This window comes from Dermacentor albipictus, chromosome 3, assembly GCF_038994185.2.
Source record: "Dermacentor albipictus isolate Rhodes 1998 colony chromosome 3, USDA_Dalb.pri_finalv2, whole genome shotgun sequence".
In the NCBI taxonomy this organism is placed as follows: Eukaryota; Metazoa; Arthropoda; class Arachnida; order Ixodida; family Ixodidae; genus Dermacentor; species Dermacentor albipictus.
In genome coordinates this window covers 173364621-173436709 of record NC_091823.1, presented here as the reverse complement: position 1 = coordinate 173436709, position 72089 = coordinate 173364621, and positions in this window count along the sequence as shown.

Below are 72089 nucleotides of genomic sequence, written 5' to 3'. Positions count from 1 at the left end.
CCATCCTCTGTTTGCACAAAGAATGACCTGTCTGTCAAGTAGCTGAATATCCATCGAAACACAAGCCCCCCTAGGCCGACGTCGCCCAAGGCGTCCAGGATGGCTCGATGTGTTACGTTGTCATAAGCGCCTTTAACGTCTAGGAACATCGCCGCTGACAGTCTCCTTAGGCTTTTTTCGTGTTGAACAGACGAGACAAGATGACGCTGTCTACCGAAGAGCGTCCGCGTCGGAAGCCTGCCATAGCGTCAGGGTATATCTTGTAGTGTTCTAGATACCACTCTAGACGTGTCAGCACCATCCTCTCCATCACTTTCCCTAGACAACTGGCCAGAGCAATGGGACGGTAAGACGCCACATCTAGGGGTGATTTACCTGGTTTGAGGAGAGGCACAAGACGGCTGGACTTCCACGCTGCTGGAACCACTCCTTCCTGCCATGAATTGTTGTACACCTCTAGAAGAGCATGCCGGGCTGTTTGACCAAGGTTGCCAAGAGCTGCGTAAGTCACCCCGTCAGGCCCAGGCGATGAGGAACGTCTACACGCTGCCAACGCCACTTGTAACTCTTCGATGGAAAACAGATTGTCCATACGAGAATCACGCGAGATTGGAACGTCAAGGGGGTCATGTACGGGGAACGAGGATGGTAGACCAGCAATCCTTAGACAGAAATCCTCCGCTACGTCGATCTCTCGGCGACCTTGACTGAGAGGCAGGCATTTGAAGGGGTGGCGTTGTTGTGGTGATGCTCGAAGACCGCGCACCGTTCTCCATATATGTGATAGGGGTTTATGTGGATCAAGGGAATCACAAAATCTCTTCCATCTTACAGACTGCAGGGTGTTGATCCGACGTTGAATCTTCTTCTGTATGCGTCTCGCCTCCCTTAGGTCGTAGATGGACTTGGTGCGCCTGTACCTCCGTTCCGCGCGACAGCGAATTGCTCGAAGCCGCTCCAATTCTGCTTCGAATTCAGAATATTTAGGAATAGGCCTAAAAACTCTTGTGGCTTCTCGAGCAGCGTCGTTAATGAGCTCCTCGATGTTGCCAGGTGGACTTTGTTGGATATTTTGGCAACTCTTCTCCATGAGTAAGCTGTATTTAGGCCAGTCGATGTGTTGAAGAACTGTGGTAGAGTGTGACTTTCGTATGCCATCGATTTTAACGTACGTTGGAACGTTGTCACTACCATGTGTTTCGTTGTCCGGAAACCATTTCACATTGGCACTGAGGCATCTTGAAACAAAAGTTAAGTCCAGGCAGCTACTGTATGTCAATCCCCGCAGGAAAGTGGGACTGCCATCATTTAGGCAGCAGAGTTCATGGTCCGACGCGAAGGATAGTACACGTCTTCCTCGACAATCCATCTTCAAGCTTCCCCATAGCGGGTGATGCGCATTGAAATCGCCGGTAAGAATCCATGGTCCAGGTGTCGCTGCTAAAATTGTACTTAGTCTTGCGTTGTCAAATCGACTCGAAGGTGAAATATAGGCACCTACCAGCGTGAGTGAAACGTTCTTGCATTTTACAGTCAAACATACGTACTGATTGTCGTCATCAGGTGCCACTGGGTGTAAAAGATAAGTGAAATCGCATCTGACGTAGACGATGACTTTGCTACGGTCGGTATAGGTGGCAGACATGAAAGCTTCATATCCTGATAGGCGGAAGGCGCTCTCAATGTTTGGATGGTGTGGAGAACAGCATAATTGCTACGTCCAAAGCTGACCGGCGTTTCCGCGCAAAGTCACCGCACCCCCTCCTCCCTCTCCCCTACAAGCCATCAACTCTTCCGTGAACGAAACGTACGAACCGAAGTCTTTCACCCTAGATATCGGTCTTAAGATAAGATTGTCATGGCTATTTTGGATAGCAGACGTCCGCTGTGCCATCTTAGGCGCAGAATCCTTGAGCCATTTTCATCCGCTCGTGGACATGAGCCGATGTCGCCTGGTAGATAGCATCACGGGTCTGTCAGTCAACGGTTTTCTTTCGCACACTACTGCTCTCAACCGTACTTTCATCAAACTGCCGACCTCACCGTATGCAGCTCCACTCAACGAGTTTCCAGATATTACTACATAGTCTCCTATGAATAAAACCCCTAAACACACTGTAACACATTGTATTGTTACTGAGGGCTCGCCCGCTCAATGCCGCCCCCGCCGACTCGATCGTGATAAAGTTCGAGTTGTCCGCAATGAATTCGCGCACATGTTGCGACTAAAAATCATTTGTTCGTCATCAAGCTCGTCGTCGTCAGCGCTACGCATGGTGCCTAAGAAGAATAATGACTGGCGGCTCTGTGGGTATTATCGCGCACAGAAGAGAGAGAGAGAGACAAAAGGGAAGGAAAGACAGGGAGGTTAGCTAGTGTAAATACCAGCTGGCTACCCTGTGCTGGACAAAGGGGTAAAGGGAATAAAAGGCGAAGGAAGAGAGAAAAAAAAACAAGAAAAATGCACGCAGTAACGCGATGTTAGGCGGTCGCACAATTCACATGTCCTTAAGAACTTGAGCAAAGCCCTTAAGGCCTTGAGTGCCGAAACCCGCCTGCACCATGTCCGAGAACTTTCTCTTCTGTGAAGGGTCGACTGTCCAGATTTTCGAGCGCGGTCACGAGCACTTTTCTTGGCACATGGTTACGTGGACAGACACAGAGGAGGTGCGTGATGTCTCTTCGCAGCCGCAGGTGTCGCAAGCAGGGTTGTCGGCCATTCTAATACGGAAGGAATATGAGTTCGTGAATACCACGCTGAGCCATAGGCGGCACAGAAGTGTTGCTTCCGCTCGTGGCAACCCTGGTGGAAGACGGAGTTGCAAACTTGGATCCAATCTGTGAAGGCGTGTGTTCGTGAATTCACTGGTGTTCCACAGAGTTAGCGTAAGCTCGCGTGTGAGGGAGCGAAGACTTGTGGCTGCATCTGTTCTTGACAGCGGTATGGGTATAATCTGGGCATCATCATGGGCCGACCGGGCAGCGTCATCCGCACTGTCATTTCCCAAAATTCCGCAGTGACCCGGTATCCACTGGTAGATGATGTTGTGTCCCTTGTCGATTGCATAATGGCGGAGTTGTCGGATGTCTGCGACTAATTGCACATTTGGTCCGTGGTTGAAAGGGGACCGCAGACACTGGAGAGCTGCCTTTGAATCACAAAAGATGGACCATGAATGTGGTGATTTGGGACCAATAAACTCCAGAGCAGCACGGATAGCTGCGAGTTCTGCAGCCGTCGATGATGTAACGGGAGACGTCTTGAATTTGATAGTGACAGATTCAGCGGGAAGTACCACTGCTCCAGCTGAACTTTTAAAGGAGACAGATTCGTCCGTGTAAACGTGGGTGCGTTCGTTGTGTTTTTCATGTAGGAATGAAAGAACGGTTTGTGTGAGGGCGAAAGGTGACATCTCCGTTTTCTTTTTGATGCCGTCAATGACAAGAAGGGCCTGGAGTGGATGCAGGCACCACAGCGGTAGAGATGGTCGTGCTGCAGGTGTCAAGTTTGACGGTAAACTTTCGTGGTTGGCGGCAATAATTTTGCTAAACGCTGAACGGGGTCAAACAGCAGGAAGGGAGGCGAGATGATGCGATGGAAGTCGGGCGAAGTGCCTGATGTGCATTCTTAAGGAGTCGACATGAATATACGTATTGATAGGATGGTCATGCGTGATGGCTATTGTTGCTGCCGTTGATGCACACCTGGGAAAGCCAAGACAAATTCGCAGAGCCTGTGCTTGTACATACTGGAGGTCTCGGATGTTGGTCTTACCGGTCCCGCCTAGTACAGGTAGGCTGTAGCGTAGGAGACCCAGGAACAGTGCGTTATAGAGTTGGAGCATCGCACTCACATACGCACCCCATAACTTTCCTGCAAGAAAACTGAGCACGTCTGTTATCACGTGAGAGACGTGAGGACGTGAGACGTGAGGACTCCAGGAGAGGTCTCGATGAATTATCACTCCTAGAAAATGGTGCGTCTTCTCGTAGGCAATAGGCTGTCCATTAATCTAACAACGTTTTGTCTCATTGCTTTGCGCGTGAAAGTGAAAATGGAGCACTTCTGGGAGGACACCTCCAAACCTCGTGCTTGAAGATAGCTGGATGTTAGTGTGGCCGCTTCTTGCAGTCTGGCGCGCACCTGCGGACGAGTCGCTCTTGATGACCAAATGCATATATCGTCTGCATGTATCGACACAGGGACGGATTCGGGAAGGGTGTGAACAAGGTCGATAAGCACGAGGTCAAATAGAGTAGGTCTCAAGACTCCGCCTTGCGGTACTCCACGGTACGTGTTGTGTTGTGATGATGTACCATCCTCTGTTTGCACAAAGAATGACCTGTCCGTCAAGTAGCTGAATATCCATCGAAACACAAGTCCACCTAGGCCGACATCGCCCAAGGCGTCCAGGATGGCTCGATGTGTTACGTTGTCATAAGCGCCTTTAACGTCTAGGAACATCGCCGCTGACAGTCTCCTTAGGCTTTTTTCGTGTTGAACAGACGAGACAAGATCTATGACGTTGTCTACTAAAGAGCGTCCGCGTCGGAAGCCTGGCATAGCGTCAGGGTATATCTTGTAATGTTCTAGGTACCACTCTAGACGTGTCAGCACCATCCTCTCCATCACTTTTCCTAGACAACTGGCCAGAGCAATGGGACGATAAGACGCCACATCTAGGGGTGATTTACCTGGTTTGAGGAGAGGCACAAGACGGCTGGACTTCCACGCTGCTGGAACCACTCCTTCCCGCCATGAATTGTTGTGCACCTCTAGAAGAGCATGCCGGGTTGTTTGACCGAGTTTGCCAAGAGCTGTGTAAGTCACCCCGTCAGGCCCAGGCGATGAGGAACGTCTGCACGCTGCCAACGCCGCTTGTAACTCCTCGATGGAGAACTGATTGTCCATAGGAGAATCCCGCGAAATTGGAACGATCGCGCACAGAATGTGTTCATTGTTCCCGACCGATAACCGCTACCCTATATTCTGTGTGGGACTGCCTTTTTAACCAGCACAACAATATATTCGAAAATCGATCTTATGGAAGGTTATTATCATATCCCCGTTGAGCCAGCCGACATTGCAAAGACTGCTATAACTACCCCATTTGACTTTTTTATTATTTAGGCATGCCTTTTCGTTTGCGCAATGCAGCGCAAGCCTTTCAGCGTTTTATAGATGAAGTCACCAAATGCTTACCGTTTTGTTTTGCCTACATAGATGATCTCGTCGCCGGCAGCGATGCTGAAATCCACAAAGCACATCTACGTAAACTTTTCACTCGACTTCATGATTACGATCTCGTCATCAATGTTAACAAATCGAAGTTTGGGGTTGCGGAGATCGATTTTTTCGGACATCACATCACCAATAATGGCATCACTCTGCTGCTTGTCAAGATTCAGGCGATCATCGATTACCCGCCACCAAAGTCTACATGTAGCTTGGGACGTTTTCTCCGACTCAATTTCTATCGCCCTATCATCCCTGCATTCTCTAAGTTGGTGCAACCTCTTGAAGCACTCCTTTCCATTTCGAAAGCTTAGTCTACAGCACTTCGTTGGAACACTGTCGCTGATCATGCTTTCGCCGCCATTCAGATCACACTTGCACAAGCCGCCCTCTTGCATCAACCTTCACAGACCACTCCCTCTAGCCTTATGGTGGACCCTTCTCTGGAAGCCGTGGGAGCCGCTCTTCGTCAGTGGAATAATGGTGCATGGGCCCCCATCTCCTTATTTTCCCGGAAGTTACGCGATACTGAACGCCGATACAATACTTTCGGACAGGAGCTCCTCCCGGCCTACCTAGTAGGAAAGAATCTTTCAGGTACTTCCTGTAAGTGCGACAATTCGTAATTGTTACCGACCATGCAGGCCACTTATTTGCGATTTACGTTCCTGCAGTACCCGCCGTGGATGCTTAGTGGCTACGGTGTTGAGCTTATTAGCACGAGGTCGCGGGATCAAATTCCAGCCACGCCGGCAGCATTTCGTTGGGGGAGACATGCGAAAACATCCGTGTACTTAGATTTAGCTGCACGTTAAAGAACTCCAGGTGGTCGAAATTTCCCGAGTTGCCCTCTACGGCGTGCCTCCTACTCAGAAAGTGGTTTTGGTACATAAAACCCATAATTTAATTTTTAACGTGCCTGTAGTGCCACCCACATTCCTAGAAAGCTCCGGCATCTTGCTTTTATTGCCGACTTCACGACAGACGTACGCTACGTCAAAGGCAGCCTTAACAGGGCAGCGGAGGCTCTCCGTAGTATTACCATAGAAAAAGACATTCAACAAGACCGGACACTCCTATAGAGCTCAGCGGCCGAATTGACTGTAGAGCACCAAGCGGATGGGATTAACGTCTTCCGGTTTCGGTTCTGGGCGCGCGCGTTTTGAACGCTAGCTGGCAGGCGCTACGCCGGCTGAGCTACTCTGTCCTTTCTGTTTTCTTTTTGCTTCTGCTGCTCAATCGCACTCGGTTTCAGTGCGCAATCGGTTAATTAAAATGATTTCGAATAATCTTTACATGCTTCCATCGAATCTGTGCCACTTGCAATTTCATAAAGTAGACGCGAAACGCCTTGTAAATGAGGAAATTTTTATTTCGCACTATATAAATGCGCGCTCCGGAATTTTTGTGCGTTCTTCCAACGTTTTGACACCAAGTAAGCAGCAGTATAGTTCCCGTACGAAGCTCCACCGGCTGGCATCAGCTGAAAAAAGTAAAAGAATATGTAATTTCGGTATTTAGCCCTTATAGGAATACTGTGTGCAGAGGGCAAACATGCGAAAGTGGGTGAATGGGCGACATTACAAAGAAAAGCAATTCGCTTTTACATAAATGGCATCGAAAATACCCGAGTCACTCCAAGCCGTACTATAAATTATGAAGAAAACAACTGATTTCCAAGCACTCCCCCATTTCCTGCACTTTAAGAGCACAAATGCACGGGCGACTGCGTGTTTCCAAAACAGCTTGGCCTCGGCCGACGTGATAGAACGCTCATACACAGAGGTTGCCACAACACAGGCCCTCAGCCAGACCATGCTACACGCTCGCAGAATGCTCTCTACTCGCAATCAAGAGAAATGCGTGGGTGCAAAGCCTGTTTTCAGTCGTTCAGAAGACAAAATTTTCGAGGTTTTGGTTTTCGAGCTCCTTGGCGTTATCTCTTGCGCGTTCCGCCGGCTGAAGCAACCCACTCTAGTGTTATTACTCTTGGAAATCGCTCGTCGGGTCTTCGACAAACGCGAGTACCGAAAGAAGGTGTATATTATAGAAATGTGGGCATAGAAAGGTATGGGGGAGGGATGGTATAGAAAGCGTCACAATCTTGTCTCACTAAGGTTCAGTACAGGCCAACTAACTGTCCCCACGGCCGTTTGCATTTTTGCTGCTTCACAACCGAGGCGCGGCGAGCGTGCCTCCAAAGTATTCCAAACAAAATAATTACAATAATTTTGGGGGTCATAGAATGCGTCACGAACTTGTTTCGGTAAGATTCAGTACACGCGAAACTAACTGCGGCACACGGCCGAGCTGCTTTTGTCACAACACCGCGGGGTGGCCACTGTGCATGAAAAGTATCCCAAAAAGTACCCAAAATAGTTACAATAATGCTGTGGGTCAGAGAAAGCGCCAAAACTAGTGCCGGTAATATTCAGTACACGCGAAACTGCGTCACACGGCCGAGGTGCTTATCGCTGACTGTGTCGCAATTCCCGGTGCAGCGAGCGTGCCCAAAAACTACCGAAATATGTTATAGTAATGTTCCGGTTCATAGAAAGCGTCGCAAACATCTACCAGCAGAAGTCATTAACTCAAATTAACCATGCCAGGACGGCCGAGCTGTTTTGCGCTAACTGCGTCACAAGTCTCGGTTCCGTACCGTAAAAGCCAAAATTGCTTGAAATGCGTAGCAGACTGTCGAACAAGATTTCTCACCTTGCCGTAGTGCAATAGTGCAGTGGCGCCATGTTAAGGTGCAGAAGAAACGCAAGAATACGCCACGAGCCGAACAAAGCACGCTACATCCAAAAGAGATGAGTCGCCGACCAGAACAGGCGAACCTCACATGCGCAGCCGGCCTCGCTGGCTTCTGTGACCTGTCTGGCGCATGACGCACGCATATGGCGCGCCGGCGTGCCGTTAGCTTGTCGCTAGGTAACGCAAGAAAAATAAGTCGCGATATATAAATTCATTTATACGCTAAACTTTTCAGTTTTAGCTGAAAACAATAAAAATAAATAAAACGTTGTCTGTAAGTTCATTTCACATTCTTCTTCTCCGATGCTGGCGTCAACTAACGGATGGGATTAACACTAAGCGTGACGTATTTCCTGTTGCGAGTTTTCACCGAGTGTCCCCTCTTGTTGAATGTTTTTCTCTATGGTATTACCATCAACGCCACGACTAGCTCTGTCCACCTTTCCTTCTTTTCACTCGTGGCGGCTCTAGCATCCGACCATGAACTTCCACGACTCCGATCTTCTATACATCCCTCCGCTTGGAGCAAGGGAATTTTCCCGACCACGAAGTCACACTCTGGTACAACGTTTCACTTAAAAGTACCCGTATTTGTGTTTCCGCTCTTCTTCGTCGTGCTTTTTTTGATACACTGCACTCAATCTGCCATACAGGTGTACGTGCCACGAATCACCTTATCACCGAACGTTACGTTTGGCCGCGCGTACTAGCTCATATACGCGACTGGGTCCGCACGTATACAGCGTGTAAACATACCAAGGTGCAACGACACACCAAGCCTCCGTTGGGCAAATTTCCTCTCCCCGATACACGTTTCGACACCATTCATTTGGACATCGTTGGCTCTTTGCCACCGTGCCGTTGCTATACGTATTTACTTGCCTGTATTGATAGGCACACACGGTGGCCTGAAGCAGCTCTAGTGCCTGACATAACGGCGGACACAGTTGCTCATACTTTTCTGTCTGTCTGGATTAGCCGTTCTGATGTGCCATCAACGGTGATCACTGATGGGGGCAGACAGTTTGAGTCAGCCCTTTTAACGCCTGTAACATCCCTTATGGGTTGCGCGCGCATTTGCACAACTGCTTGCCATCCTGAACTATACGGAATCATGGAGAAGCTGCATTGACACTTGAAAGATGCACTCGCCGCTCAGCCTCATGCGGAGGACGGTGTACCGCACCTTCCAATCGTGCTGCTCGGCCTTCAGTCAATACTCCGACCAGAACTCGCCTGCTCTGTAGCTGAGATGGTTTACGGCTGCAGCCTCCGTTTGCCCGTTGATCTCGTCAACCCCGTATCTACGCCGAATGTTTCGGGTCGGTCTTCTTTCGTCCAGCGTCTGCTCATTTTCATGCACAACTTGCGTCCATGGCCTACCTCTGCTCACACGAATAAGCACGGCACTTTCCTATCCTCACACGTGCAAACATCCTCACACGTTTCCGTCCGTGTTGACACGCCTCGTCGTTCTCTTCAGCCACGATACGACGGTTCTTTCCCCCTCATCAAACGTTCTGAACACCATTTCACAATACTGCGCAGTGGACGTGAAGACACAATTGTTATCGCAAGGATCAAACCAGCTTCTTTTATCAACCCCTCCATCTGACCACCTCTTCAAGTGGCCACGACCACAGGTCCGCAGGTGGAGCCCATCAGTGCCGAACTTTTCTTCGTCTCGGGCGTCTCAGTTTTTAGGCATTAGCGAGCAATGGGGCCTAAGAGATGACGAAGAGGAGTTAAAAGGGACGCAGTAGTTCAAGTGAAGGGACGTACAAATAAAACCGCTGCGCTCTGAACTGTGCTTGGTGGTTCCACACAAGTAATCTTAAACTGCATCAGAGAGGAAAAAATCAACTATATTAATTTACTCGCGCGCGTGAGGCATATTATTCAGTAGGTGTCTGCCATGATTTGTTTAGGCATTTTGGACTTGATTACGCATGCGTCACTGTGCGTGTTTATTGCAAATGCAGTATGTCATTATAGTGACGAAGATATTTCAGTTCTATAGTCATTCACTGAGCTTGCACATATGGAAACGCAAGATGGAATGAGACAACTGCAGCTAGCGTGCTCACGGCGACCTCGGGTGTGCCCTGCTTTGGCCCATTTCCAGTCCTTCGGTCGAGAGGCGAGGACTTTATCGCCGAGACATTCATTCTTCTTGTGGAGGTTGCTCCATTCTCGGATTCATTTTTTTGCTGTACATTACACTTTATTTGGGCGTTTCTTGCACGTAAGTTTGGTTTTCTGAATAGAGTACTACCACTCAAATCTTTCCCGACAAGAGGCACTGTTTCGTGACGTCTGTCGAAGCCCACGTTCCTCTTTTACCCTGCTGTTTTGATTCTGTGCTTTGTGCTTAGGGTTACGTCGCTTTTTCTATACTTGCTTCTTTCGTTCTCTCTTAATGACGGTGGAAGACATCTCGCATTCGTGAATGGCTTGCAAGGCCATGAGGACAGCACACGGCCAAAGTAAGTTTTAATGGCAGCACAAAACGGAGCTGGTAATGTTGTTTTCGAATATTTTATTTCTGTAGTATTGACTCTGGTTTCCTTCTATTGATAAAAAAAAACTGTTTTCGTTGTTTTGAACCATGCTGTGTTCGTATAATTAATGTTGCCGGGAATAAAGCACGACACCTTAAAGCGGGTGCATATGTTGCTCATTTCCCTCAATAGGGCCTACCATTAACACCGCGCAGCTAACTGTACATTTGAATGTTCAGTGTTCACATACAGCAGGTAATATAAAAGAAAATAAATTACACCAATTTCACTAGATTTTAAGAAACCTCTTTATTGTGTCTTTCTTTGTTTTACATCAGTACGATTTAATACACTACGCTGAAATTATACTCGCTTGAGAGTACGTTGAAAATTTTTCTTGATCACGATTCACAAGAAACCAGCTCCGCATTACGAAATTCTCACTTATGATGTGAAGACAGCCACACGCGCATACATGCTAAATTTTATCATTTAATCGCAACATTCCCTATTTTTATAGCTTGGTAATTTGCGTCGTAGTGACACTAATAGTCTCAGTATTTTTTTTTAGTTTGCGTTGTTTTACGCAGAACTTTTAAGTATACAGAATCTAAGAGTCACCGACCATATTTAGGCAGCCTAATTTTTCACCCACTTAATTATGTGGACACGTCTAAAACGCCACAACCACCCGCTCCATAAAATCAATATATAGTGGCAAATGAAACGTGTACAATTCTAATAAGAATGTTTCTTGAATGAACTTTATGAAAATTTCTGCTTTCCTGTGGCACAGAATATTGCTGCCAATAAAGAGTGCAGTGCCTCCTCGCAGCGTCCTTGCACAAACAGTCAGCGAATCATTTAATGCGTTTAGCATTCTATAACAGCGGCGTGTGAGCACGGAAACAATGCGTGCCGCGCAAATCCTAATGAGCGGTATTTCGCAATGAGCAGTTTCGTGACTATCGTCTTCGTCTGGTCATCGGCCGCGCATAGTTGTTCGCCAACCGTCACGATCGCCTTGCCGGCGATGTGGTTTCCGGACGACCAGCGTGACCGCCAGGTATACTTCCACAGCGTGGCTGTGACATCGAAGCTCGACTACGATACACCAGCCGCATCGACCTCGCTATTAGCGCCAGTCATCGTTTAAATATGGCGCCCCGAGTTCACTTCCAGTAAGCACGGGAACAGTGCCTACTTCGCAATTCTTAATCACCGTTCTTTCTTTTTTTTTACACTGGAGTAGTGTACTGTGTTTTCTATATGCCCTAAAATACCTAATTTACCATTCTTGATGATGTTCTCATGCCCACAAATATTGGAAATAGCGTGTGACTGCATCTCAGTGGTTTTTCTTGTTGTACAAATTAGTGTTATAACTAATTCCGGACCGAACAAGCGCTCAGAGAATTTCGGAATAAATTGTTAGAACACAACTCGTTGGAACAGATGAAAGTACTGTTTTGCTGGCTGAAAAATGCGGGCGCCCGTTCCTTCCAATGTTCCAGAGTACAAACTCAGCTGGCTTTTGACGTGAAGGCCATCAAAAATTACAAAAAAAGCATCTAAACAAAAATAAGAGAAATGCAAAACAAAAAATAATAATTTGAGAATCTTGAAGAACAGGGAAAGGGTCTCAATCATTTTGTTAAAGAATTGTCGACAATCTGCAGCTCTGTTAACACTTTACCATTTTTAGACAGCTATATCAAAGACACCCGATGAATTTGAAGCAAGGTCCAGTCGAGATAATCTAATCTTTCATGGCCTTCCCGGCGCTAAATAAACGTGGAAGGAAACCGAAGCCATGTTATAAACCGCAATAAACGATGTCTTCGAGTCCATGAGCACCGACTCGATTGAGGGTGGGGATTGACTGCGTCCGATTGTGGCGAAACATGGAAGCTATACCAGTAATTTGGGTTCTTGTTTTTTTCACTTCGCGGCCAACTGAAACAAAATAGCACTTCTGTGAACAAGGGGGCGGTGGGGGGGGGGGCTATCATTTAGTGCCTCGAAAAAAAAAACTAATTCACGTCACTGACAGCCAGCCTGATTCCCCCCAGTTCAGTCTACGTTATGGCGGAGTGTTGCTAAATAACAAGTGCTTTGTCTTCGATCCTGCCATTAACGAGGTTGAATAGGTAGATTCACGTGCCATTGGGGCAATTCAATGCGGCGCTGCTGCAACACATCATTCACCCTAAGAAAAGAACGAAAGAGGATTACTGGCGAATGTGCTCAATCACTATCATCCGTAGTACAGGTGCCCATTTTACTAATGGTGGAAGTGTCCTTAAAAGAGAGCTTTAGAATAGGGGCCCCAAAACCTTAAAAGAGAGTTTTAGCATAGGGGCCCCAAACGTTTTGGGGCCCCAAGGAAATAGCGTCGAAGCCGCTGCGCATGCGCGAGACGCAAACTGCGTTTGGGTTTTGCTTTGGGACCGCTATTTCACCGATTTAGCAGGAGCCCAACTAGCGGCCCCAAAACCTTTGCGTCAGCAAATATGGCGGCACCCATCGAAGCGACGGCTCTAACCTAGCATGAAACTGGGTTGGATTCTTGGTAACGCGTGAAGTTCTCAAACTAGGAGAAGAGACTGCGGTCATCGCTTTCGCTCAACTAGCGTGTGTTATGAAGATTAATTCATTAGACGCCGCTGATTCCGAATTCGATTGTGGATCTTATGGCTCGTAGGCCTAACGCTCCTAAGCTTGGCTGGTGAAGGCACGTAAAGTTGGTTTGCTCAAAACTGAGCGCAACTAATTGTTTGCTGCTTGCAGAATAACCTGGAAATTGTAATTAAACGCGAATACACACAAGTCAAAATTGCTATTCCTGTCACAAAAATGGTATATTTTATTTCATTATTTCTAATAGCCTTCTTATGACGCCGTAGTGGCGCTGTCAGCGCAAGACTTTATCCGCAAACGCAAAGGCCTATTCTAAAACCCTTCACTCCTGCGTGCCCCAACGCTAACACCCGCAAAGCTCTTTGGGGCCCCAAACTATTTTGGCCCCTATTCTAAAGCTCTCTATTAAGCCTAACTCCATTTCATTCGCCATTGATACTCGTAGAGCCAAAATAATATATTTATTTGAAACCTGGTTTCACTTCACCGTGGCAACTGCACTGACCGCAGAGCAGCAGGCGTAGTAATGGCGATTTCACAAGATGTCCAATTGTGGGCTATCCAAGTTAAAGGGTCCCTGAAACTGTTTGGACAAATTTTGCATACGCATGTGGTACAGCTACAGTAAAATATTCGCGCCACAATTTAAGTGAAGCGCCTCATGTTACGAGAGTTGGGGACGATTACAAGTTACCCTCCTCCATTTTCATTACAATTTCTCCTCGACTCGTTCGCCAAGTGATCGGGGCTAAGCTCCGGCTTCACAGGCTGTGCATCATGATGTGGCGTCGGGTCGTCTGCTGTCCTGGAGCCAGCGCACCAAGCCTCGCCAACTAGCGACCTGGACGTCGATCCCCAGCGAGGACTGTCCAAGCTGCATGCGTTGCGAGCGTCATCACAGAGCGCCGAGCGTGCCCGGTATTCGGGTAAACACACACGAGCCCGTAGTATGGATGGAAGCCTTAACTAAAACCCCTCCACAATGAAACCACTGTGATGACGGGTCTTTAGCGCAAACGTGAGTCGCTGAGTGGATTGCACGGTGCAGCAACTTGGTGGCGCTAACCTTAACCAGCCAAACACAGAGCTAATACTGCTATAACCAACTGTAAAATACTTGAAACATTTGAAAAGGCCACGTGTTGACGATTACTCTCCTCTACATACTTTACACCCGCAACAAAGTGACCCGCCATGGTTGCTCAGTGGCTATGGTGTTGGGCTGCTGAGCACGAGGTCGCGGGATCGCATCCCGGCCACGGCGGCCGCATTTCGATGGGGGCGAAATGCGAAAACACCCGTGTACATAGATCTAGGCGCACGTTAAAGAACTCCAGGTGGTCGAAATTTGCGGAGTCCTCCACTATTGCGTGCCTCATAATCAGAAAGTGGTTTTGGCACGTAAAACCCCATAATCTAGCAGCAAAGTAGAATACACTTGGTTACTGCTAGATTAGCTGTTTGTGTGGTTGAGCTCTGTGCCACCAGATGGCTGCGCCGGGCAGGACGTTCACGTTTGCGCTTCCGTTCATTCGGTGAAACGCCCCGAGCACGCTAAAACTTTCCATCGTGGCAGTAATCCTCCGGCGTGACAACCGCAAACGGTTAGATGCCGATCGGATGACGACAGCCCGATGTGTTGCAGCCCCTCCGCACGCATGTTGCCTTGCAGAGGGACAGGATGTTGCAGCTTTATCTGTCGCTGATCACTAGATTTGCAATGCGCAATATATAACAACGCTGATCCATGGTGCTGGCGAAAAGAAGCTCGAGACAAGCACTGACAGTGTCAACACTGCGAACGTTGTAACACAAGCAGCCGACACTTGCTATTTGCCGGAAGAGCTTGAGTGTAGTGAACGATTCTACGTGTGTATTCGCTTTCTGTTGCGTTTTTGTAGAAAAAATGTTAACCAACACTTTAGCAGTTGCGAAAAACACTTGTCCACCAGAAAGCTCGAAAAATTATTGATGACCAACCTGGTTAGACATTCAGATAGCTCACTGAAATGACGTCTCTTGTGAGAGGGTGGCTTAAAACTCAGGGCACCAGCGCCGCTGCGATAGGTAGCGACGAACATTTTTAGAAATGTGTAATATATTACACGCTTTACGCAAAGCGCCTATATTTATTTATGTATTTATTTATTTAGGTGCTCTAAAGACCCTGAGGGCATTACATAAGGGGCGTGCAAATACAAAATCATTGTGTCAAATACAGACACACCTGAACAAACAAGAAGAATAACAAAGTCTATGAATTCGGCAAAAGGAAAACGCCGTGGTACAGAGGGAGTTTGACTCATTCTGAGCGCTATTCATAACTAAATCAGGTGCAACGAGAGAAATATTACACAATTCCGAATGCGCATAAAAAACAGTAGTTATGATATGCATCTCGTTTATGGTAAGCACATTATTATAGTATAAAGGCTGAGCGACACATTTAAATCTGCACGAGTAAAAGCAACAGAAAAAAGAAAACGTTATACGATTGTAAAGGACGCATAAACATAAGAACAGCCGTTATTCAAGGAGATGCTCCACAAGTTTCCTTTGAAAACTAGCTGCACCATTTTTTATTTTTTATTTATTTATTTGTTTCCACAAGCAAGGAGGTACATGGTTGTGGCGGAAAAGCAAGGGGAAAAAAGCTGCGGAGAAGCAGCTTGACTGGCCCCAGGTTCCGCTTACAATGGCAGCATCACAATCTACGAGGCGTTGCTGGATGCAGTCTCCACTGGCGTGGGCGACGCTCCGGCAATCGACACACATCAGTGAAAAACGCGTCAACTTATCTGAACTGTGAAGCATTTCTTTGCCTAGTCGGAGCTAAGGTCCCAGCAAGGTCACGGGAACGGGCGCGATGACGTTTTCTCTTCGTCATTCATCTCATCTGTCATCATCTCTGTTCCTTCGTCAGACCACCATCTTCGGCCGATAGCCCAGGTGTACGTGGTCGACACATGGATGTTGCTCGCCTTCATTTGCATGCCTTGTAGTTCACGTTGGCGCGGCATATGCCCGACGTGTGATAGGGTCTGATACATCTGAAACTTCGTCACTGTGAGCAAGCATGACAGGAGTAAGATCTCACGAAGCTTGGAATGACGACAATAGAACGACCACAACACATAACGACCAGCAGCACATACCTAGTGGCTCAAGCAGCTAGACAACTTGGCCCACTGGGTCGGTATAGAAGGCGTGCGAAGAGCGGGCTAGACAAGAGTAAGACATCACGAAGCTGGGAATGACACATCACGACCACGAGAACATACTTAGTGCCTAATGACCTTTTTACGTTGCAGTGGCCTATGAAGGACTATAATGATTCCATCCCGTCCCCTTTTTTCATGTGTTCACTTTTGTCACCACTCTTATTTCCTTCTTTGCTTCCCCCTTCCCTTCCCCTAGTGAGGGGTAGCAAACCGGAGGCTTTAACATTGGTTAACCTCCCTGCCTTTCTTTCATTTGCACCTCTCTCTCTCTCTCTAGTGGACAGATATATATGTATATATATATATATATATATATATATATATATATATATATATATATATATATATATATATATATATATATATATATACGTAGATAGGTTCAAAGCTGCTCAAGTAGGCAAAAATGCAATTCGCAATAAATAAGTGCATGAGTGTATGGTTGCGATCTTTATGTAGGATAAACATAGCATGATATTAGTTGTTCATGAGATGGGATTGAACAAAGTTGTATGCATCGCCGTTAGTTGAAATGAATATATTAACTGCATTACTAAAGCATGGCTTCACGTAAATTCTATCATGTGTGTTGGATATTTTGATGATTAGTGAGGGCTTCCCTGTTATTCTTGTTAAACCTGCAAGGAAAGCGCAAAAGAAGTGGATGACTTCTTCACCTATCCGACTTTTGGAAAACAAATGTCGATTATTTTTCGTATTCATGTAGAAGTAAAACCCAAAAGATTTATTCCTTTATCAGCAGTACGTGATAAGCTAAACAGTTGTCTTCAATTTGCCTAGGGAGACTACATACTACTTGAAGAAAAGAAATGAGCGCTACCTGAAGCGGACTAAGAAAAGAACATGTACGACGGACAGCCGCTTTGCAGCGCTCATTTCTTTTCTTCAAGTATATCAAACCAACTCGCCCACATCAAGCTTCTGCTGCTTCAGACACATTTCAACAGACACGAACTCTTCAGACAGATTGCTCGCTTAAGCAACAAAAAGAAACGCAAGAAAATACAATTTACACGCTGTAAAGAATCATCAAAAAGGATTTGAATATCGTGCGCTGTTGCATTAATAGGTCTATGTGCTTTAGAGATACCCATCAGCCGGCACTATATGTAGGTTTTACGTAGTAGCTCATATTTTATTCCGCAGAACAAATCCGCACCGACTCTGTTACTTGGCAGGAACTGGCTCTTCGGTCACCGTAGGGCGCTCGTAAACTACGCGCTGACGTCAGCTAACACAGGGTGGCCAGTAAAGATATCGTACATTCGCGGGCGTGAGCCGGAAGCATGTATGACGATCTTGAAAATTAATTCTCAGTTAACGTAAAGGTAAGCAAAGTCGTGTATTCCTTGTTTTCCACTAACTCTATGTGTCACCGTGCCTGCGACAGTGCAACATATCGGCCGGTTCTTACTGCCTTCCGACTCGGATTCCTATGGTGCCGAGCCTGCTCTGGACCGGAGCTAGCGAAGGCGTGCTCGAGCGGAATGCATGGCGAGAAGTTGACCGTGGCCACAATGTGCCACATCTCGTACGCGGCTTGGTCCAGGCGGCCTTGAGGAGCCGTTCCGCGCCGTCGACGGAAAGGCCAAATGCGCGGTGGGCACAAAATAGCGCTTGAAGGGCTGCTGAGAACGCGGGGCAGCGAAGATTCTCGAGCTTCTCCGTTTCCGCGCACTAGTGGTGCAGGTCCAAATGGGCGAGGGTACGGCCCGGGTTGCGCATTGCAGACGCAGCCGACGGGGTAATGATAGCGCGAAAATTGGGGGAATTCACTCCCGGCGCGCGATTAGAAGGCCCGGATTCAGTGTGGTGAGTGGTGGCCGCATTAGTAGGCGTGTGGCCATCCATGCGAGCGTCGCGCACAGACGGCTTTGTACGTAGATGGCGTACACCCCAGTGGCAAGCTCGTAGCAATGTCATAGCAGCGTAGTTTCGGTTACTTACTGCAAATGACCACATTCGCTGACACAGAATAACCAACTTACGTTCCTGACCGCAAAACAGGATTTTCAAGACACAACAAATTTATTTCGCGCGTTATTCGGAGGTGTGAAGTTCCCCACCTGTTTAATCGATAAGCCTGTTTCGTGAACAGAAATATATTCTCGAGTCGGCATGCGCTAAGCGTCTGAAGTTGTCTGTTCTAACCTCACTGCGTTGTGTGCGTCATGGTAGTTCTTCTGCAGGAGCACTGAAAGGGCGCAGGTTAGCTGACGGCCGCAGTTTCTTGAAGCGTCCTCCCTTGCCAAAAGTTGTTGAGGGAAGCTCAAGTGCTTACAAAATTACTGAAGTAGCACAATCGCCACGTGTATTCTCCACCATATCTGCAGTCACCTAAGCAGGAAAGCTGAACAAATTATACTGATCCGTCTCTTCAATATAAGCTCGCGACTCGGTCGTTTTGACTGAAAACAATCACCTCACGCCAGCTCGTCAACGCACTATTCCCAGCGCCACAGATCTTTTTACCGTAGACACGACGTCCAGTGAACTGCGATCAACTATACTAGTTGACATGGAAAAGGGTGCTGCAACCAAATGTTATAAAGGGTTGGTCCGAGCACGCGCAGAGCTTCTCGCTCCCCTTTTTTTCTTCTCACGTGAAGATAGCGAGTGTAATGACTGCTTCGCCCCCTGAAAACACACGCGCTGCAGAACCATGAATCAAAACGTTTGCTGGGCAAACTACGCTTGTTTTGAAACGATAGCTCAAGTAAACAGTCTTATATACCGGGTGTTTCAGCGAACACGTTCAAAAAAATTTTTTTTTAATTGCGTGTGGTAGATAGCACAATGAGCTGGTCTACTCCAAAAGCTTGACATTACATGCACAAAAAAGTGAAATGCATACTGAACTAATTAACAAAAATCCAGTCATTAAGTTGTAAAAAGTTACCTTAATTATGGCACATAATGTGGTTTAAAAATTCTCGGCGGGGATTTCGCAAGACGGATTCACATGGAATGAATTCTCATGATGACACCACTTTTGAGATATTGATTCCCGAAGTTTGCGAGAAATGCATTGGTGTTTCAGTTAATTTTGTACTTCAATGCATAAAACATAGTTTTTGTGAGAAAGTGGAGCAGCAGTGCATCTTTACCGCAAGTTTCACGGCGCATATCTCGAAAATGGTGCTATCTACACAATTATTTTCAATCAGATATGCCTTGCAGCGTCACTCGATTTCCTCCAACATCAATACTTTTTTGGGGGGTGAATTGGTTAATCGTGAAACATAAGGAAACAGCGCAAACAGACGACCACAAGAAGGGAGACACGTCTCCGTCAAGAAGGGAGCCGTCTCCACCGGCTGGATCCTACATTGAAGCTGCAGATTCCATCGAACTTCTCTCACCCGCTAGAATTTGTAAATTGCAATGTGTGCCATAAGTTACTACTTAAATATTAATTAGATATTCTTGGTCAATTAGTCGATTATGCACTCCGATATTTTGTGTTTGAGTAATGTCCGCCTTTTCGAGCAGAATAGCTCATGGACTAAAATTGTGCTATTTGCCATAGGCATACCTAAAAAAATTTGAATGTGCTCGACGAAACACCCTATATAGCCCAATATTAGAGAATTTCAGTGCGTCCGGTATTCCGGCAAGCGCGGGCGGTTTGCCGGTTTAGCGGAGGCGTAAACGTGAGTGGCCAGATTGGTGGCGTCAGCTGGTGGCGCCAGTTGGTGGCGCAAAACTCAATCACACAAATTACTAATTACTATATTGTGCTTAGCTGTTGGTGCAAATTTTCGACAGCGGCGTATCGTGTTTACAATTGCGCTGCTGCCAAAAACTTGCACCAGCAGCGAAGCAGGACATAGTGGGTTATTGCACTTTTAGTTCTGTGTTTGTCTGGTTGCACTCTACCCCACCAGGCGGCTGCACCACTCTGGCCGCTCACGTTTGCGCCCCCGCAAATCCAGCAATCTGCCTAAACCGCCCCCGTTTGCCGGTATAGCGGAAAGGCTAAAAGTCTCCATTGTGACCGATAATGTTTTTTAGGTAAGCTCACATCTTTTCTTCGTAATCAAATAAATCACTACACAACCCCTGTGTATCTATATATGTAGTCAGCTTCTTAGACGCCTTTAAATAACGCAGAGCTCTTAAGGTAATACAGCATGACCGGTTTCGTCATAGAGGTTTAACACTTATGTTGCTGGAATACTATAGGCGCTACATACGAACGCCAAACAAGTGAATGATATTAAAATACGCATATCCATGGCTATGCATTTTTTTTACAAGGTAGCTTATCTATTGGTTGTTCAATCTCTTGCTGAGTGAAAGCACCGCTTGCCGAAGTCAAGGTGCTGATGACACACACGACGTGCTAGAAGCACACCATTGTCTACATCTGGCGTAGTGCTAAACGAATCCTTAATTGTAGTCACTTTCAAATCACAGAAGCACAATATCTGGTTAAACGAGTGTCACTCGTCATTGGCGATATTTGTAGAACTTTCTGTATTGAGTACAGCTCGGAATTTGAGGCTAAAGGGCTAATACCTTAAGCCATATGTTTTAGCAATATTGGAATAAGACATATTGTTCATAAATTTCGCCATAACCTAGAATTTTAATCACAAACTGCTAGCATGGATTACAGCTTACCTTTCCAACCGCTATCAGTACGTTTCCCTGAACAGCTCTTCCTCACATCGAGTTGGCGTTCATTCCAGTGTTCTGCGGGGGTCTGTGATTGGGCCTCTGTTGCTTATGATTTTTATAAATGACATCATCACTGACATTATTGTTAATAATAAACTATACGCGCACGGCTGCGTGATTTATTAAACTGTTAGTTCAATTGAGGATCAAGTTAGGTCAAATGAGAACCTCCATAAAATTATCTTATGGTGTGAGAAGTGGCAGCTTACTATTAATTTATGAAAAAAAAAACCGGCTTTATGCAAATAACTCATAAGGAGCCACTCCTCTTTCTTTACGGTAAAAATGGCATTACTCTCTCTGAGTAAAGCGAATATTAATATCGAGGCTTATGGGGGGTTCACAAATAATCTTTGCTGAACAAAAGGACGTAGACGTGGTTAAAACGAAAGCACTACGCGAATTCTTTTTACTGATCGCCCTTTGATTTCATCCACGCCTGCTCTACGTCTACTTGCATATCAGTCTATTATGTGTCCTATGCTTGAGCATGCACTGCAAATTTGGGACCCGTACACAAAGACAAACAGCAGCAAACTGGAAAGAATACAAAAAAGGTAGTGCGATATATTTATAATACTTACGGGCGCACGTCAGTTACTGAACTGATCAAGCGAAGTAGATTACCTTCGTTTATCAACAGAAATTGAATTAGTCGACTAAAGTTCATCGACCAGCTAGTAAAATAATATTATAACTACATACACCACGTATTATCACTTACTCCGAAGGCTATGCTACAAAACAACGATATTCTTTTACAATAACACATTTAGTTCCATGTATTAACTGCTTTAGGTACTATTTTATTCCCAGAGCCATTGTGGAATGATATAGCCTTACCGATGATGTTGTAATCCAGGATTCATTGCCTTCATTTGAGAAATACTTACAATAATTCTTTGAGCAGTGTTACTTATGTATGCGTGTGCCTTTTTTCTTGTTCTATTTAGGCTTTGTTAGGCGTGCAGTGTTATCTGGTCTTGTTCTTCCTTTTTGGTGTTATTTGGGGTTTGCTGTTTTGTCCCTAAATTACTTGTGTTATTCATGAATTTTCTGCTTTTGACATTTAACAAATTCTTATATTCATTCACAATTATATACGTAATTTTTTAATTATCGTGTTTGTGCATTTTTATGCAAACATTTTTTTTGTGTCACACCTGCTATGATCTCTATTCGAGGTCGCAGTATAATAAATAAATAAATAAATAAATAAATAAATAAATAAATAAATAAATAAATAAATAAATTTGCGTGGGAAGGTGGGCTTTCGAAGCTGCGAATATGTGCTCAGAAAGTGATAATCTCCACCATGAAGTGTAAGGTAGCCAACCGGGCGCGTCCTAGCGCTATACATAGCGATCTATACATATAGATAGCGCTATACAGCTATCTCAACGAAGATAGCCGGTCAGTGAAACATAGGAGCCCACGGGACAGAGGGGCGTTGACAACACACAATGTCTGTAGAGGCGCGTATGGCAACCCTATTCAATGAGTATGTGTATGGACAACATGCATTACCTGACGCTCCGATGGGGATGATCCTTGTTCCTTGTGTAGAGAGCTCTTTACCTCGCCTGTATGTGTGAATGCTAGGCACCGCATGATAATAAATATCCAAGCGCAGTAGTATCCTATAATCGAAGTAACTCCGTCACAGGCTGATAATGTAGCCAGACTATTAATAAATGCGATTCACTTGGCTCTGTACTTAAAGGGCAGAAACGTTTAACAAACATTATTACGCTGCTTCTGAACACGAATTCATGACATATAATCTGCCCTTTGGTGTTAACATTACACGTTAAGAGGAAGCTTTAGCTAGGGCCCAACTCCGACGCAACCTATTCAAATACACGTAAAACGCAAAAACGCTTGTCTGAGATTATCCCTCGACCGATTTTAATGAAATTTGTTACATTTGAGAGAGAAAGTTAAGTTATAGTGACTGCTGCAATCGAAATTTTGGTTTATGGCCTGAATTTTGTCAAAAGACCGGAAGTTAAAAAAAAAGAATAGACGAGCGAAGTTTATAAATTATTAGCTCTGCAACAAGAACAGATATCGCGGTTCTGTAAACGGCATCCATTAGATCGTTCAAAGCGGACAAATTCGGTATGTCAATTTATATGTTACGTGAATTCGTTACTGTGTGCAAGGGTTCTTAAAAAGCTGCATTTTCATATGACCGAATTTATTTAGATTTATGTGTAACATACCAAATATGTCCGCTTTAGATGTACTATCAGATGCATTTCACAGAATTGTGATATCATGTTTCCTTGCTGAGAAATGGAGTCTTAAACTTGATAGTTTTGTTTTTGGAGGAATCCGCTACAAATTTACAACCTAAATCAAGAATCCGCTACAAAGAATTACTAGATTTGAAGTTTTTCTTTTACATGCAACAAACCTCGTCAAATTTGGTGGAGTTGTTACTCAGAAAAACGAATTCTTCGTTTACGTGTATTTAGATAGGAGCACCCACGCTAAAGCATCCTCTTAAAGCACTACATGGAAAGTCGTTCCGATGAGAAAAAACACCGGAAAACCAACTTCATCCTCACATCCTCTCGATCCGCATCTCTGACGACGCGCTTCGCTGCAGCCAAAGTTTTCAGCTTTTGACACCGCCAACTTACACCTTAGCACTTAGAGAGGCTGAATCTGGAACTGTACAATTTATAATACAATACTAAATTGTACAGCTCATATACAATTTAGTGCTTGTATATGGCCCATGAAGATCTGCAGGAAATCTCGAAAATGTTGCGCGTGTCCGGGGGCGGCCGGCAACTGCCATTACGAGAGATAACAGTCGGTGACGTGCTTACCGGTAAGACCACAGCGCAGAATGATCTGATATGCATTACCACGACAACTCATCGGTTATGCTGAAGGGATGGAATAGTGGAAGCATGTTATGCAGCTCTCGCATGCGTTGCAAGAACATCCCCCGCTTCGCGGAGGACGACCGTGTGGTGTCGGAAGCACTAGGCATATATGTACCACTGTGAAAACGAAGATGCGGAGACGTATGCGACTGCCCGCATTCTACGCAGAGGAGAGGCTGGCGCCGCAAGCAAAGAAGATTTAAGCATGACAGCGAAAATGCAGACTGACCTGGCTTTCCAGGTGTCTTGCGTGAGGAATATTACATGCAAGTATTTTGCATGTAATATTCCAGTGAATTACCATTATCTGCATGTCCTACTAATACGATGTCAACGTGTCGTAAACGGTATAAATCAGACGACAAGTATGTTGGCCTTGGCTATCGGCATTACATTTAGTTCGCTCTTGAAGTCTGTGTAGTTTTTAGTTATCAGTAACAGGGAGGCTCAACAGATAACGTGTGTTTTGTATGAAGTGAGTCATTGAGTAATGTTCCCCAGTGCCGTCATTCGCCCGTCTACAGCGGTGGTCAAAGTGAACGCGTGCTGACTATACGTGCACACCCAATGAGAATCGGTGCGAATTAACAATTTTCTGCGAATACTTCTTAGAGAAAAATGTTACAGAAGACACATTGCTGTACTACACCGTTACAACCAAGTTGATTTGCGGCTCCGGTGCTGATCTGAATGCTCCATGATGAAGAAATCGCCCACAGCCATGGGCAACTTTGCGGCTCCGCAAAGTGTGCAACAAATGCCGCAGGGAAGGCTTGCGCTGTCTGACCACTACGTCTTTTCTTGGCGCTGTTGAGAAGACACCGATTCTGAGCGCCTAAAAGTAATGTGTTCCTGCCGGTTGTGCAATGCGAACGAAGGAACACTTTATCGAACATTTTCTTTAAAAGGAAGACGTAAATTGTTGTCTTGTTTTTTTTCAATGTATGTGTTATCTATACGAGAGCACTTCTTTTTTGCGTAAGAATAGCAACTTTTTGAATTGAACCTTGAATCTTTTGAGAACAGTGTGAGGAGGCGAATCCGGTAAGAGGCGCTACACTCAAAGAAAGCACGAAGTTATGTCGCACTGCGGTGCCGGGACGTTGATCCTAAGCAGTCGTCCAGATCGCCCCTTTCTCTCCGTAGCGCGCAAAGGCAAAATCTTTTTTTTTTCGCTCTAGAAATCTCAGAAAAGCTGCGGCAATAGTTCAGTGAAAAGGATAACAAAAATATTGAAATGAAAACATAACGCTTGCACTAATATAGCTGGCTTCTTCCTTATTTCTGGTTGTCCGAAGTTCACTACGGAGAAAGAATTCGCGTGGAATAAAATAATTTTTTTAAAGCCTGCTCCATTCTGTAATGTTCGAATGCAGATATGCTTTGTTGCAGAACATTCGACTTTGAGCCAGTAGAAAATCTTCAACACATCAACAAGTGGTGTTTCTAGTAATAAGCTCCGCGCGTTTTTTTCATATTGTCAATACTTGGACGCTTACATCGCCGTCAAAACTGCCAGCCATTATTCGGTGTTGTAGTCTACCCAAACAAAGAAATTTATTTTTAAATGATGTAGGAGCCATATCCTGAAGTGTTCTAGCTGTGCAATTTAGGAATGCAGTTGTTTCTCATTGTGAGTAGAAGCATCGTCTTACTCAGTTTTATCCAGTAATAAAATACAGCTAATGGGGACCAGGGTGTTCAAGCGCATCTCTCTATAGTTATGCAGCAAGTTATTTGAACCAATATTTTAGGGGTGTGTGTACCCGTAACACACGGAGCCGCAGCCCATTAAGCATGTTGTGTAGGGGCTGCCGGTAAGATCAGGAGGAGCAAGTGGAACTACGCAATGATCTGGCCACTCTGCAGCCGACAAGCGCATAGGAAAGGCGAGGTGATTTCCCTGCCATGATTAGGGACTGACGTGTGCCGTATTCTAAATGGCACATCGAACAAGATGCCAAGGATGACACGGTTTCACCAAATTCTGGAAGCTCCGATCTAAGTTACATTTGATCTGCTCAAAAATATTCAGCATTCCGCTTGTTTTAATAATAAAATAAAGACATTCATTCATCCATTATACTTGCACGCTTGTTGAAATCAACGTTCCGTCTGTTTTGAGTGTACCACACAAATCTTATTCATTGATTATTGTTTGCCGCCTTCTAAACAAAGTTTTTTTTTTATAGAATAGGGCACGCTAAGATTGTAGTGTGGGATTGTACACATGCGGACGAAGAGGCATCTCATCTGCTTCAGTACTGCCTTCATCGTGAAGACAGTGACCAAGATCATTGCTAACGACATTACATTGGAGATGTTTACAGAGGTGACGCACTTCCCTACATTTCCCAAAAGTCATCATCATCATCAGCAGCAGCCTGGTTATGCCCACTGCAGGGCAAAGGCCTCTCCCATATTTCTCCAACAACCCCGGTCATGTAGTAATTGTGGCGATGTCGTCCCTGCAAACTTCTTAATCTCATTCGCCCACTTAACTTTCTGCTGCCCCCTGCTACGCTTCCCTTCCCTTGGGATCCAGTCCGTAACCCTTAATGACCATCGGTTATCTTCCCTCCTCATTACATGTCCTGCCCATGCCCATTTCCTTTTCTTGATTTCAACTAAGATGTCATTAACTCGCGTTTGTTCCCTCACCCAATCTGCTCTTTTCTTATCCCTTAACGTTACACCTATCATTCTTCTTTCCATAACTCGTTGCATCGTCCTCAATTTGAGTAGAACCCTTTTCGTAAGCCTCCAGGTTTCTGCCCCGTAGGTGAGTACTGGTAAGACACAGTTATTATACACTTTTCTCTTGAGGGATAATGGCAACCTGCTGTTCATGATCTGAGAATGCCTGCCAAATGCACCCCAGCCCATTCTTATTCTTCTGATTATTTCCGTTTCATGATCCGGATCCGCCGTCACTATCTGTCGTAAGTAGACGTATTCCCTTACGACTTCCAGTGCCTCACTGCCTATTGTAAATTGCTGTGCTCTTCCGAGACTGTTAAGCATTACTTTAGTTTCCTGCAGATTAATTTTTAGACCCACTCTTCTGCTTTGCCTCTCCAGGTCAGTGAGCATGCATTGCAGTTGGTCCCCTGAGTTACTAAGCAAGGCAATATCATCAGCGAATCGCAAGTTACTAAGGTATTCTCCATTAACTTTTATCCCCAATTCTTCCCAATCCAGGTTTCTGAATACCTCCTGTAAACACGCGAGAGTAAACATTCCCTGTAAACATTTCCCGAGAGTACTGCTCCTCAAGTTATTTTATTTTTACCATTTATGTTAAGCTTCCTTGGCTCATCGTTTTACCGAGAACCGGCTTGCATTTGGTTGAGGCACAGTGTGCAGCGACCTCTCCTTGACCACTAACGATCGAAGCGAGCGATCCCCACAAGCCATATATCTCCTTTTGAATCTGGCAAAATGCCATTAGCCGTGGAATTGTGCCAGAACAAATTATGGCCGTCAGAGCGCACAAAACCGAAACTGGTAGGCTGCAGCGAGCGCAAAACGACAGCCCTCGAGGCGACGCTCTGTTCACGTCACCCAGCAGCGGGCAGCCAGCGCGCCGGGAGCCACAGTACCGTCCACAGCACGCTGGGTGGACGCTGCTGGATGACGTAGGCTGGACGTCACCTGGAGGCTTTTCGCTCGCTGCACCCTGCCAGTTTCCGTTTCGCGCGCTCTAATAGCCTGCAATTTGTCCTGCCACAGTTCCCCTGGTAATCGCATTTTAATGCATTGTCATTCTTACGGTAATTCCCGCACTTTCTGGTGATATCTATCTATCTATCTATCTATCTATCTATCTATCTATCTATCTATCTATCTATCTATCTATCTATCTATCTATCTATCTATCTATCTATCTATCTATCTATCTATCTATCTATCTATCTATCTATCTATCTATCTATCTATCTATCTATCTATCTATCTATCTATCTATCTATCTATCTATCTATCTATCTATCTATCTATCTATCTATCTATCTATCTATCTATCTATCTATCTATCTATCTATCTATCTATCTATCTATCTATCTATCGCAAATAATAATTTGCAGATTCTTTAATGTTCCCTTTTGCACATTTATGTTTAAGCGAAATAAATCGAGCATTGCCAAGTTAGAGCATTATACTTATTTGGTTTTTACAAGACATTGTGATGAAGAAGAAATAAGTTAATTTTTTTGTATAATAACGACTCTCGTGCGTGCTGTTTTCAAAATTATTAGCGCCTGCAATCCATCTGCATTCCCTGTATGTCAGCATGGTATGGAGGTATCTTAGAGCACTGCTCCTAGGCTCTCGTTCCTGCGGCGATCGTTGACGTTGTCCCTCGTAACCGAGCGAACGAGCACAGCGAAAGTTGAAAGCGAACGCGAAGCGCAGCGGGAGATGAAAGTGAGCACGAGGAAAAAAGCGGAGGAGGGGTGTATGGCGAAACAATGAGAACGAAAATAGAGTTCAGCACTATACTACGAGATGGTCGCATAATATCTGTAATCTTATTGTATGCGCAGCCTGAATTGGGTAGTATTTTCTGTAAGCCACAGAGGCACCAGGGATTTTACTGGAGCCTTCTGCGAGTTATGTATAAAAGCCTACGTGCTCAGATAAGATTTTCGACGGTCGCCGACTCTGCTCGCCGCTATCGTTGGGCTGGAGTGTTATTTGTTTTACAACGCTTCGCCCCTTTTGCAACGTGCCGCACCAGACAGATTGTCCGCGCCAGCCAATATATCGCGACATGAAAACCCGTATAGAGCTGCGCTCAAGGTTCCCTTAGGGAGTATCGTAAGCGTTGGTGAAAGCAGTAGTTTGCAACGTTTGAGTCCGAGTCATCCCGTTTGAGTAAAATTCTGGCGATTATGAGTCCGAGTGAATCCGGGTGGTAAAATTTCGTCGGTGAGTCTCAGTGCGAGTGAACCCAGGTGAGCTTGAATCTGAGTGAGCCTGACCGAGTACAGTTCAGATGACTCTGAGTGCCGGTGATTCCGGTTGAGTAGCATTATAGGTGGGTTTGAGTCCGAGTGAGCTCCAAGCAAAATGTGCAAAACGAAAGCTTGGTTTAGCCTAGGTAAGTCTTGGTTTCACTTGGTTAGCCTTTAATTTAGCTGTAATTACTATACTTAGGTATACAATCATCGTTAACCCAGGTATGATGGCTGTGCCTAGGTCTGTGGCTAGACATGAGTGTGGTTAGGGTTGAGTTGACACGCATCGTTCGATTGGGCCACGGCTGTGGTGCCGCAGGGAAAGCGCAAGTGCTAGACATGCAGAGAGATGCCGCGAACATGCGCAGCGTCGAAGCACGAACGGACAGGGCGCAAACGTGGTCGCCACATTGATCTCGATGGTGCGACGCCTGTTGTACTCCCGACCCACTACAGTGTAGAAGTTAGCCGGGTGACATCCGTGGGGTGGTCAGACGCCGCGTGGCGACGGCGGCTCAAAGCCTCCCGCTCCCGCGCAACGCTCAGAAAAGACGACCCGGCCTCGCTCTCATGCACGGCTAACATCGCACTGACTAGGCGAGCGCAGCTCTCCTCTTAGGGCCGATTCACGCTCGCGCCGCCCATCGCCGCAAGCCGCACCGCATGCTTGTGGTCGCGCGAAAAATTGCACGTATCCAGCACTTGTGCACAAATTACCATTTACACTGTGGGCATAGTGTATACCTTACACATTGCAAACCGAAATTTGTGCACAAGTGTTTGATACGTGCAATCTCCCGCGCGACCGCATGCGTGCGGTGCGGCTTGCACCGATGGGCGGCGCGAGCGTAAATCGGCCCTTAGCCAGGTGCGCGGCGAGTCACGTGTCCAGGCGGCGACCCAGCTGCGGATAGCGCATGCGCTAAGCTGGAGGCAGTGGCGGAGCTCGGCGTGGCCAGTCACGTGATGCGTTGCCAAGGCCACAGCGCAGCTGCAGTCATCATAATCACCATCATCATCATTACCATCAGCATGGCTATGCGTACTGCAGGGCAAAGGCCTCTGCCATAGTTCTCCAACTACCCCGGTCATGTGCTAATTGTGACCATGTTGTCCCTGCAAACTTCATCATCTCATCTGCCCACCCAACTTTCTGCCGCCCGCTGCTACGCTTCCCTTCTCTTGTAGTCCAGACCGTAACCCTTAATGACCATCGGTTATCTTCCCTCCTCATTAAATGTCCTGCCCATGCCCATGTCCTTTTCAGGATGCAATTAAATCGCGTTTGTCCCCTCACCCAATCTGCTGTCGTATTATCCCCCCCCCCCCTAAGGTTACACCCATCATTCTTCTTTCCATAGCTCTGTGCGTCGTCCTCAATTCCAGTAGAACCCTTTTCGTAAGCCTCCAGGTTTCTGTCCCGCAGGTCAGTACTGGTAAGGCACAGCTATTCTACACTTTTCTCTCGAGGAATAATGTCAACCTGCTGTTCACAATCTGAGAATACCTGCCAAACGCACCCCAGCCCATTCTTATTCTTCTGATTACTTCAGTCTCACGATCCGGATCCGCCGTCACTACCTGCCCTAAATAGATGTATTTCCCTTACCACTTAAACATTACTTTAGTTTTCTGCAAATTAATTTTAGACCCACCCTTCTGCTTCGCCTCTCCAGGTCAGTGAGCATGCATTGCAATTAGTCCCCTGAGGTACTAAGCAAGGCAATATCATCAGCGAATCGCAAGTTACTAAGGTATTCTCCATTAACTATTATCCCCAATTCTTCCCAATCCAGGTCTCTGAATACCTCCTGTAAACACGCTGTGAGTAGCATTGGAGAGATCATATCTCCCTGCCTGACGCCCTTCTTTATTGGGATTTGTTGCTTTCTTTATGGAGGACTACAGTGGCTGTAGAGCCGCTTATTAGTGAGTGAGGGAAAGAGTTTTTAATGTATATTTTCAGGTCAATCATAACGAATACAAAGCGGACAGGCATGATAGCTGGTGGCTAGCTCTCATGTGCATTACTTCGCTTTCATCAGCATGAAGATCACTTTCTTCGTCCTGTTCTTGCGTAATAATAATAATATTTATGAATTGATTTATTCACCTAATTATATATTCGATCTACAAATACTGCCCGCTTGTACAGAAAGGCATAGTAGAACCAAGTGGCAGATTGTAGGAAAACATGAAAACATAGAATGTAGAGTTAAATACAGTCTTCATACTGAAAACAAAAAGAATAATGAACCATCGTACGATACGATTTTTTAAATGGTTCTGAAAATAATGAAGAGATAAATGACTCACTGAACCTTCTAGATTTTTCCAATGCTCAATAGTGTTCGAAAGAGAGAATTTAAAACAATGTGACCGAAGGGGAATTATATTTAGCGTGCTACTGCGCCGAGTACCCGGTGCAGAACGATTTACAAACTATAATAGCAGTTTTTTTTTATAAATGTAGCTCCAGAAAAAAATCTTATGAAGCAAGTTTATTTGCTCATGCTAACGCCCCTATGCTAAGCTGGGAGAGAGAGAGAGATAAAACTTGATTATGTCCTTGATGGGGTCCAGGGGTGGCGGCGAAGGACCCGCTCGTCGGATTCAGTGTGAAATTTAGGCCTATGTATATTGAACTCATTCGCGTGAGACACGAGCCTTGGCGGCGTAGTGGCGTTGGCGTTGAGTCCGAGGGCGCGGGCTCGAATTACGTCAACGGCGGCCGCATTTCGATCCGGGCGAAATGCGAAAACGCCCGTGCACTGTGCATTGGCCGCATGGTAAGGAACCCCCGCAGCCAAAATTACTCTATGCCTCCTCCCCCCCCCCCCCGCTCCCCTACGGCGCGCCTTATACTCTTATCTTGGTTTCGGCACGTGAAGCCCAAGGAATATTTTTTTTCAATAATGCGCGTCAAATGAATAAAATCATCGCTGCACGTGTAGCGCGATTATCTTCTTACTTTCATGAGATTCATTGTTGCCATCTTTTCTAAATGTTCGTCATCTTCCATTTTTCCATGCGCAAGAAAGAGGAAATGCCCCATCTCAATTTTCTAGGTAATTTCATGAAGCTTGAGACACCAGAGTAAAGGCTGCGGTGATCGGCAGAAAATCTTGTTCTATCCAGGGCGTCGCCAGTAGCCTATAAGACGTGGATAATATAAACGCAGAATAACAATAGCGGCGGGCCAGTACTGAATATTCAGTGCCTCTTGAGGTTGCGCTTACATAATATGAGAACGCATCGTTAAAAGCAATAAATGGAGTCCTTGTGCGCAAACAATTTTTGAGCCAGCCTAGTCAATTACTACCAGTTACAAATAATCAGGGTCTACAAAGAACTTTGAACAATGTAAAAAATGCATCAATTTGTCTTTGCATATTTTGCACCGAAGCAATGCCCCGTGTTCGGTTAAGGGTTCGATAATATATATTTGCAGATTATGTGCTCAAATATGGAACCAGCAGAAAGCAGGAAAATTGACCCTAAATGCATAATGATTGTTTGTCGTAATTTTTGCGAACTGGTATAACTTTATCATTCTTTCAAGCTTAGTGAACAGTGGCGGATTCCAATTAATAAAAAAATAAAAGAAAAGTATGGTGGCAAGAGCTCCACTGAGGATAGTGTCGTGAAATATGTGAGGTATTTGGTCTGATCTGTGGCTTTCCTTGGATATATTTTTTTATGTGTGAGAAGCGAGGCAGTGCTCTATTAGCAGAAGAAAGCAGGAATAGTGCGGTCGCCACTCGTAAAAACGGCCTTGAAATGGTTATTAAACACTTGAGATATTGCTAAAGAATCGGAACATCCGAGCGTGATACACCATTGATATTAAACGCAGAAAAGCTGCGATCAGCTGGAGTGACAGCTTCATAAAACTTAGCTCGGTTGTTTTTCATCTACATAACCGCACTGTTCTTAAAAGTAGAGATGCTCTGCCTCAAATATTTTAGTAACTTTATGTGCCAAGCATGGAGATGGCGTCCATGTGGACAGAAGGTTGGCGTTTGTGACGTCTCCCACTGCGGCGTACGAACTGAATTATGTTTGCTGTATATGAAGGACTACTTGCACCACGTTTATGCACTTCGTGCGCGGGAACTAGGATACGAATTTGCCAATAATTGAGTAAAGCTTATTTACCAACGCATGAGTGCTACAAAAACCGCTACAAGTTAAGTTTTCAAAACATGATTTAGGCATATCAATAATAAATGCGTAATCAGCGCAAGAAAAGTCCAAGACTGTTTTGTAGGTTAGGTCGTTCTGGCTGAAGCGCCGAACTATTTGTAACAATGCCTGATTTACAGCCCCTCGACAAGTTGATGGCTATGACAGTTTTTCATTAGCTGCGTATTAATGAACGCAAAGCTGAGGATGGGCATGCTTGACGGGTAGCGGTGCTGACAAGTTGCATCACTTGAATAGATGAGACAAGAAGAATGAGTTTGCTCAGTGGCTATGATGTTGGGCTGCTGAGCATGAGGTCACAGAATCGAATCCCGGCCACGGCGGCGGCATTTCGATGCTGGAGAAATGCGAAAACACCCGTGTACTTAGATATAATTGCACGTTGAAGAACCCAAGGTGGTCGAAACTTCCGGAGTCCACCACTACAGTGTGCCTCATAATCAGAAGGTGGTTTTGGCACGTAAAGCCCCATAATTTAATATTAAAATAATATTGAGCGAATAGCATTATGCCTAAATTTCTTTGCAATATAGTGCTCAAACATTCGTCTTCTGTATTTAAATCAAGATACACTTAATGTTTAAAGGCCTTGCGTCGAGCTATACAACTGGGATCAAAACAAAGCATAATAATCTTCATGAACATAAAGAGCACTTTCTTTCATTTAGGAACACTTTCGTAACTAGTTTGTCGATGGAAAATCTTTTCCTGAGAAAAAGGACATAGAGTGAGATCAGCATAAAACCGAGCACCAGGTTCTTGCTGGTATGATTAGCTTCTTGTGACGTGATTAGCAAGTGTTCTGGGCTGTGTTTCAGTGAACCGCGTTCGAGGCAGTGGAAAATGCACAATGAACGCGTTTCAAATACCGCCACACAGCCGCATGGTTTCTTTCGCTCCAGCTAAGTTAGATGGCGCTACGTGTAGCAGCGCAGGATAAAGCTGGGTAGTGTCCCAGAATCGATTCCAAGGCGTGTGTTGTAGATGTTCTTCCCTGCGGATGGTTCGAGGCCTTGGTGCGTTTTTTTCGTGGGCGTTTTCCTTTCCGTACTATATCTAGACGGCAATCAGTTATTTGTTTTGTTAGTTTGTTTACTTAACGCAAGTAATTTCCGCAATCCCAAGTCAAGGCAGCCTTAGGTTGAGCGCCGTAACAAGTTTTGCACGATAGGATTACCAAACGGCGAAATAAACTACAATATTATACTAAAGTGAACCACAAGAAGTGGAGACATGACATATATATTATTTATAGAATGCTAGAAGAGACGAGGAATAGGTGTACTGCGTAATAAAGATGGTCCGAGCAATCAACCTGCAGCCCAAGAGCGCTGCGTAAGAAGCAAGCGATGCATTGACTGCAAATAAGTTTAAGGTGACAACAATTGGACGAAGTGAGAAATGGTTGCCTAGATTTTTGCATTAGAAATTATTTATTCGTACGCCTTATTCGTATCTTGTGCATACTGGCTGCAATCTCGAGACAATACAAGTGGAGAGTACGATTTGAAATATTGCGCCTTGCGTTCGTAAACCAAAATATATACATATGTTCAATCAATCAATCAATCAATCAATCAATCAATCAATCAATCAATCAATCAATCAATCAATCAATCAATCAATCAATCAATCAATCAATCAATTTTTTCCCCACACAGAAAAAAGTACACAAAGGGAAAAAATTTTGAAAAAATGGTGACCAGAAAAAAAAAAGACTGCATTATAGCAAGTTCGTGCTCCGGTTACCGTGAACAAGCAGCAAACAGATGTAAACACTGCATCGCAATGCAAAAAATAATATGTGCTATGACTGTTTTAGGTTTGTAGCGCAGCTCGGAAGAGCAAAAAAGGAATAAGGTAGGGGTAATCAAAGGGAGCGGGAAACAGAGTGAGCGCTAACTTCCAACTGACACTTTATTTCGTGACAAGAGACTACTTATACACTCGGCAAACCATATGACATCAGGAGATAACAAAGACATGAAGCAACAAAACCGATAGTGACCAAGTGGTAACATTCAGACAGCCTGTGGCTGCAGTTGGAGATACGCCAATTCAGTGTTTGATAATGATAATGAAGGTGAGCTTACACATGCATGGCCCAGACCAATGATAGCCTTTGCTTCGATGATTTCTCTTGTGAGCTGATTACGACTGCGACCAAGAATGACGCATTCCTCTAAGACAGGTTCGCTACAAACCTAAAACAGTCATGACATACCAACTCGCCCAAACTGCTACGCTTTTAAAATGTGCTAATACGGGCCGCAGTTAGGACACTATAAGATGTAAAACAATATTTCTTGGAAGGCAGATCCCAGAAACTGGGATAGGGTGAATACTAACATGTCATGTCACAAAGAAAATATAAGCACCATATGTTCAGTGATTGGAAAACAGACTAAAGCAGGTATCATAAAAGCAGATAAAAAATTTGATAACACAGCAGTGTCTTGTTTGTCGCATCAATTTCATTTAAAAATATGTAGGAAACATAAAAAGTAACCAGATCACAAATTCAAGACATCCTTCATAGGTATACAGTTCTCATAGGTATACAGTAAGCAATTTTTCTTGGGCCGCACATCTGCCATCGTTCACCACATCGACACCGGCATCCATGCACCTGTACGTCAGCGTCCATACCGAGTTTTTCACGCTGAACGCCGTGTCATTGGCGAGCAAGTCAACGACATGCTTCATCGTGGCATTATACCCTCACACAGCTCTTAGGCCTCCCCAATGGTGCTGAGGGAGAAAAAGGACGGTAGCATCAGATTTTGCGGTGATTATAAGCGCCTTAACAAGATCACGCGAAAAGACGTTTATCCGCTGCCCAGAATCGACGATGCTCTCGACTGCTTGCAAGGAGCTGAGTTCTTTTCCTCTTCAGACCTTCGATATGGATACTGGCAGGTCCCTATGAATGAAATTGACCGTCCCAAGACTGTGTTTGTAATCCTAGACGGTCTATGCGAGTTTAATGTGATACCGTTCGGCTTTTTTAATGCGCCTGCCAACTTCGAAAGTCTCATGGACAGCATTCTTAGAGGCCTCAAATGGCACACGTGTCATTGCTGCCTGGAGGACGTCGTAGTCTTTTCGAAGGACTTTGGCTCCCACCTGACCCGCCTCGCAGATCCTCACTTGCGTTTCGGACGCTGGACTGCAGCTGAATTTGAAGAAGGGCCGCTGGCATGCCGCACGCCAGCTTATCATCTTAGGCCATGTTGCCAGCAAGGATGGTGTCCTTTCCAAGCCTGCAAAGCTTTGCGCCGTCGCCGAGTTCTCCAGGCCGTCTACGCTGAAAGAACTCCGTGGCTTTGTAGGCCTGTCTTTCTACTTTCGCTGATTCATGCGTAATTTCGCGTCCAATATCGCCCCCTTAACGCAGCTGCTTGCCAACAGCCAAAGCATCTCCGCATGGTCTACTGCTTGCGAAGACGAGTTGACGACATTACACCATCTTCTGATATCCCCACCTATTCTACGCCACTTTTACCCGGACGCTCCTAGATAAATCCAAACGGACCAGAGAGTAGGCCTAGGCGCTATTTTTGCCCAGCGTAAGCCTGGCTTTGACGAGACGTCGTCTCTTACGCGAGCCGCACTCTCACCAACGCGGAAAAGAATTATTCGGTTACCGGAAAAGAATGTCTAGCAATCGTTTGGGCAATCACCAAATTTCTACCTTACTTATATGGCCGTCCATTCGACGTCGTGACTGATCACCACGCCCTGTACTGGCTGTCATCGTTAAAGAACCTATCATCGTCGCCTGGCTCGTTGGGCGCTTCGACTGCAGGACTATGACATCCGTGTCGTCTACCGGTCAGGCCGTAGGCATTCGGATGCCGACGCTCTTTCGCGCTCACCACTCCCCGATGAGTGTGATGCTCGTCTATCTCCAGCTACGATTCTTCATCTTTTACATTAGCCGACATGCCAGCAGACCAACGCCAGGATCCTTGGATGGCCTTCCTTCTAGAGTATCTATCTCAACCGTCACCGTGCACCACCGATCGCTCGCTTTGGCGCACTGCTCACCCCTTTGCCATTCGCGAAGGGCTCCTGTACCGCCGCAACTACCTACCTGATGGCCGTGAATGGTTGCTAGCGATTCCTTGCCATATACGTTCTGACATCTGTGCCTCTTTTTATACGGATCCGCAATGCGCCCATGGTGGTGTACTAACGACGTATGCACGCCACGGCTTCGGTACTACTGGCGAGGAATGTACCGCTTCGTTCGGCAGTACGCCCATCCAAGTGCCAGCGCCGCAAGAGCCCACCTCACAAGATAACAGGGCCGCTGCAACCATTACCTTGTCCCTCCCGGCCTTTCAACCGTATCGGCATTGATTTGTACGGCCCTCTGCCGTACACCCGAGATGACAACCGCTTGGTCATGGTTCGCGTGGGCCACCTCACGCGCTACGCCGAAACTTCAGCGCTCCCGTCGGCCACAGCACGTGAAGTCGGGTTGTTCATCCTTCGCAATCTCGTTCTTCGACATGGTGCGCCTCACGAGCTACTGAGTGACCGTACGTGGTCGTTCATTCCTATCGGAAGCTATTGAAATTCTCCTTCGCGAATATCACATTGCCTATAGAAATACAAGCGCCTATCATCTACAAACCAATGGTATATGACTGAATGCTTTAATCGTGCTCTCGGTGACATACTCGCCATGTACGTTTCCGCTGACCACACTAACTGGGATCGCATCCTTTCCTTTGTTGCGTATGCTTACAATAGCGCCACTCAGTATACCAGGGGATTCTCTCCCTTCTTTGTTTTTTATGGTCGCGAACCTTTCTCGTTCATGGACACAATTTTTTTGTACTTCCCCGACACTTCCCGATCTGCGACTCTATCCGAAGCCGCCATTTATGCCGAAGGATGTCGTCAGATCGCACACTCACGTACCGCGCAAGACCAGGCCATCCATAAACATGGCCCTGACGCAAGCTTGCCCTTTCCATCGTATTCACCGGGAATGCTGGTATGGCTGCGCGTTCCCTCCTCTACTCCCGGCCTTTCTACTAAGTCCGACTCAAAGTATGACGGGCCTTACAGGGTTCTCTGACAGACTTCCCCGGCAAACTACGTCATTGAGCCTATTCAGCCATTCACTGACCAACGGCGTCGCGGACGCGAAACTGTTCATGTTGGCCCACTGAAGCAAATGCTCAGATCTAAAGAAATGCGACAATATATAAAGAAGTGAAGAAATGCGATAGGATCTAAAGCAAATGCTCGAATTTGCTTGAATAGGAGCTTTAGTGAAGTGGCGAAATAGATGCTGCAGCTAACGGAAGTATATACGTATTTGCTCACTTCTAGGCTATGGAAATTGTAATATTATGTTTAGTATTATTTTGTATTACGATAGCAATTATGTGAACACTACAGGCGCATTCCTGCCGTCGCCGTCGCCGTGAGGTTCCGTATGAGTGAAAGCTTGTGAGGGTGAGTCGGCGAATGCGGTTCAGTCTGGTGTGCGCGAGCGAGGAACGCGGCCCGGATGCGTGGCCTCTTCTGTCGCGCGCGTGGCGAAGGAAGGGGGGGGGGGGGGGGCGTTTTCCGGCGGCTGCTAAGGTGCCTCAATGTCCTCTCCGCCCGCTGCTCCGTGCAGAGTGGAGACAACCCCGTGGTGTCTACTACAGTGTTGGCCACGCAAATCGCGGACGTCGTAGTGGACGGCTTTGGCAGACGCCGTAGGGGCGTGTTGCCGGCGCTAGTGTGTTTTGAACGGGATCTGCGACGTGGCCAAAGTGCGCTCCCGCACGCGCCTCATCTTCAAAGCGATATGCGATGTTTGCAGAGTGCGCGTAGTGCCGCTAGCTTCGCATGCGCTGTGCTTTCGATGTTCCATTCGCGTTGAAACGATAGGAGCTTGAAGGTGAAGTCGCTTGCTGCTGCCGCGATTCCTCACTCCGTAATTTTGACAGCGAGTTTCCGCGCTCATCCAGCAAGATGGGTTCATGTTTACCTGTGCACGCGTGACACCGTGCTGGTTAATTTAGTTAAAACACGGCGGGCTAGTTGGTTTGAATCCATAATGCGTTAGCGCGTTAGCGTTAGCGTTGCGTTAGCGCGAGTGAAGAAGGACGTAGAAAGAAACAGATACACAAGAACAGCGGTGTCTGGGTATCTGTTTCTTTCTACGTCCTCATTGAGTTACGCTTACAAATTCTGTAATTATTAACTTAGTAAGTGAATGTTTACAAGTTTATACGGCTGATAAAACTATATCATTACTTCGTACAGCTATCCACTAATTTGCTATCGAAATCGGTGCTTCGCCTTTCAAGCAGAACAGCGAATTTATTAAACATGGCGCTGAGTAAGGACACCTGTACTTTGTGCTCCGGCATTTTTTCGGCAAAGAGCAATTCCTTCGCTGCATTTCATGCGGAAAACGTGAACACACGAAGTATATTGCTCGTCCAGACAACGACATCGAGCTGCTTAAGTCGAGTGAGTTGGCAGTCAACTCTAACTTGTGCCAGAAAGTCGACCTTTCTGTGGTTAGGCTTAGCGCCGCCAACACGCTAGGTTCGCATCGGTGGCCGCGTCTCCCGAAGTGACAGATTTCGAAGTGGTCGTTGACGTGACTGTCCTCCGTGACTCCGAGGTGATCGTCAACCTGACCACCCTGCGTGGCCTTCTCCTTCAGGTGCTTGAGCGAATATTCTACCTCAGCTGCGGAATGTCCTACCTACGCAGCTGCGGAATGGTAACGTACGGTTGCGCAGGGAAAGCGCGCAGGCATCTGCACAGCAAGCCGAAGCTATGGGCGCTCTTCGAGCCGATGTGCGCGTTCTACGAGAATGCGTCGTCAACGCCAACATCTGCTGCTGCGCCGCCAGCACATGCGTCTAAGGCAACGACGTACGCTGTGCGGACGGCTTCGCCAAAGACCGCTAACCATATGCCGCGCTTACCTCCTGCACTGGGTGGGCCTGCTTCTTGGAAGGCTGCCGCTGCCGACAAGTTGCTTTGACTACCTGCTTCAGTCACCTGCCAGTCAGCCAACGTTGAAGCGAAAGTCGTTCTGACTGCTCTGAGACCGCTGGCATTGTTGCTGCTTTTCGCGCTCTGTGCCCTTGGGCAATCTTAGTGGCAAAGCTTGCGTCTGACACCCATCCCTTACAGCTCGTTGCCCGCCTATCAGCAGTTGGTGCAAAGTCCCTGTCCTGCGCTCGACTGAAAACCAAGTACGATTCCTATGCGTCATTTCATGTCTGCTAATGAGGACTTCTCTCAGCGTCTGAGGGATCCTTCACTGTGACCACGCTCTTGCTTGTACAATCCCTTCGGAGGAGATGATGATGATGAAAACGTTTTATTTAAAGAAAAAAAAAGGGAGAGGGGAGTTAGGAGAAGGGTGGTCGGATTCCTATTCCGGAATTCCGTTGGCTAAGGCCGCCGCCCTAGCTCTTTCCACGAGGGCTCGCTGGTCCTTGAGGGTTGAGCTGGACAGGGCTGCCTCCCATCCTTCCCACGTTGGCTGTTTTATACTTTCTAAGAGACTATTAGCCTGGCAGGCCCATACCATATGGAACAAATCTGCTTTCTGCCCGCAGAATTTACACTCGGCCGAAAAAGATTGTGGCTCAATAGCATGTAGCTTCACTGGGTTATTGAATGACAGGGTTTGTAACCTTCGTAAATGGCATTCTTCTGATTTGTCTAATCCCTTAACTGGGCCCGGGTATTTTCGTCGCGATAAGCGCAAGTGTTGTAATACGTTTGCATAAGTTATTAATGGCACTGGGAAGTCCGAGTCTTCGGGGAGGGAGGAGGAGGGACCCCGGGGGAGAAAAGCCCGGGCGGCAGCGTGTGCACGCTCGTTTCCCTCTACACCCTCATGACCTGGCACCCAAATCAGCTCTTTGCGCGAAGCGAAGACCCCAGATTGTTTGAGGATCCTGCAAGCTAGCGGTGCAATTCGGCCCCGCGTGTAATTTCTATATGCAGTTTGCGAGTCTGTAATGATGTATTCTGAACTTGGATGCGAAGCCGCCATGTCGATCGCCGCCTCTTCCAATTCTGCAATTTCCCCGTGCCGAACAGAAAGTCCATTGACCGTCTGCCCTTGATGCACCACCGATATTGTGGAGACTCTTCCCACCGGACCCGCAGCATCCACGAAGAAGGCCCCCTCTAATTTAGAATAGATCTGGTCCATCTTCTTGGCTCTTGCCCTCCTCCTTGCTTGATGATATTCTGGGTGCATGTTTTTAGGAAGGGGCAGTGTCGCGAATTTGCCCCTCCACTCTTTCGGAATGTCTTGTCTTGTTGCCGTATAGTAAGGACAGCCGATATTTAGGTCCTCTAGTACCTTGCGTCCTGTTTTCGTTCCTGCCAATCTGGCATATTGACTTAATAGGTGGGCCTCAATTATCTCATCTGTTGTATTGTGCACCCCCAACTGCAATAAGCGCTCTGTAGATGTTTTGACCGACAGTCCTAGTGCCTTCTTATATGCTGTTGTGATCATGACATCGAAATGTTTTAAATCGCACCTCCTCATCCGAAGGTACGGAGCTACGTACACAATTCTGCTGAGTATAAAGGCTTTGACCAACCAAAGAGTGTCGTTCTCCATCATCCCTCTCGTTTTATTGGTGATACGTGTGATCATTCGCATTACTTGTTCGCATGATGTACGGAGTTGAGTAATCATTGCTGCGTTGACACCCTTGTTGTTAACCAGTAGTCCCAGGATACGCACTGTCTCCACTTCAGGGATCGCAGTGTCGTGCACCCTAATTTTGACCGGGGCTTCATCTTCTCGTCTGCGCATGATTAGAAGTGCCGATTTTTCCGGAGAGCAGCGCAGTCCGCACTCCTCAGCATATTTTTGGACTGTCGAAGCAGCCTCTTGGAGCGCCTCTTCCATCTGCCCCAGACTGCCCTTCGTCACCCAGACCGTGATGTCATCTGCATAGAGGGCGTGCCGAATTCCTTCTATGCGATCGAGTTGCTCAGGCAAATTTATAAGAGCAATATTGAAGAGCAGAGGGGAGAGGACGGCTCCTTGTGGCGTGCCCCTGGTGCCCATAGGGATTGGCTGGGACCTAAAATCTCCGATTTTTACATGAGCCTGTCTGTCTAGTAGGAAGTCTCTGATGTATTCAAAAGTCCTTCTTCCACACTGTGTCTTCCGCAGGTTCTCCAGGATCTTTGAGTGCTTCACATTATCGAAAGCACCCTTGAGATCTAGGGCTAAGATGGCTCTGTTACTGCGTTTGTTGGGTGGGTCAATAACTTCCATCTTGAGCTGCAGCAGTACGTCTTCCGTGGATAGGCGCTCCCTGAAGCCAAACATGGTGTGGGGCATGTAATCGTTTTCCTCCAAATACGCTGAAAGTCTGGCATGCACTGCTTTCTCCATCAGCTTGCCGGCACATGACGTGAGTGAAATAGGACGGAGATTGTTAATATTTACCTCTTTGCCCGGCTTAGGGATAAAGCTGACGTCTGCCGATTTCCACGCCAGGGGCAGCTTGCCAGCTCTCCAGCACTCATTGATATAATCCGTCAGCTGGCCTAGCATCTTCTTCTTCATGTTGGCGAGCAAGCCGACTGTAACTTTGTCCTGTCCTGGCGTCGTACCTCTTCTCATGGTTAGTAGCGCCGCCTGTATTTCTTCTACTTCGAAGTCTCTGTCGAGTTCTGGATTATCTTTGCCTTCATACTGCAACACAGGCTCGTCATCTTTGGTCGTACAGAGGTATTTGCTCGTCAGGGCTGCCACCAGCTGCTCATCCGCACCTTCATAGCTGTGGAGGGCTCTCTTGAGGTTCCGCTTCTGCTCTCCGCTCGTCTTGCTGGGTTCGATGAGGCATCGCAGTAGGCTCCACGTAGACTTGACGCCAAGCCCACCTCTTAATGAGTCGCACTTGATTAGCCAGTTGTTTTTGGCTAAGGTCCATGCGTATTCCTCCGCTTGTCGTGTAATTTCAGCAATCTTGATTTTAAGCTTGCGATTGTGTTTTTGCTTTTTCCACCTTCTGGTGAGGCCTCTCCTGGCCTCCCAGAGGTGGAGAAGGTGGTTGTCGACTGCCGGGACATCCTCCGAGGTGTGCAGCGTTCTCGTGACTTTCTCTCTGGTAGCTAGAAGTGACTCAGCCCATTGCTCATAATCCTCAATAGGCGAGTCGAGCTGAGGACCCTCGGACTCTCGAAAAAGCGACCAATTCGTAAGCCGAGCTTGTCCCCTGTGTTTACGATGCTTGTTGTGGTCTAGGCAAATTCGGAGTATATAATGATCACTGCCTAAGGTTTCGTGCGTATTTTTCCACTCGCAATTTTTAGCATTTTTGACCAGCGTTAAATCTGGGCATGTGTCCCTTGAAACGCTATTGCCTATTCTTGTAGGATGCTGCGGGTCCGTCAGAATAGTAAGAGCCATATCCGATATTGCTGCTGCCAGTTTCCTGCCTTTTACGTTTTCGTTGTTGTAACCCCAAAGAAAGCTGTGCGTGTTAAAATCCCCCACTATAATGAGAGGCGCAGTTTTTGCAGCCTGCATTGCTTTTCGAAAAATTTCGTCAAAGACTGCTGTCCTGTGTTTAGGGCGGCTGTATATGTTAAATACGTACGCCCCTTTACTGGAACGAGTGTTAGGGAGGATACGAATAAACACATGTTCTATTTCAGCATTAAGTTCGAGGTCTACAGTTGAAGCCGTACTGTCTTTATGTACAAGTATGCAAGTCGAAGTGTTAGTTTGATGCGTACTGTACGACCTGAATTTAACTGCGGCATTAACGTCCTGTAACGCGATTACATCCGGTCTCTCATCTAGACAGTCCACATACTGTTGCAGAGATTCCCGCTTACGTTTAAAACCCCTGCAGTTCCATTGTAACATTGTTAACTTAGTTTGACGAGCCATATTGCAAACTGGAAGAGGTCAGTCCTTGTTCTTTACTCAGGTCAAGCGCATCATCAGACACAATCTGCCTGGTACCCATTTTTCCTGTCAATCTGTGTGTCTTAGTGCGCGAGCATTCAGCGAATTCTTGTAATTTACGGTCAATCCTAATCTCGTAAGCATGGAGTTTTGAGAGATGCGGCTCTAACATTTTTTGAATTGTCTGCTCTGTCATTCCTTGTAAGTACTGCTCAATTTTTTTGCTTAGCGTCTCTTCAATTCTTTCTACGCTAGCCTGTAGGCTTGGTAGCATGCGACATTCCACTTTCTCGATTTCCTCTCGCATGCGCTTTTCCATGCTTTCCATCCATGAACTGAATTTATTTGTAATTGCGTCCACATCTGCGCGTGTGGTACACTCCTCTGTCGAGGGTGCAGCCGCCAACGCTACGCTGCCGCCCGACGCTCCTCGGCCGAATTCTGACATACGAGGAGGTGACTTAGTCGCACTACCTGACGGCAACGGGGGAGGGTTGTCCTCCTCCATCGCCTGAGCTGAGGGTACCTGAAGTGTTCTAGAGTTTCCTGTATCGTTCGCTTCCGTCTTCTCTCTAAGTTGTTGTATTTCTAGTTTGAGCCTCGCGTTCTCAGCCCTAAGTCTCTCATTAGCCAACGTGAGGGGAGGGGAGGCAACCACACTGGCCCAGCTCACCTTGTTGCTGCTCGTTTTGTTCCCGGGACTGTGTTCTGGCTCTGGCCCATCGTGTTTGTCTGCTGGACGAGCGCCTCCTTTGGGGCCCCCTCTGAAGGCTCCTGCATGCGGTCGAGGCGAAGGGGTCGCCCCCTGCGTCCGAGCTTGCAGGTCGGGGGCTTCGCTCCCTCCAGCGTTCCTGGAGTGATGTTGCTGACTGGCTTTTCCATTGACGGGCTTCCGCTTGGCCCCAGTTCCAGCACCGCCTCTCCTGTACTTTTGCGTGCACTGAATTGATCCCGTGGCATGAGGGCCCCCGCAAATGAGGCAGCTGGGTTGACACTCGTGGCCCTCTTCTAGATCCGTCTCACCGCAAGCCTGGCATCGACCGGCCTGTGGATTAGGGCAAACATTGGCGCGATGTCCGATCGTGCCGCAGCGGGGACAGGCTGGCGTCGTCTTGCGGTAGAGGCGAACCGGCACAGCTTCGCCCCAATAATAAACGTTGAAAGACACCCTCCGGCCCTCGAACGTGATCGCTGCTACGTTGGTCTCTCCTAATTTTCGGACTCCTACTACTGGAGCCTCTGGCGAATAAATGGCTTGAGTAATATCCGCTTCAGTGGCTGTGGGATCCACTTGAATAACACCACGGCTTGTGTTGTCCGATGACTTGAGGTAGGCTTGAACCGCTCGGGCCTGTCCTCCGAGTTGGAGCTGTCCGATCGCAAGGACCTGACGAATAAGTTGGGCGTTCTTGATGCCAATAATAATTATATTCTGGTCCCAGGCCGGCCAAATTGCGAGATCCTGCGACGCGCGCGGAATGCCGGCAGCAGCGTACGTTGCTTCCCCGATCTGGTTGCTGCCCTTAAATTGTGCGAGGTTGAGCGTTCCCTTTGGCTTGATGACGACTACAGCGTCTTCCGCTCCGAATTTCGGCATGACTTGTGGCTTCCAGCGTTTACTTTGAGCGTGCTTGCCAAGAGCCAGAGTGTTGACGTGGCCGTCACTGCCGCCACCGTGGCTGCGTTGATGTTCGGAACGGGCACGCGTCGAGGTTGCTCGCTCCCATTGTTCTAACTTTTTCTGGATGGTATACTCCGTAGTTTCATCAAAAACTGGCGTCTCCGCGGTCGAAAGCTCCATTTCTCGCATGCTGTCTGGGTCATAGCCCCGTACGAGAGCCATGGAGGCCGCGTCTGGTGCCGCGTCCGCGGCTACCGCGCCTACGGCGTTCGCGTGGTTGAAGAAGAGAGTCCCGTAGAACTGCCAAAAATTGGCCCACCTGGATAATAACGATGTTCACGGGTTCCTGGTGACTTCGCGGATGTAGTCCAACTGGTTTCGGGAGGTGCAGAACAAATTTTGGGCGGCAGGACATCGATTCGATGGAGCCGACGTGAAATGCGTCCACTCTCCTTGACAGCTCGCAGCGCCCCCCTCGGAGGAGAAGATTACGAAACTATGATATTGATAAATGTTCAGCGAGATGAAAGAACGATCAGTGATGTGGGAGTTTTCTATCGGTATGTTCGTGGATTATGCAGAAAGGTGAATGACTTTCTCTCCAAAGTCATTTCATTTTGTTTCCCCATCATTGCCTTAACAGAGACATGGTTGTGCCCTGAAATACCATCTAGTTCATACTTACCGCCCACTTATGAAGTTTTCTGACGAGACTGCGATGCTTCTTCACCGAAATCAAAAGGTGTTGTGGTCCTTCTATTCCGATCAATCAATCATTCATATCGGTTCGGCGCCCTGATTTGGAATGTGCAATGGAATACGTCTGGGCGGAGATTCTTGGTGCTGGTAGTGATAGGCTATTAGTAGGGGAATTCCTATGTTGCGCCTGATATAAATATTGAGATGTACACGACTATTCTAGCCGCTTTTGAAAATGTTATATCGTCCTATACTAACCACAAAATACTCATTATTGGTGATCTTAATACGTCTGGCATTTCCTGACAAAGTGTTGCAATTTCAACCCATTCTTTTCACTTATCTGCCAAGTGCAACTCGTTACTTGATTTTATATCTTTTATATCTCTCTGCCAACTTAACAATGTCCTCCAACTCTTGTGGCAATGTACTACACCTATGCCTTAGTAACGCAGAAGCTGTGAATGCATCCTGTGGCGATTTTCCCTTTGTAAAGCCAGATAAATATCACCCCCGGCTTTATTTTTGATTACAATTCGCAATACCTAGTAGCGGGAGATTAAAGGATACAGCAAAACCTGGGTCTTTCCATTCCTCAAATGCATATTACGTGAGTCTTTACCACTATATATCCTAATAATGCAGACTGGTCTTCAGTAGTAGAACTAAGAGATGTTAATGACGAAGTCACGGCATTAACGAATGTTATGCACGGTAGAATTAAGTACTTCACAGCACTAAAAGGTGCCAAATGCTCTAAATTTCCGCACTGGTTTTCTGTTGAACTGAAAACTGCTTTGAAGATTAAGGACCATGCTCACAGGAAGTCACATCGTACAAATCAAGAACACGGGCACATATATTTTAAAATGCACAGGGCACTCTCTGAACGTATTTACAAGCGTGGTCATGCCATCTGTATATCACATGTGGAAGGTAAAACTTCGAACAATTTAAAGTCTTTCAGGAGACACGTTCGTGAACAGTCATCCACCAAAACGACACAAGATATCTCTCTACTTAAGGGCGACAGCCAACCTGTGCCAGATTTCGGGGGCACCTTCGCTTTACACTTCGGGTCTGTGTATGGAGAAGGGCACAGTGACCGAGTTAGTGAGCTTTCCAATCACCCTTCCCTGGATTCAAGTATATCTGTCTCAGAGCAACTTGTCGTAAACAGCATGCATCCCATAAAACCCTATTTTTCCTGTGGTCCTGATGATATTCCACCTGCTTTGATTAAGGCTTACGGGTACTTGCTTGTTCCAGTGCTTACTTGTATTTTTAATTCTGCTTTAAATACGAACACATTCCCAAACGCTTGGAAAATAGCGCTCTTCGTTCCCGCCTTTAATTTAGGGGTAAGAACTGCTGCGAGTAACTGCAGGCCTGTTTCTCTCCTATGCGCAGCATGCCTAAAACTTAGCTGCTTGAATTTATCTCATAATACAAACTACCATACCATTCTCCATGACAAATTTATTCTATCACCGCCATATATGTCCCTTCCCATTGATCATCGCCGTAAGGTAGGCCTTCTATTTTGTAAAACGAAAATATTTCCCGAATCTTGTCTTCCGCACACAGCAATCGAATGGTACCACCTTCCTGCTGACATTGCATCAATCATTGATAACCAACGCTTTCTCGGGGCGTTAACCACCATCAGTGGCGTAGCCAGAAATTTCGTTTGGGGGGAGGGGGGGGGGGGGGCGGGACGCTGAGGTTGCAGCTCGGCGTCCTCCTTAAAAGGAAGCTTTAGCTCGGGTGCTGCGATCTAAATGCATGCAGAAAGAGAATTTGTTGTTCTCGGCAACCACTGCACCAAATTTGACAAGGTTTGTCATTCTCTGAATTAAAAAAACTTATATTCTAGTGACTGTTTCTTTCCAATTTTTCATTTAGGTTGTCAACTCTGTATTAAAAATGGGCAAAAATCGCAAACTTTCAGAAAATGGAACTATCAAGCTTAAAATTGTAACTCAACAATGAAAAACGATGTCACAATTCGGTGAATTCTACCTAACAGTACATCTACAGCGGAAGAAATTGATGTGTTACACAGGAATCTCAAAAAATTTAGTATGCAAATACGGCTTTCGCAGAACCCTTGTACACAATGTAACCAATACATGTAAGATGCAAATCGACACACCAAATTTGTCCACTTTGTCTGTTATAGTAGATGCCATTTACAAAACCGCGATATATGTTCTTGATGCAGAGCTATTACTTTGTAAACGTCGTGCTTCTATTTTTTTTCGAACTTTCCATTAAAACGAATATTTTAAACAAAATTTAGGCCCTAAATCAAAATTCCGCTCCCAACAGACACTAGAATTCAACTTTCTCTCTCAAATGCAACAAATGTCATTAAAAGCAATTCAGGGGTTATCTCAGAAATGCCTTTCTGCGTTTTACATGTACTTCAATAGGCCGCATCGGAGTTGGGCCCGAGCTAAAGCTTCCTCTTAAAGAATTGGCCGAGCGATCAAATACATTAATAATAACTGAATTGCCATTTCCAAACATGCTGCAAACGAATTCTTGAATGCTACGCACTGTCAAAACAAGTAAATCATGTACTTTTTATTAAAAGAATACTCGTACGTGCCAAAAATTATGCCCAAAATAACTGATATCAATGCTTCCATGTTGTTTGTCTATGTAATAAGTAGAGAAAAAATCGCAGGAACTTTAGAATTATATCAGTTTGAAACCAGCAAAGCAGTGCATGCCGCTGATATAAAAAATGTAAAGGCCATGAAATGAACAAGTTGAGGACAAACATGTTACTGAAACTTTGTCGTTCAAGAACCTTGTTTATATTCTTGTACACATGCAACGGCCAGTGAAAAATATCAATGACGCTGTCATTTGTTCCAATGTATTACGCAGGAGCAGCTGCCACCGGTCGTGTATTGTGAGGGATTACACCAAAATAATAGTCGCAACAGAGAGCACGTTTAAAAAGCAGGAGTTCTACCAAATGTACGAGCGCGAGTCAAATGAAGGTAAGGCAATGCGAATATATGACAAACGGGGTACTTCATTTAAGGGTAGCTTCCATGAGCATTCAGACATTTGTCGCTATAATTAAGGAGTCGCGTGATTTCCGTCTTGGGACTGCTTGGGTTGCTGCTTCAAAAAGTCTAACTGACTCTTTCACGTCGTCGTGCGACATAAATCTGGTTCCCTTGAGCTGTTTTTTCAGTTGCCCAAATATGTGCAAGTCGCAAGGCGACAGGTCTAAGCTGTATGGCGGATGTTGCAGCGTTTCCCACTTGAACTTTGCCAGTTTTATATTAACCACATCAGCGACGTGGCGACGGGTATTTCCATGGAACAAGATGACCTCATTCGTCAATTTTCGACGTCGTTTGTCCTTGATGGCGACACACAGCCGATCCGGCGTTTCACGATATCGGAAGCAATTGATAGTCTCTCAAGATTTAGCAAAGTCTATCAGTAATGGCCCCTGACGATCAAAAATAAAAAATAAAAAATTCACTACCTTCCCGGTGGAAACGACGGCCTTTGCTTTCTTGGGGGTGGTGAATACGAATGTTTCCACTGTAACCTCTGCCGTCGTGTTTCATGCTCGTAGTAGTGGCACCATGGTCCGTCCCCGATCACAATTGCAGACAAGAAGTCGTCACCCTCACTATGATACCGGATCAGATGAGTCAAGGCAGCGCTGAACTTCTCCGTCTTCTAGCAGTGGTTCAAAATCTTGGGCATTTATTGCGCCCACAAGAGCTGATAACCGATATATTCATGAATTATGGCGTGAACCGAACCATGACTGATCACACGCTCTGCCAGTTCATCGATGTTTATCCTCCGTTCTTTTCTCATCAGCTTATCAATCTTTGCATTTGTTAGGAGGTGATTGCACGGTGGCTTTGGCCCGGTCTTGGATCGTATTTGCAACTTTCACGTCCTTCTTTGAACCGTTGGTTCGAACGCTTCACAGTGGCCAATGAAATGCAATGTTCATCGTACACGGCAGCCATACGGCGAATAATTTCTTTTGAGGAAACACCTTCAGCTGCCAGAACCTCAGGGCAACACGCTGCTCAACTTCTGGAGCGTCCATTACGTCATGCAACCATGCTCAACCCAGTGTATGAGAGCATTAAATAACATTTATCCTCACACCTGCGTGTCACTTTTGTAAATTAGAGATACCTGTGTACCACGCGCATGCCTCAAAGGCAATGAACGGAACCGTTATTGTGCGGTCTGGGTAGGCTCGCCTTCATTTGACTGGCCCTCGTACATTAGAAATGCGAAGATACAGCTTGATAAAGAGCAAAAAAAGTTTTACTGGAAACAAAGTTCACTGCATGTATACACAAAACCTCGCAACAAGATATTCAAATATACGTATGTCTCCAGTAAATATACGTATCTAAGAAACAATCACCGTATATAATGCGTCAAACAAGGGAAATAAACACTTTGCGCTATCACAGATTCACAGAATCCTAGATCCCACCCCCATTTCGTCCACTCCGCCCGATGTATTGCGCGCGACGGAAGGCGGCGCGCTTCCTCCCCGCTTTTCGCCTTTGCGCACACACGACTGAGCCGCCATCGTCGGCTCACCCCCCCCCCCCCCCCCTCCCCTACGCTGTCACTCTCACCTACAGCATGCGGAACATGAACATGAGGACGACGGCGACGGCAAGAATGCTCGTGGAGTTCGATATAATTGCTATCTCAATAATATGGTAAGAGTATCCGGTAAGTGAAGTGTCCCGTGGCCCATTACTTTCCGGAAAAGAAGTAGCAAAGTCGAGCTTTCACCATGCGACAATTTCCTGCGCCGCGACAATGTCTTTTTGTCTGTTGTGGGGCGGAAACACGGACTTAAAAAAAAGGCAAAGGAAAGCATGTTGGCCACAATCGAATGCCTACTTTGGGCACCTAGTGTGGCTACCGAAGGAATATTAAAGAAAACTTGAGACGCTTGGTACACCGAGAACCATACGCATACTGCGCTGTATCCTACACCGACGAGACAAGACTTTCCAGTGAGGCTGCCCTCGAGGGAACGCAATGCAATCAGTCGAGTCTCCACAGTGATATCGGCGAGCGGCCATTGTGTTTTTTTTCTCTTCGGCTAGCCAGAAAGCGTCCAAAACTCCGCCAGGCGAAAATCCACTCGGCCAGAGAAAACCGAACGCGCACCGAAGTGCGCCGCGCGGTGGTCGGGACTACACCAGGAAAAACGCATACGCTCTGGCTGGCTCTGGCAGCCCGCGGGTAGGGTAGTGAGAACAAAAAAATTGAAGTGGCTCAATGTGTCCTCACGAATAAAAGTCAAAATATAAACAGTAAATAAGAACGTAGTTACCTTTGCTCGCTTTATTGTCTTGATATGGATGCTTTGGCGTAAGTGAAAAAAAATATGTTGATATTTTTTTGTGACATGACGGCTCAAATGAACCACCACAACGCTTCGTCTCATCGGACCTCACTGAGTGTTTTGTCGACTTGTCTGATATTGTGTTGATTTGGCTTGTCTTGTTGTATGTTATGATGAACGAGGTTAGAAAAGTCAATGCACCTTTGGCATCAAATCTTTAAAACAACATTAAACCCACAAAGTTCCGCAATTGAAGATCTAAAGCAAAACTTTGGTAATGCCAATGCATCTTTCACATCAAAATATTATGGGAACTTTATTATACCCATAAAGTTTCGACATTTACATCCACGCGCTCCGTAGATTCTGCCGCCTTCGCGAGATGCCGCAGCGAGCCCGTTCGTTATCAACACGCCCTTCAAAGTGTGTGCTAGGTTGGGGCTGCTTGCGTTATGCGACTCCCGGTGCATGGGCGTTGCCGCGAAATCCAGCCCGAGTTCGCGATGTGCGCGGTTAAATGTTTTTTTTTTGTTTTTTCGAGCGTGAAAAAGACATTATAGACAAAATTCAGAGTGATTTCCGGCGCCGGGAGTTGCTTTGGTCGGTGGTGCATGAACAGCACGAAAAAATTTCGGGGGGGGGGAGCTGAAGCCCCGTAAGCTCCCCCCCCCTCCCCCGCCCCTGGCTACGCTCCTGACCACCATTGTTTAAGTACATGCCTGTTTGAAATTGTTATTATAATTCCCTGTATCTTGCTTTCTTCATAATTGTATTTTCCCCACTCCCCTCGGTAATGCCATTGGCCTTGAGGGTAAATAAATAAATAAGTAAACTAAATAAATAAATTATTCGGGCCAACTCCGCACTCAATAATTTCATCCTGTATTAAAAATACTATAATTCCTCAACAGCATGGATTCATATCGGGACGCGCCACAACTACCAACCTCGTTAGCTTCGTGATGCAGGCATCTCAAGCAGTGTATAAGAAAGGACCGCTGAATGTCATTTATTTTGACTTCAGTAAGGTGCTTAATGCTGTATGCTACAAAATACTGCTTCATAAGTTGACACAACATCTATACCTCTCTGTCACAGAGCTGATAAGAAGCTACCTACGCTACCGGTACAGCTACGTTGGCGTGAATGGTCAGTCGTCAGAACTCTATGTGGTTACAAGTGGAGTTTCTCAAGGATCTGTCCTGGGCCCTCTTCTTTTCTGGCTGTTTATTAATGTCGTTTCTGCAGTCATTCAGAACTCTTCAAATATGTTATATGCTGATGACGCGAAACTTTTCAAAGCGGTAAAAAATTTTAATGCTTGCGCTGCTCTTCAGAAGGACATTACGAATTTTGCGCCATTGTGCGCTGGAATGAAGCTAGTCATAAATGCATCAAAAACGAAATTTATAAGCTTCATGCGGAATATTAATAGGAATATTCCCTATGGCGTTAAAGACGTTCTCCTGCCAAGAGCTCAGCAAACAAAGGACCTTGTAGCGTACTTCGATAGCTTTCCGAGTTCCTCGCCCACGCGCAACAGACAAGGCAGCGTTCACTTCGAACGCTCGGCACAATATCTCGGGTGATGAGAGACTTCAAACAACCTGTACCGCTTGTAACTTTATGTAAGAGCGTATGCCTTTCAATTCTTGAGTACGCCTCCGTCGTTTGAGGGCGGCACTTGTAGGGGAAATTCATATCTGTTGTGTGTTCCGTCATTCTGGAATCCTTTTTTCTGTTTCTGCACTTTTGCTCTGTGTTCTCTTTGTGTACCTATGCTATGCTCTGTTAAAATCTCTGTTCACGAAATTATAAATTTTTCATGCGTGCGCGCCTGTACTGATTTTCCTGTCCATTGTTTTGCCGAGTGCGCGAGCACCAAGGCCTTCGAGGCTATTCCTCGACACTTAAATAACCACGTGTGATTGAATGATTGCTTATTATTATTATTATTAATCATCCTCATGTATATTTATGTAACCGCATAGCAAAGGTGACAAATGCTATAGCTTTCATCACATAGTAGTATGACAGGGTAGTTGCAAGCAACTCAATTACTAAAAATTTCTTTTTTTTTGTCAAGCGGTCATGGCTACGCGTAACGAACGTCTCAGCCTGCTTTCAAAAGATTCTGATAGTTGAACATGGGTTAACTTCATGAGTAAACAAAATGATTAAATAATTCTTTCACGAAAATATTTCTCTACAAATCCATTAATTACTAGAAATGTCCACAAATCGCGTTGACGACAATTTTAATTGGTATTACCCTTTAGGACGCGGCGGCGACAAATAGTCACCCCCATCCTGCCTTATCTACTCAGGTTTTGCTACATCCATAGCAATCTAGAAGTGTGCCTACCTGATCTCCATCTTTACTTTTATTTCATTTAATTTCCTTTATTTACCCTAAGGGCCCAGAATAGGGCATTACATAGGGGGGATAACAACAACAAGAAACTTCAAAAGGAGGGTTGTAAGCATGAACATCAAAGCACAAAATAAAGAGCATAACTTTTTTCAGCATTAAGAAGATACAGTGCATCTAGTAGTAGCATGGCGTCAAGATTATATGATGCAATAACAGAAGATCGAACGACAACACTATTTAGAACAACGCAACAAATACATGACAGTGATCAAAGGTAGTAGGGCGCTCAAGGAGGGTAACATCATAGTTCAGAAAAGACCAACTGGGATGGCAGGCTTGCGCATTAAGGTCGTTTAGTAAACCCGATTGGAAAGAAGATAATTCCTTAATGTTGACAATGAACGGCGTAAAGGCGTTATACTGATTCATTGACAAGACTGAAGGTGAGTGTAAATATTTTGTAGTCCGCGCGAAGGGTGGGTATACCTTGAGATCGTGGTCAATAGGGGCGGAGATGTGGGCTGCTGGATGAATGAATTTGCGTGAAAAGGCACTGCCACTGTAATAAACATTGTGAAAAAAGGATAATCGTGAATATTTTCCGCGTATTACGAGAGGTAAAATGCCAACGGTTCTTTTTATGGATGACACGCTGTGCTAACGAGAATATGAGGGCGAGATGAATCTAGCTGCTTTACTTTTAATTGATTCCAGCATTTAAGTAAGTTAAGCGTAATGTGGGGGGATGCCATATGTTAGACGAGCACTCTAATGATGGTTCAATTAACGAATCAAGTCAAGTTTGGTGTCGGAATTAGCAATGCGTAAGCGACGTTTTAGAACGCCAAGCTTTCTAATAGCTTTGCTATTGATTAGTTCTATATGATTATTTGAATTCAGAGTGCAAGTGAACAGAACTCCCAAGTATTTAATCGAGGAAACTCTATCAACCGCACAATTGTTAATTAGGTACTCGTTAGGCAATAAAATGAGACCGGGACCAAATTTAGCGTGTTTAGTTTTTTCGATGTTAATTTTCATCTGCAATTTGCTGCAGCATTCTGAAAGAGTCGTTAAGTCGGATTGTAGGGTTAAAGTGTTGTTATGGTTTCCTATTTATTTATATATTACACAGTCTTAAGCAAAAAGACGCATGGAAGACTAAGTGTTAGTCGACATATCGTTTGTGTAGATTAAAAATGACAGTGGTCCCAAAACTCATCCTTGTGAGACTCCAGACTTGACATGCTTGTGGTGAGATGCGTAGTGATTGATTTCAACACTCTGAAGTCTGTTAGAAAGCCCTTAACCCGTATAAATGTTTTGTCATTTAGCTGTGGGCTACGTAGTTTCGTTAGTAGACGTTGGTGAGGGACGCGATCGAATGCTTTAAAAAAGTCAATAAAAATTTAATCGATGAAAAGTGACCCATTATTGGAGAGGTGTAAATTGATTACTAGCTGAAACAACTGGGTGTTATAGGATCGGTCTTTCTGAAAGCCGTGTTGTTTTTCAAAACAGTAATTTATTAGATTCAATGTAAGATATTATTTGACTATATGAGATACTCAAGTAGTTTGCAGCAAATAGATGTAAGAGAAATCAGACGGTAATTGTTATCGAAATTGTTGTCTGCAGACTTAAAGCAAGGAATTACATGCGCAATCTTCTAGTTATCTGGAAGAATTCTAGTGTCCAGTGACTGTTGAAAGACTAGTGATAAAAGGTAAGATGAATTGTCTGATGTTAGCTTCAAAAGTTTTGCGCTGATACCACCCGGCACAGGGCAAGTTTTGCATTGAAGCCTCTCTATTGCGCGTGCTATGCCAGTTTCTGTTATTGTTATTGTTGGCATTGCTTGCACTTGCAGCATCGTAGATTGTAGCGGCATGAGGAGACCGAAGAGAAATGCTGATTGAAATGCTCAGCAGTTTCTTCTATCGACAGTAGGTCACCTTTTTCACATTTCAGTTGTACGCTCGATAGCTTTCCTTTCGGGTTTATTACACGCCAAAATTTTCCAGGGTCGGCGATCATCATATAAGGCAATGTGCGATTAAAGTATTTCTTTTTAGCATCACTGATTGAGGTCTTTGTAAACTTCGACAGCTTTTTGTAGTTTTCCTAGTCTATATGGGTATTTGATGTCGGAGCTTTTCTAAACGCCCGCTTCTTGTTAGTAGTTCTCTTGGCATCACGTGTGAACCAAGGATCGTCTGTTTTGGATGAGAGAGTTAATTTTGGCACACAGGAATCTTCAAATGTTTTAATGTTTATTTATTTATTTATTTATTTACACATACTGCAGCCCCTGCTGGGGCTATAGCAGGAGTGGATAATACAATACATGAAAGAAATACAATAGGCAACAAAGAAAGTTTAGGCGCAGTGTTGAGGGAGTACAGACAAGAATTCATTTAATGGGAGAGAACAGTTGGTTCCTGGTAGCGAATTCCAGGCTTCAATTGTTTTAGGGAAAAAGCTATACTTAAAAGTATTAGTGCGTGCAAAAAATGGTGTAATGTTAAGCGCGTGATGTCTCCTACTAGAAGAGATTTTTGCAAAGGTGATATATTCATTACTGGAGAGGCGACAAGATGAGTGAATAATGCCATGAAAAAATTTTAAGGAATGAACGTGTCGCTGTTCGGCGAGAGATGTCAGGTTGAGTGAAGACATGACTGACGATGGCGAGAACTGGTGGTCATAACGTCGGTAGACAAATCTGATCGCTTTCCTTTGTATGGCCTCAACTCTGTCTATTTCGTACTGCTTGTAGGGATTCCAAACGATACTACCATACTCAAGTATAGGGCGAACAATAGTTTTATATAACAGTAATTTAGTGTCGCGCGGAGAATTAGACAGAGTACGACGTAAATAACCGAGTTTTTGTAGAGCTTTAGTCGTAATGGAATCAATGTGCTTTGACCAGGACAGGTTAGTGGTGAGCGTGAGACCAAGATATTTATATTCAGAAACCCGTTGAATTAAATTATCATTAAATCCGTAGCTGAAAAGGAACGGGTTAGCTTTATTAGAGAAGGACATAACGACAGTCTTACGGAAGTTAATATTCATTTGCCATGTTTCACACCATTTAGCAAATCTGAGGAATGATTCACTAAGGCGAACATGCTCAGAGGGAGATGAAATGATGTCATACAATACGCAGTCATCTGCATACATTCGAATTTTAGATGATATCTCGTGTGGCAAATCATTAATAAATAGTAAGAAAAGTAGAGGTCCTAGGACCGAGCCTTGAGGGACGCCCGATGACACATCCACCACCGAAGAATTAATGGAGTTAAAGCTTACGAATTGAGTGCGGTGAGACAAAAAACTTTCTATCCAGTTCACTAATTGAGGGTTGTTAAGAATGGCATTTAGTTTGGACAGTAGTTTTGAGTGAAGTACGGTATCGAAAGCTTTGGAAAAATCTATGAATCTATGTTGTCTCTATATAAAGACCAGTTGTGGTGAACTGATCGGTGTGCGAAATTGAGCAGGAATTCGGCCACAAAGGCGTGAACATGCGGTTCATTTTGGTAATATCTACATCAGCACAGTGAATCATTGCTTTCACTTCCCAAGTTTCTTTGATTGTGGTACCTCTATAGTGCAGTGAATGGCCCTATGGTCTCTTATTTCTTCAAGAACAAGAGCGTTTCCGTATTCAGGATGCTTTGTAAATATCAGATCTAGAATATCTTCGCCTCGTGTAGGGATTTTTGACAATTGGAAAAGGTTATGAAGGTGCACAGTATGCAGAAAGTGAAGGTATTCTTGGCGACTATTGTTACCTAGAACAGAAGGAGTGAACTAGTTTATTGCTGGATAATGAAAATCACCGGCCAAAACCAGTGTGGCATTCGGGAACTGATGTGTGACCTGTTCGATAGCATCGTTGAAAAGATCAACAAAATCTGGCTGGCTATCGGGAGGTCGGTAGCACGAAGCAATAACACAGTGCGCGTGCCAATGACGCGTAGCAATCCAAATAATTTCAAGTGGCGTGTTAACAGGTGTAAAAGACGGCACAAATTCCTTTTAACCGCAATTATTACGCCACCTCCCCGCGGCACTTTTCGCTTTCTCCGAAAAGCAACAAATGACTTGGGCAACGATAGTTCATTATCAGCAATATGCTCGGTGATCCACATTTCTGTACCGATCATGATATCAGTATCACACGCGTGTATCAGTGTTTTCAAGATATCAACTTTGTTAAGTTAGCTTCGGAAGTTTGCCAGCAGCAATGAAACTTTATGCCTAGCTAGCTTGTAGTGAGTCGCTGCGGCGGGTCATTTATGCAAGGATTGGCGTGTTTTAGTCACTAGAACGACAGAATTGGACAGTGAGGCATACCGATAGGTGCCATCTTGCATGCGAAGTGTGTTAAACAGAGCGTAAAACGTTCGTTTTCCTTGAGGATTCCCTTGGCAAAGTGTCGAAGCTTGTAACGTGCCAGCTCGATTTCAGGCGAGGAGTCTTCTTCCAGCCATACTTTAGGTGAAGCCAGATTCTTTAGTTTGAAAGCGTTGCGCATGCAGTGCTCCTGTTCTTTATTTGTAGTTGAGAAACTTAATGATAATGTGGCGATTGAAATCAGACCGGGGTGGCCAATCCTATGGGCACCTTCTATATTTCCGAGAGTTAGTTTAAGTTGAGCCGAGAAGAATTCTTTGGCAATGCTCTCTGTTTTCTCGTAGTGTTCATTTTCAGTTTCAGGAAGGCCCTTTACAAGCAGGTTGTTTCTTCGCATTCTATTATTGATGTCATCTACAACACCACCGATTTCTGCATTTGCCCGGGTTATACGCGACTTGACTCCTTTCACTGGTTCACTCATGCCTTCGCAGTTGGTTTCGATTTGAGCTATACCACTCGATGCGCCCTCAATGCCTGTTACACTAGTTTCAATGGCAGTGATGTCTCTTTGAACATTATTTGGCATTTCTATATTTTCAGCGTGGCATTCATTGACTAGGGAGAGAACGTCATTATTCTTGGGACCAGGGTTAGTCTCCACACCTCCGGCACAAATCAACAGTAAAGCAACAAACGAGTACACTAACAGGCAAGTTCGAGGGCAAAAACAGCGGACAAAGTCCGTTTCAGGGTTGAAGCATTTATTTCGGACGCTTACTCACTGACTGTGAGCGAGGAAAGTGCCAATCCGCCCGCGATTTATGGACATATCAACACCCATCTCGCATCAAGGCAAAACAAACTGCTAACAATGGAGGTAGGGGGATCAGCGGCCAAAAAGAACTACAAAAATTGTATGCAACCGATGGAATTCAAAGGCCTACCTATAATGAAATACAAGTGACGATTCAGCCACTGCACCTGGTGGCCGCGAATCCCGAGCCGGTGGTGTTTGACGCTTCGCTATATAGGCTACCGTGGCGCTCCCGTCGTCGTGACGTTGGGGGTGAGCCGTAGCTCTCCGGTGATGCCTTGATGAACGACAGATAGGGGTGAAAGCAGCGCTGAGCTTCTTATGATAGTCAGCACCCAGGCAGCAGCAGCAGCATGCAGCACGAGGCAATTCTGCAATGAAATACAAGTGGCGATCCAGCCACTGCACATGGTGGCCGCGAATCTCTTCATCTTTTTACCTTTACCTCTATATAGTACCATTACCTACGCTTTCAATGAGACCGATTCTATCAATCTCTTCTCTGCACTTTGTTTACGAATAGTCTAAACGTCTCTTACTTATCTAGACTGCTGACTAGTAAATCCTACCATCTTCTTTGAATTTCAACGCTCTGGAAAGTGCACGTTCTCTGTGGGTCTTGCTTGGTGAACATCTTAGAATTTCCATTGGGAGGTGCTGAGTGGTCTCCCTACTTTTGTTGCTGTACACACACCTGCCTCGTACCTGAGCGCATTTTTTATATGGTATGTTTTTGTCCTCGAGCAGCCATCTCGGGCCTCAAATGGCAAGGCAAAATCCGTTGTGTTATTATACAGATTTTCCCTTCAGATTTTTCGTATATCGTTCTTGTACATGTACATGGACTGTCTTGTTGTTAGCCGTTGTATTTAATTGATGGTATCGGTTATAAGCTCTTTCTTTTTTATGACTCCTGGTTGCCTATTTAGTGTCAGTTACCCTGTACTTGGCTGGCCTTTTTCCTGACCTCTTGCTCCAATCTGTGTCCATGCTTCTGACGCACCGTTACTTGTGCAAGCTGGTCGCTAGCCGCCCATTTTTTTTCAACCATGTTCCTGAGCCTTTCCTCAAAACTCATTTTGATATGCGCTTCCCTCACTTCAAAAGAGGCCCAATCCATGTCATTCGTACTTTGTCCATGCACTGCGCAATTTGTTGTGTTATCATGAGTTCCCAAAGCTAACTGGACAACTGATCTTTAGTTAACTTACAACCCCGACAAGATATCTGATTTTAAGCACATAACGGCATTTGCGAATGTTAGCGACCATAAGTCATCTCCAGATTCAACACACCACCTGATATTTATTGTACCCCAAAGTGCTCTATGTTGCAGTATTACTGCATTATTCTTCTACTTTATTTACAGATAGTCTTGGTTGGGACTTGAGTAAGTCTTTTCTTGGTTTATGTCACCCAGGCATTTTTATTGCATTACAATGGGTATCACTTGCTATGAAATCGGCACCACGTAATTTCTTGTCTCTTCACTAAACGTAGTAATTCTTGATTTCTTTGTTCTAATCTTAATGCCTAGAGCCGTTCCTGCATTGCCACATATATTCGCAAGTCGCTGTAACTTCCTTGCATTGTCCGCTAGTAGCAATGTGTCGTTCGCATACATCAGCACAAGGACCTTCTTTTGCACCCTTTGCTCATTACGGATGTAAGATAGATCCGTACTAAATGCACTGTTTCCCAGTCATTTTTTTAGGCCCTTAACAAAAAGCGGGAACAACAATGAAGAAAGAGGGCCTCCTTGCTTCTGTTATTGTGGAACTTCCATTAGTTCTTTGCGTTTCGAGCCCATCCGTACAAATTGTGCTCGGTTGTTTCTATAAATATCCCTAAACAGCTCCACGGAATCGTCTTGTATGCCCTTGTGCTTGAGAACATCCCCGTGATTGAAATAGCGCTACTAAAACGGAGACTTAGCAAGAACGCAGGACCACGCGCTCCTATCACATGGAAAATTTTATTTAGGAAAGATGTTCTTATATACAGAATGACTGCACGTCACCACGAAGCCACTAGCTTTGAAAACCCGAATTCAGTGCGAGATATCCATACCAAACACGAGGGCCTTCAATCACAACCGAGACACATGTACTACCCCTTTAAATCTAAGACACAAAGGCCCCTGTCTTTTTTTAATTCAAAAAAAGCAACGTCGGAGTTCCAAAGAAGAATAGACAGCTGGCTGACACAGCCATTCTCACCCTTCTTAATTCCCACCATTCACCGATATTGGCTTCGTGGTAACGTACATTCATTTGTTATATAAGAACACCTTTCCTAAATAAAATGTTCCAGTTGATGGTAGCGCTTTGTCATGTGTTCTTGGTAAGCATTCCTTTTAGTAGCACTTCTTACCAACAACTCCAACTGACAGCTATTCTAAATGAGAATACCCTATAGCGATTTCGCGTCTATATCCACCAACCACCTTAATACCTTGGTCTGTTAGCCATAAAGGTCTATCAAGAGCGATTGAAATTTCTATGCACTGGACGAGTACAAAGATACTATCCTGTTAGCGTCTGCTAGGCCTGAACGCATTGCGTAGGCATGATGGTGGTAGGCGCACTATGCAAAAGAAGGGACAAAGAAGAATGTAATAGGGATGTAGCGCTAAGAAAAAAGAAAAATGTAGTGGTTTTAACTGACATGCACGATGCCTTTCAGAGACTTAAAAGCACAGGGCAAAACGCTCGAGTATGCATTGTGTTCTTGGCCGCGGACGAGATTTCAAGCCTGTGCAGATATACCACATTTCAGAGCACGACAAAAGGCTGCAAAGAAGACTACATGAAGAAAATTGTACCCTGTACGAAAGGCTTAATGTACGCAATCGCTTTGTCATTTGGCAGGTGACCTGTGGGCCAAACGGGCTGTTTTCTGAATACAGTAACACAGAACAATCATGTTGTTGGAAGTTCAGCGCTCGTCCTTGTCTTCATGTCTACGTCCATGCCGTTTTTTTTCCGCTGCCGCCTTTCCAGATATGTACCGACACGCCCAATTCGCCACATTAAACAGTTACACTTTTCAGACAACTGTGTCCCGCCATCCTTGCATTCGTGTGCGCGAGTGGGGATGTAGGCCCGGCTTTGAAAACAACGTGTTCGTTGCATGAAATCAGCATCAGAGAGTGGTGGAAATATGAGCGGCGGAGGAGATTGTGCGTCCTGACCACGCATGCTTGAGCATGCCTTCTTTGCACTTCTGCGATAAACAACTGCCATAGCTGACGCGGTAAAGAAAGCGGAACCGTCAAGGTGTTTCCGGATGATGTCACCTTTTACGTTCCATCCCGCACGTGTTGTTTAGTGTGTGTGTGTCATGCTTTAAAAAGATGTGTGTTTTTTGTTGCTTGTTTATTGTTCCCATTTAACCATCCTAAGCATACGGTTGTCCGTTAAAGTTTATTCGAAAAAAGGAAAGAAGGCTTTGTCTTTGTTACCTTCTTGATTTCTCGTTCTTTATTTGGCGTAGTGCGCTAACCAGCATCATGACTGAACTGCTTCAATTCGCCCAAATAAATCATCTGTGAACCTAGTCTGTAGCTCTCAGCATGTGGGCTTTCTCTACCCACTTGGGCGACTGTAGTTTTAAATTTTCGGAAATTGACCGTTTGCCCAATTTGTCGGTGGCCGGTGCGTAGTAGCCGCCTGACTCAGTGGATACGTCTTTGATGAATGTCTATAGCAAATATTCTCATGCAACTGTGGTGGCTTTTGTGAACAACTGGAAATCCTCTTACCAAGCGAAATATCTGGCTGTCTTCCGGCAAACGTTACGTCTTCTATGGCTAATTTTATTGTGCTTTGATATTCTACATGACGTTTTCTTAAACATTGGATTTTTAATAAAAAGGTATATGATTGGGGAATCCGGGGTTCTTAAAGAGGAGTTGCTAGGCGATGTGAATACACATTGCCGCAAGTGACGTAAACTTGAGAAGGCTGATTACCAAAAATTTGTTATTGAACTTTGTATGACCACCTTGTATGGCAAGCGCCCTTAAACTTTGGCCAAAATGCGTTTTATCAAAGTTGCGCAGGCATTAACGCGAAATTTGGTTTCTCATAAAGAAGTGATTACCAGAGGTACGGGGTTTTCGGATGTAATGTGAGACAACGCTTTATGTGCACCTTATTGCGTGTTGTTCAAATTCAGGCAGCCAGTGGGTGAGAGTGTGTTTCGCAAGGAGGAACAAAATACTTTCCAACGAATAAGCTGCTTCATGGTGCCATGTCCACGCCTAGAGTAAAGGTGTTGCGGAAACGGCATTATGCATCATGCATTATGCAAAGCTGCTGAACTTTCGTTATGAAACTTATTCTGAAAGGATATGAACACATACACAACCTCTAACGGCACAGTGCTAGTAATCACTGGGGCAGTATAAGTGAAATAGGCCCCTTTTCCTATTCACAGCGACCCACATTACCCAACTATGGAATAATATCTTTGAACATACCCGTGTTCCAATAATGAAATGCGAAGCCGAAAAATGCTTTCACGAGTGGACTGACATAGTGAACTTCACGTGTTTGTTCAATAGGGGAGGAAGACTTTCGGGTCACTCATTGTTAGCTGCAATGAACGAGTGCTTAGATTATCGAGACACATTTTTTTTTTACAGAAAACACGACAGCTTAACTGCAAAAGTAATTGTCATTGTTCAGGAGATTAATTTTAGTTCCTATGCTGAACAGTTAGCTTTTCGACTGCGATTCAATCAAGTTTGGTGTTGCAGTTAGTCAGTCAAAAACTTTATTGAAGTCCTGAGGAGTTTCAAGCCGTTGGAGATACCACGCCGGGAACACCTTCGGCAGAAGGCGTAGGCGACGCCCAAGTCGGGACGGGAACGTGGTGACGCTCCGCCAGTTCTTGGAACCTCTGGACGGCCTTGAGTTGGAGTTTGAGGTCCGCCGGACTTTTGAGGGCTTCTTCCCATTCGCGCTCACTGGAGAGAGGGCCCTTTGGTAACGCGGTACATTGCCATAGCATGTGCGAGAGTGAGCAATAACGTTCTGGGCAGTCTGGGCAATTTGCCGGGATTTCTGAGTTAGAGTGACTTAGTAGTGTAGGGGTTGAGGGACGGAGTTCGGGATGAAAACCCAAAACTTGGGGAGCCCGAAGTAATCGCAGGAAACAGCTCCATATCTAACAGCTCGTCCTCGCCCCGGTTTTCTGAATGGCCGGTGAGCTCAATTCGCTGGCCATGAGGAACGCTGAAAGAAGCTGCAGGGTACTGGGGTCGAGCCTCGTTTGACAACCCTCGGGATTCTGGGCCCTGGAGAACATACGTCAAACAAACCAAACAACACAGCGCTGCACCACGCGTAGGCGCAGGCTCTTCACCCCTGACTCGCCAGGCTATTACTGAGTCAAAATCAACCCTGATCTTTTAGTTCCTCAATTTTGACAAAACAGTTGTAACCACCCTTCCAAACAGCCATCCATTTCTCCTCGAATGCCGACACGACCAGAGTACTATTGTTGTTGCAAAACAAAAGGGTCGTTGACGATGCAAACAACAAATGAAAACAGTCGAACATAACTTAAGTGGCCTAACTACACGAACAGCATGTTTCAATCTATCGCAGTGGCGTACTTATCGAACGTATTGGTGCCACTGAACAATCTGGTCAACCTCACAAGTACATAATCACAAGCGCACTAGCCTTGTGGTCACTTAACAAAACGCGTACTTGCGTTGTAGGCAAACTTTTCATTCACGCTTACTCACGTTTCTTCCCTGAAAGTCCTACAGGACACGTGACGTAAACGAACAATTAAAATTGCGGGACTTACACACTCCGCAGAACCCTTAAACTAATGCGTCTTTTATTGAATCGTTCTACGCGTACTTATAATAGAAGTCAGAATACGGCTGTCCTCCACACACACTAGCAACCCAGTCATAAAGTCTGCTTCCTTCCGTCCACACAGGACACGCGCTAATGGAACTAAGAACGCTTCTCCGTGCAAATCATGCAGTCACTGAAAATCTACACGCTTAACCTTAAAATTAAAAAAAAACACTTAAAAAGAAAGAAGGTTAAATAACACACACGCGCGTTACGATAGGCCTCTCAACGATAACCTTGACCTTCAGGTTACTCACACACACACATACACAAAAAAAGCTTATCTACTTATTAATGAGCATCTCGCGAGACTACATGTTTACTTAAAACGCATCTTTCAAATCTCGAGCTTCTCGAACGAAAACACAAACAAAGCTCAAACCTTACATATTGAAAGAAATCCTAGTCTCAAATCGCGAAAACATTCCGATGCTCAAAATAACAAACAAAATAACAAGTTTTACTGCGGAAGCTCTCTTGGCCTCCCTTTCCAAACGCTTATGTCTGACTCACTTTTGAGTCGTACCCGAGGTGGGCGTGGTCTCAAAGCTACTCTGGCTGCCGAGAGACAACAAAAGGGCTGATTCACTATCAGCTCCCCCAAGACGTTACGGTCTCCTGCCAATTTGCGTCCCCGCGCCCCGCTTTCAACACGAACTCGATTGACCGCGTCGCTACTCCCCACCTGGTCTCGTCCTGCCACCTTGCGTTTCTTCGAACTGCACGCTGAGCTGTGAAAAGAACTACGGAACGACGAGGAGATTAACTGCCCCGTGCCCTTTGTCCGCGTCCGTGCAGAACATGCTTCGCGGTCCCCTTTGGACCTGTGGCTCGAACGTTCTGGATGCGTCAACATCGTCCTAGACGACCGCACCTTCTTCCTCGCGCCCTGCCCATTTGGGGTTCTCGCCATCTTTGGCGGCGCTACATTAATTACCGTCTTTCGGTCTTTACCGCGCTTCTTTTTACGGCGCTTTCACCTTGCACTCGTTTTCATGTCGCCTTCACGTGCCTCGTGCTAGCCGGTACACATTTCGTCGGCCCGGATCGGTCTCTTACCCGCACAGTCCGAGTGATTTACATTTAAATCAACACTCTCTCTGCCTCGACTGGCGGACAGCTGAACCGACTCTGGCACAATGCAGCAGGCTTTACTCGAGTAAGACAACTCGCACTCTTGCGAACTGCCCTCTGCTACATTGCCCAGCTCACGCTGTGCATCGGCACACAGCCCGTCGGTATCGATCGCTGTCTCACGCGCACAGTCCGAATGATTAACAACGGAATCATCCCTATCTAGGCTATCTAGACTGGCGGAGAGCCGCACCGATCCCTGAACAATGCAGTTGTTCGCTCGTGGACTACGGAGCTCGCCATCCCGAGAACTACTCTCAACTGCATCGCTCAGTTCGCACTTCACTTCTGCACGCAGATCTGACCTGACATGGGTGCCCGCGTCTGTCGCGTCAACAGTACCCTTTCCTTCGCTAGCAACCTCGCTAACATTACCAGCGACGCACACGCTCGGTAACTGTGCCAATTTGTTCGCAGCTGGCCTAGCTGTCTCTACAGTCATCTGTTGGCACAGCACCTCGTCGCTCTCCCTACGGCCTTTAACGGCCTCTGTTGCCACTAAGGCATCGTTAGCGGCTAGCCTTTTCCCTTCACTTATAAATCTGCAGCTAATCTCACAGGCACTACTCTTTTCGTCGGCTTCTGGCGAAAATCCGCTAGACACTTCCTCATTCTTTCGCTCTGTACTTCCTACAGAATTCTCAGACAGCCGTTGTCTCTGTGCCAATAACTGATCACAATACTGTATCTCTTTGATCAGTGCTGCCTTCTCTCTCTCATACTTTTGCTCACGCTCAAGCTTATGTTCCTGATACTCACGTTCGCGTTCATTCTCACGTTCGTGACGCTGACACCTAAGAGTAAGTTCTTGAAGCTCCTGCTTCCGTTCATTCTCGCGTTCTTCACGCTTATGCTTACTCCTAAGTTCACGACGCTCTCGCAAACGTACACGACGCTCTCGCTCCCGTGGTTCCTGTATCACCTCCCAAGCAAGCTCAATGCTGTTGCCATCATTGCCACTATCGTTAATCGCCTTTATGATAGCTGGCGTTTTCATCCGTTCGTTCGCCTCAACTCCCAAATCGTCGCACACCAACAACAAGTCTAACCTCGTCAACCTTCTAAGATCCATGGGAGCTGCCCCGACAGGTGGTTTAAACTGTTTTCCTTAATTAATTTGTGCAAACACACAATGCATCAAACTCCCGATTCCCAGAACTATCAAAATTGAACACACAACCTTTGAGTCTGGCGAATCATAAGGAAAAAAACCACACGCTCACTTACGGTTGCAGCACCCTGCCATCCGGTTCATTTGTCCGCTGTTCCCGGTTCCTCCGGACTCCCTGGGTCGAAGGCTCGCTCCTTCTTCGCTACTCCCAGTTTCTTCGGACCTCTTTCGACGAAGGCTCTCTCTTCTTCGCTCTTCCCGGTTCCTTAGGGTCTCTCTCGACGAAGGTTGATACGTAGCGCTGCCACCAGCTGATGCATTCGGAGGCGATCTCACCGCTGCCAACCAGATGTAGGGGTTGAGGGACGGAGTTCGGGATGAAAACCCAAAACTTGGGGAGCCCGAAGTAATCGCAGGAAACAGCTCCATATCTAACAGTAGGCCTCGTGACGGATACGAGTCCGTTTGTAGCATTCGAAACGCGGGCGCCTGCACGCGTTCGAGTTTGGCGTGTGGGAGCGGGAATTTGGTTCTGCCTTTCCGATAGTGGAAGGTGATTTCTTGGTAAGTGAGCAGCGGGTCATTAACCTGAATGTCCAGCCCCTCGGAGGCCGTGGGACCGTCGCGGCGGGCAAGTTCTCGCGCACGGTCGTGGGCCGTTTCATTGAGGTTAGCTTTTTGCGGGTGAATGTCTTTCCCCATGTGAGCGGGGAACCAGGAGAGGCACCGTTTGCTCTGTTTTGAGCTCGCTAGTTGTATACACGCTGTTTCTTTAGATACGTTACCGCATTCGTAGGCCCGAATTGCGGCACGCGAGTCCGTGTAGACCTAAGTAAATGTGGGGTCTGCCATGGCGATGGCTACGGCTATTTGTTCTGCTTTAGCGCTAGTGCTCGTTTTAACCGATGCGAAGGGCCGTAGCGTGCTGTTGCCGTCCACAACCGCTATTGCGAAAGTGGATGTGCTTCCGTACTCGGCCGAGTCCACAAATGCGGTGGCTTCACGATCAGCGTCGATGGGGTCGAGAATCGCGCGGGCGCGGGCCCGGCGCCTACCCACGTTGTATTGTGGTTGGAAGTTTCTAGGAAACGGTGAAACTTTGTATCTGTCTCTAATTTCGCTCGGTGTGGTAACTGCGTGCTCGAGATAGGCAGAAGGGGTGACATTGGCTTCATTTAGGATTAGCCTACCGGCTTTGGACGAGGATAGGCAGAGTATTTGCGCCATAGTCTGAGCCTCGATCACTTCGTCGGTGTTTTTGTGCATTCCCAGCTGGTCAACCTTTGCTGTACTTGCACTTTGTGGAATGCCCAAGACCTGTTTGGTGCTCTTGCGCATAAGTGTGTTTAGCTTCGTCTTTTCTATTTTCGTCCAGTTGTGGGCAGAGGCGACGTAATTAATGTGACTCATAAGGAACGCGTGGTATACGCACAGAAGGTTATCTTCGCAGAGACCCTTCCTGCGCCCCGAGACTCTGTGGATGAGTCTGATCATGTTTTCGGTTTTGGTGGTTAAGTGTTTGATCGTGTGTACGTGGCATCCGATGGCTTCGATTAGGAGCCCAAGAATGTGTATGTGGTTGACTCGCGGAATCTGTTGTCCGTCTATTGTGTTTAGTGCGATCGGAAGTTCGTCTAGAGGTGTTAGGTAGCGGACTCCTTGGCAAGACTTGCAAAATAGTAATAGTTTTGATTTCTTTGAGGATAGTTTCATTCCTGTGTTTTTTAGGTACTCTTCCGTGGCATCTAGAGCAGACTGTAATGCCTGCTCCATGTCTCCCAGGGAGCCTCCCGGGCTCCAGATGGTAATGTCATCTGGGTATAGAGCGCAGTTTACGTTTGGGATGTTTCGTAGTTTGTCTGCGAGTCCCTTCATCACTATATTAAATAGTAATGGAGAGGTGACTGAGCCTTGTGGTGTTCTGATGGAGCCCAGTGTGTAGGGGTCCGACTTAATTTGCGAGACTCGCAGTCGGGCTTTTCTGTCTTTTAGGAAGGAGCGTACGTACTCCTGAAATGTCTAGCCTAGGTCGAGGCCTGCCACAGACTCCAGTACGAAGCGGTGCGAGACGGTATCGAATGCTTTCGTGAGATCGAGGGTGAGGATGCCTCGAACGTCTCTTGTTTTAACGTCGAAGATCGGTCTCTTTAGGAGTAACATGACGCCTTGGGTGGATAGGTGGGGTCAATACCCTACCATGTTGTGTGGGAGGAATTCGTGTTCCTTAATGTAGCGTGACACTCGGTTTGAATTACGTGCTCGGCTACTTTACCCACGCATGACGTAAGAGAGATGGGGCGTACATTGTCGAGGTTAAGTGGTTTGCCGGGTTTTGGGATGAAGACCACCGGGGCAGTGCGCAATTGCGTTGGTGCCTCTCCTGTTTCCCACACGTGGTTGATGTCTTTCGAGAGTAATTTAATGGCTTGGTCGTCTAAGTTACGCAGCAGTCGGTTGGTTACCACATCGGGTCCTGAAGCCGACCTGCTGTTTGAGTTGTGTAGCGCCTCTCAGACTTCTGTTTCCGTGAAGGCAGCGTCTAGTTCTGAAGTGGTTTCGCACTTTATGATGGGGTAATCGTTGGGGTGAGCGACGCCTAGCGGAAGGCACCGTTTGGCAATGTTTTCCAGGAAGGACTCTTCCGCTCCCCCTTTCCCTTTATGTGAGTGTAGAAGTCGGTCTAGCGCGTGGATTTGATTATCCTTCGTTTGGCTGTCGTCTAACATGCGTTTCAGGAGGTTACACTTACCTCCTGTCCGCATGCGGCCGTCGGCTGCCGAACCGAGTTCGTGCCATTGGAGTCTTGTGAGCTCCGTGCAGTATTCGTCTATGTATCGGTTGAGGATCGCGATGCGTTTGCGCAGGCGTCTGTTGAGACGCTGCTTTCTCCATCGCGCAAGTTTTGAAGCCTTGGCCTCGAGTAAGTGTGCGAGGTGAGGTTCAACCCTTGGGACTTCCAGTTCCATCTGTATGGTTTTCGTGGCTCTGGTCAGCGACCTGGGCAGCGATCACTTCGTCATACGCACAGAAATACCGAACACGATGGCCCCACCCCGATCTTTCACCCTCACAGATCACAGACTGGGATACCTTCCGTAAGTTACGGAAGGAAGATACGAATACGCATGACTCCTTCGCGGAACTCCTCTCTGCTATAAAGTTTGGTGTTCATGATTTTTTTTATTTTTAATGTTTATTGTTTATTGTTTGTTTCACGGATTCGCTCCGTCTAGGGGGCGAAAGGCAAAAAGCCTGACAGAGCCTCTGCGCCCCTACAGTTCCATTCCGTCGTCTATGCTCTTTATACTAACCATCTGTGATCCAAAGTTTATGTGTTGTGCTCGTTCTTTGTGGCTACGTTCCTTGGCTTTCCTCGCTGAGCACTTAGCATACTTCTCACGGAATGTATTCACAGCAAACAGGTCCGACCATAAGATGCACGAAAGGTACACCCTTGTAGTGAAATGCAAGAATTAACAAGGAAATATGCTGGGGCACAATACGCCAGTTTTCAAGTCACGTGTTGGCTTTTTTGTGTCAGGGAGGAAGTGCCGGCGGCATTAAGTAAGAATTCGATTAAAGCGTCGTCGCACGCAAGGCCATCGGGAGCGTCGACTGAGCCTGCGTCGCTTAGACAGGCATCGGCGACAGCAGAATGAAAAAAAGAAGGGCCCACTGCTCCTAGACAGGCAACCGTCCTGTGCGTCCTTCCATCTCCGTTTTCTTTACTCACATAGCACGGCTCCTCAAATTGTTTTGTGAGGGCAAGAGAGCCGGGGGGGGGGGAGGGAGGGGTGAGTAGACCAGCAGCCGTGAGCACCGCTATATCCTCTAGAGTGGCGCTGGGGAGAGACTGGATGACGAAGAATAATTTCCCCAGATAAATAAAAGAAAGACCCCAAAAGCAACTAAAAAAGAATTCGCAAGATCCACTTCGGGGAATCGCAAAGATAGTGAAAGCGTTGGGCTCTTCGGGTCTGGAAATTCACAAGACGGGAGTGCCTCTCCTGCGAACAGCAATTGTGACCCCATACCCCACCCTCCCAAAATATTTCCTGACATCAGCGATTCCTCTGCCAATCAACACACTTGTTGCAACTCTCACAGCTGACACACTCATATATACACATTGTGAGTGCAACACCTGTCAGACATTCAACCTCATCATATCTACCTCTTCATCCATTCTACATCTACTTCATCTGTATATATAGTCACCAGCTGCAGAGCTTGATCCTCGTGGTAATATCACGAGCTCGGCTCCAACAATGCGGTACCTTACAATACATATATATATATATATATATATATATATATATATATATATATATATATAGCAACAGACAGCGGAGCTGGGAAAGGCCTTAATGGTGAAACAAGAAATTAAATTGATTTCATACTTTCTGCCGCACCCAGCATACTGCAGTATGTACAAGTGATAGGTAGGGTAAAGTGGAGTGATAATCGATTAGCGAGGGCTAAGATTCACCTCAATTTGAACAGATAAAGAGTAAAATTGGTCAAGAAGAAACTTAGAGGCAGTAAGGATAAAAGTAAACAAATTTAGGTTGGTACTTGCAAACAAATATGCAGCCTTAGAACAGAGAGATGATGATGATGACATAGAGGTAATGAATGAAATTGCAACTAGA